At 33.9% G+C, this 72,089-nt stretch overlaps 1 protein-coding gene, 2 non-coding genes and 1 pseudogene across 3 annotated transcripts; 2 read left to right on the plus strand and 2 right to left on the minus strand.

Moving 5' to 3' along the window:
- Window positions 1–10,273: 10,273 nt before the first annotated feature.
- On the plus strand, window positions 10,274–12,623 carry LOC137834359 (uncharacterized; annotated as a pseudogene).
- LOC137836277 (small nucleolar RNA R71) lies at window positions 10,815–10,919 on the minus strand. Its single transcript, XR_011085235.1, has one exon. It is a non-coding gene; the product is annotated as a small nucleolar RNA R71 (small nucleolar RNA).
- A 22,809-nt stretch (window positions 12,624–35,432) lies between the features above and the next one.
- LOC137835520 (putative terpene synthase 11) lies at window positions 35,433–38,531 on the minus strand. Its single transcript, XM_068644059.2, has 7 exons — window positions 38,347–38,531; window positions 37,632–37,893; window positions 36,978–37,350; window positions 36,492–36,710; window positions 36,274–36,412; window positions 35,929–36,177; window positions 35,433–35,795 (listed from the first exon to the last, which is right to left on the minus strand). The coding sequence occupies exons 1-7, from the start codon at window positions 38,518–38,520 to the stop codon at window positions 35,502–35,504; spliced, it is 1,710 nt and encodes a 569-aa protein (XP_068500160.1). The 5' UTR covers window positions 38,521–38,531; the 3' UTR covers window positions 35,433–35,501.
- Window positions 38,532–66,067: 27,536 nt separating this feature from the next.
- TRNAS-CGA (transfer RNA serine (anticodon CGA)) lies at window positions 66,068–66,149 on the plus strand. Its single transcript has one exon. It is a non-coding gene; the product is annotated as a tRNA-Ser (tRNA).
- The last annotated feature ends 5,940 nt before the right edge of the window (window positions 66,150–72,089 follow it).

The raw sequence follows: 72,089 nt of genomic DNA on the forward strand, positions 1-72,089 counted from the left end.
TTTTTGGGGGCGTAATCTCATTTTGAATGTGAGCTTGAGCATTTGAGCAACTGAGTAGTAGAGCATTTGAGCATATGGAACGTGATTGAGCAGTGGAGCATTTGAGCATTTGGAACGTGATTGAACGTGACCATGAGCGTGATTGAGCAGTGGACCGTGAGCATTTGAGCGAGAATGATTGAGCGATGGAGCGAGAGCGATTGTACTCACAGTGAGTTTCCCTTCTCCTTTCTTAATCTTTCGCATTAACCCTAACTTCTCTATTTCAGATTGTGTTTGCTAATAATATCCAGTGATGTAGTGATTGTTGCTAGAAGTCTGGGGGCAACGTTTGTGATACCTACCTGACATCAGAGGAAGCCAACCTGGTGATAGAAGGTTAGTGCTGAATTTTATTTTGTGTTTGATGTTGCATCCGTTGCATCTTGTGTTTGAAGTTGAATAAGATTAGGCTAGCTTTCACAAATGTCCACAACTTCCAACCCATATCCATTAGGATACTGAGGAGCCACTTGCTTCTCATTCTCATAACCCTGCTCTCCACTGTATCCTTCACCAAACCCACTTCCAACACCATACTCAACATAGAAATCATCTTCATGGTCACTTTCCTTGGTCTCACTAGTACAAAAATAAGAAAAGAGTGCTCTTTATTTAATGCGGCTCAGCGCTTAAACGCATTCGTAAAAAACGCGATGGCATTTTTGAAATTATTTTGATTTACAAATGCGGTTATTGGTAAGGCCACATTTGTAAATCAATGCGCTTTGATTTACAAATGCGGTGATTGGTAAGACCGCATTTGTAAATCAAATCGCATTGATTTACAAATGCGGTCATTTGTAAATCAATGTGGTCGTACCAATGACCGCATTTGTAAATCAACACGCTTGATTTACAAATGCGGTTTTCCTTGAAAAACGCATTTGTAAATGTTTTTTTAGTCTAAAAATTTGGAACGCGCCACAGTTTAAACAATTTCTCTTCACCGCCTTTCGTTTTCACCGTTGTTCTGCTTCGTTCCAATTCGCGTTTGCATTGTTCCTACATTCCCGTTCGCCTTCTTCTCATACACATTTGGTAAAGCTCTTTCGTTTCTCATATTCATAGTTGCTGCACCGATTCGTTTTCGTTTTCGTCTTCGTTTTCGTTTTCGTTTTCGTTTCTTTCACTGTTACATTGACATTGCACCGATTCATTCTTGTTTGTTTTTCTCTCCTTCGTAGCTTAATTGAGCGCCACCGGTTCCGCTGCCGCCGCCACCGCTATCCGCTCCTTCTTCACCAACGAAGGCTTCTAACACAAGGTTGGTGGTTTTTTAAATTTTTTTGATTTTTTTTAATGTTCTGAATTTTTATTTTTTTTATGTATTATAATTTGTATTTTTGAATTTATATTATTTAGTATTTATTATAATTTGTATTTATATTATGTTAGTTTAGTTGTATTTATAATTTGTATTTTTGAATTTATATTATTCAGTATTTATTATAATTTGTATTTATATTATTTTAGTTTAGTTGTTAGTTTTGAATAGAATTAACGTTGTTGTTTTGAGTCCGAAGGTGTTCGACCTTCGACAACAATACGTGCTGGTATTGAGTTCGGGGTGTTCGACCCTCGTCAAAAATGTTAGATAGAACCCTGATTCTGAATTACTATTGCAGAATATGGATCGAAATTGGATAAATTATGTTCGTATAAGTGATGAGTACGAAAGAGGAGTAGAAGAATTTATACAATTTGCACAACGTAACGCGATTAATAGTGGTCATGATGGAGCAAAGATCAGGTGTCCGTGCGTTAATTGTTTGAATGGAAGGATATTGGATGTTAATTTAATGAGGGAACACCTGTTATGTGATGGGTTTCTTCGATCGTATACAACCTGGGCATGGCATGGTGAATTATTAAATTTACCACGTGTTTTCGTAACTGAAGAATATGTGGGGTCCACCATGGATGAAGCAGTACACGATGATGTAGAAGATGATCGATTGGAAGACACGATTCGTGATGTAGGAGCTGAGTCTTTTGCAAAAGTGCATGGATATGGAAGTATGTCAAGCGATGCAGAGACTCCATTCTATCCTGGATCAACTAACTTCACACGGTTGTCGGCGGTATTAAGATTAATGAATTTGAAGGCAATAAATGGATGGACTGATAAAAGCTTCACAGAATTGCTTCAGTTGTTGAAGGATATGCTTCCAGAGGGAAATACTCTACCTAATCGTAGTTATGAGGCCAAAAAGATTCTTTGTCCAATGGGTATGGAGTACAAAAAGATACATGCATGTCCTAATGATTGTATATTATACCGCAAAGAATTTGAATTGTTGAAAAGTTGTCTGAGGTGTAGGTTATCACGTTATAAGTTGAAACAAAAAGATGATGATACTATTGAAGATATAGAAAACCATGGACCCCCAATGAAGGTTATGCGGTATCTTCCCATCATTCCAAGGATGAAACGTTTGTTTGCAAACCCAAAAGATGCTAAGAATCTTAGATGGCATGTAGATGAGAGGAAATGTAATGGCATGTACCGACATCCAGTTGATTCTATTCAGTGGAAGAAATTTGATGATGAGTTTCCAGAGTTTGGTAAAGAATCAAGAAATATCCGACTTGGTTTAGCTACAGACGGAATGAATCCATTTGGTAATATGAGTACAAATCACAGTTCATGGCCTGTATTACTAGTTATTTACAACTTACCTCCTGGATTGTGCATGAAGCGAAAATACATGATGTTGTCTATGATGATATCCGGTCCGAAACAGCCAGGGAATGATATTGATGTTTATATAAGTCCCCTAATTGAAGATTTGAAATTAATGTGGGACCAGGGTGTTGAAGTATTTGACGGATTTGCTAATGAAACTTTCAAGCTTCATGCCATGTTATTTTGCACCATCAATGACTTTCCGGCATATGGTAACTTATCAAGTTATAGTGTTAAGGGTCATAAAGCGTGTCCAATATGCGAAGAAGACACTGCTTCTCAACAATTGAAACATGGAAAGAAAACAGTATATCTTCGGCATCGGAGGTTTCTTAGAAGTCATCATCCTTACCGGAGGTTGAAAAAAGCCTTTAATGGACACCAAGAGGGTAGTGGTCCACCAACTCCATTAACCGGTGATGAGGTTTACGAAAAGGTAAATAACATAGACCACACCTTCGGTAAGTAAAAAAAAAGTCATCTGTGACAAATATTTGGAAGAAGAAATCAATCTTCTTTGATCTTCCGTACTGGTCGAGGTTAGAAGTCAGACATTGTATAGATGTAATGCATGTTGAGAAGAATGTGTGTGATAGCTTAATTGGTACACTTCTTAACATTGACGGGAAGACGAAGGATGGTCTAAATGCTCGTTTAGATTTGATTGAGATGAACATACGCGGCGAATTGGCACCCATAGAAATGGGTAAGCGTACATATTTGCCCCCAGCCTGTTACACAATGTCAAAAGATGAAAAAATTAGTTTTTGTCAATGTCTAAAGGGTGTGAAAGTGCCACAAGGACATTCCTCAAATGTGAAGAGCCTAGTGTCAATGCAAGATTTGAAGTTAATTGGTTTGAAGTCTCATGATTGTCACATCTTGATGCAACAGTTGTTGCCGGTAGCTATCCGTGGGATCTTACCAAAAAATGTTAGACATACCATAACCCGTTTGTGCTCATTCTTCTCTTCCATCTGTTGTAAAGTCATTGATCCCTCAAAACTAGATGAACTTCAAAATGAAATTGTTGTTATCTTGTGTGAATTGGAGATGTTTTTTCCTCCGTCTTTTTTTGATATCATGGTTCATCTAGTGGTGCATCTGGTAAGAGAGGTTAGATTGTGTGGACCAGTGTACTTAAGATGGATGTATCCTGTTGAGCGGTATATGAAAATTTTGAAAGGTTATGTGAAAAATCATTATCGTCCAGAGGCTTCAATGATTGAAAGGTACATAGCTGAAGAAAGTATTGAATTTTGTTCAGAGTACATGACAAAAGCAAATCCAATAGGTGTTCCAGCTAATTCATGGCACCGCAGGCGTTCTACAAGTAAATGTTTACGTGGTGTGAATATTGTAAGCAAATCTCGATCAGAAGTCTTGCAAGCACATTTGTACATATTGAATAACACAGATGAAGTTGTACCTTACATAGAAGCTCATAAAGCCATTGTGAAGGCAAATAACCCAAGACAAGCAGAGAAATGGGTCTTGATGGAACATAATAGAACTTTCATGCCTTGGTTTAAAGACGAGGTGTTCAAGGATTCAACGGCATCAGAGACCTTGACCTGGTTGGCTGCTGGATTGAAGTTTGATGTCATCTCATGTACAGCGTACAAAGTGAATAATTGTATATTTTACACGAAGTCCATGGATGAAAAGAGTACAGTTCAAAATTCTGGTGTTAATCTTGAAGCCGAGTCAATGCAGTTTTGGACTTCGAAAGATACAAATCCAATGCTTGGATCAATGACATACTATGGGTTTATAGAATAGATATGGGAGATTGACTACACTAAGTTTTCCGTTCCAGTTTTCAAGTGTAAATGGGTTGACAATAAAAGTGGGGTTAAAATTGATGATTCATGATTCACACTAGTGGACTTTCGAAAGATAGGGTATCGAGATGAGCCATTTATAATGGTTCAACAAGCATCTCAAGTTTTCTACGTGAAAGATCCTAGGTCAGAACATTGGTATGTCGTTTTACACGGCAAAAAACAAGGGGAGACCATAGATGATATTGAAAATGGTGACCCCTGTTCATTCACACCAATGATAATTAATAAAGATGACGATGTAGTTGATGATTTACATGCAACCCGTAAAGACCACAGTGAAGGAATTTACATATGAACTTTCAACCCCCATGCAACCTGTAAATAAGCATTTTAGAATTAGATTTTTATGTATTATTTTTATAAGATTTTAATTCGATGCAGATTAACTAATGTTTGTTACCTAATTTTTTTAATAGAGACATGGATGACAATCAGACCCCACTCAAACCTCGATCCGGACGAGGCAGCAAAGAACCTACTAGATTGAAGCATCTCGCATTGAGACGTGCTTCTGGTGAGAAGACACATGTTGAAATTGACGTCAACACTAGAGTGGCTTTTGGTCCTAAAGCAGATGAGTTTATGAGCTATCTTGGAGTTGTTTTTCGTGAGAGGCTCTCCATTCTGATTAATTCATGGGATGAGGTGTCAGAGGTCGATCGGAACATGATCTGGGAGGATGTTCTGGTAAGCTTTACATTTTGATATAATGCTTTTTAATATTCATTGATTAATTTTAATTTGCTGATGTTATTTTGCAGGCAAACTTTGAAATTCCTGATGTGGAACCGCTTCGATCAAAGATTATATCCAATATCGGACTCAAATTTCGTACCTTTAAGTCAAAACTGACTTTGAGATACATTTTTGGCTACCTTAAAGACGAAAATCCATGTTTAAAGTACAAACATATTGATGAAGAGATATGGCGTCTTTTTAAAGAAAGCCGTCAAAATGAGGCTTGGATGGTAAGTGAAGTAACTTAATTTTTTTTTGTTTATATAACATTAATAAGTTTATCTTATTTACTTCAGTTTGTTTATTTCAATTATGACAGGATCGTCGAAAGAAAGCTCAAGAGATAGCTTTGAAGAATCTTACCCCGCACGTTATGTCTCGTTCGGGGTATCGAAAACTTGAGCAAACACTGATGGTGGAAAAGGAGCAATCTAAACAGGGGACGTTGTCTGAGAATGTGGAAACAGGGGTCACTTCTCCTCCATCACCACCTTTTCGCCATGTAAAATGGAAGATGGCCCAAATTAAAAAGTCGGGTGCACCAAGTTCTGGGCAATCCGGGGTTATCATCGAAAAAATTGTAAGTTATTTTTGTTATTTTCATTTATTTTAAAGCATTAATTATATTAATGCTTGAAAATATGATTTTTGTGTACTCTTGCAGGATTCCTTGGAATCCGACGGTAAATTTGTTGCTGAAGGTCGTCACGATATCCTGGTTGAAGCAATTGGACGACCTAAGCACTCTGGTCGTGTTCATGTAGCTGGACAAGGGGTCGGAATTAAACTATATTTTGGAGTTTCAGAACAACAGTCATCCTCCTCCTCCAAAGAGAACGAAACTCAAATGAAGACTAAGATACGTGAAGAATTAATGGAGGAGATGAGAAAGGAGACTGATTTGATGTGGCTAGAGATGAAAAAGGAGAATGATCGAATGCGACAAGAGTTTCTATCGCAAGAAATTTGTGCTGAGCCGATTGAACCCCTTGTTAGTCCCACTCCCAAGAGCACAAAGGGGAGTTGTGCGGATCCTCCAACATCAGGGGATGATATCAATGGGCAGACGGATGATTGTGAGCTACTGGTAGTGGGCGGCAAACTTCCTCGGGTGGTGGCACTTGGAAAAGTCTATCAAAACGCCACCACATAACGTTCCTCTCTCCCCTGATGTGGCGAAGGTAACAGTTGAAAAAGTACGATTTCCTGATGCTTATGTTCCACTACCTTCAGATGAGGTAACCATTGTGGCCGATGCATTTCAGACATTCGTTGCCTGGCCCAGAGAGCTCATTCGATCTATGCCCGAACCTCATGTAATAATTTCATTTCATTATATTATTTTTTATTTATATTTATATATTACATATAATTTAATACAAATGTTCTTTATCTTGTAGAAAGCTTTTCGGCCACCAAGTCCGGAGAAGAAACGTGAGGTTCCAGTTGACGATCCTATAGCTTCATTAGCTCTCATTGCTAGTCAGATTGGCAATGAACCTTTTCCAGTTTCGTGGGATGATACATTTTTTCAAATAAACACTGAACTGCCACTGATGATTTACAACACAGATTTATCAGAATTTATATCTGGGAAACAGGAGCTCAATATAACTATAATTCAATTTTTTATGATGTAAGTATCTTTACCTATTATTCAATTTACTTATGTTAAATTATTATTGATTATGCTTTAACTAAAAACTTGTAGGTTTTTGCATAGAGTCTGTATCACTGAGGGGAAGGAAAATATGTATGGATTCTTAGATCCTGCACATACTAATCTCGTTGGACTAAACTCATCTGAGACTCAAGCATACATCACTAACACCCTGGAAAAAGAGGGAAAACAAATTTATTTATGCCCTTATATTAATGAGTAAGTTTAATTATATGTCATCAATTATTATTATTTCATGTTTTAAATATTTACTAACTCTTTTCATTGATGATATAGGCATCATTAGCAGTTACTTGTCTTATCAATGGTTGATAAGACTGCTGTGTGGTTTTGTTCCCTACACAAGAAGATTCCCACAAAATTTAAGGATATCATTGATACGTAAGTACATTATAAACTGAATTTTGTATATGTTACTAATTAACCATCTACTAACGAGGTTTTTTGTATTAACCAGTTCATGGCGTGGATATAACATCCTAAAAGGTCGATCCAGTTCAAATAATTGGAACTGGATAAGAATAAAGGTTTGAAATTTTTTTCTTTCTCTATTATCATTGTTTATCAATATACTAACATATTACTTTTTATTGAATTATAGTGTAATAAACAACCAGGAAGCTATGAGTGTGGCTATTACATTATGCAATGGATGATTACCATTATAAGACTAGGTGTTAAAACTGGTTGGAAAGAGGTACTATATGTTAAATCATTTTTATAATTCTTGAACATAGATATATCTAAAAACTAATTTATGTCAACTATATTTTGCAATGCAGTTATTCACAGAAGAAACACCAATGAATGAGGAAGGCATTTCATATGTTAGATATTCTTGGTCCACATATTTCATAAATTTTTATAACTCTAGCATAGGTAATCAATAGTGGTTTTATTATATGTAATTTGATTACTTGTAAATGTACATTTTGATGATCTCAATTTATATCTATATTTCTGTATTTGTCTGGCTGGGTTTGATCATTATGCAGGTTATTAATTTATATGGTTTATGGACAATACAAATTGCACTTTAAAAAAAACACTATTTACAAATGCGGTCATTTACTAAAGCCGCATTTGTAAATGTGATTTACGAATGCGGTTATTACCAAGACCGCATTCGTAAATCTTAAACCCCTAAACCCTCATCCCTCATTCAGAAGAATATACAAATGCGGTTATTTAAAATAATTTACAAATGCGGTTCTACGGCCGCATTTGTATCTCTCTGATTTACGAATGCGTGCTGATCAAATGCGGTTCTATAGCCGCATTTGTAAATGTAAAATAGCCGCATTTCTTTTACATTTCTGCGCTAGTGTCTCATTGTCTTCATCTTCATGGTTGTTATCTTCAACTTTCCTTGGCTGATCCCTGCCACTATCTTGTGATTGAGGTTTTTCTTCGGTGATTTGGACTGCAGATCCAGTCTGGGGTGTGATTGCTTTTTCATCAGTTCCCTCTTCTATAGTACGCAGTGGCACTATGGCCCCGGGAATGGGGACACTAATTGGACTTGACCTAGAACGAAGATAGCAAATTTTATCTGACGGTGGTAAACAGGTTTCATTGACAGAGTCTGAATAAACAAGTAGTCCAAGCTGGTTATAATGGTTCTTTATAAAAGTATGCAAAACTGGAATATTTTAAAGTTGGTCTTAAGCTTGTATTGGAGATGCTTGGGGATGAAATATTGTGGCTGTGGAGTGGTGGTTTGATGCATGGCTAGCTTAATGTATGAGGTGTGCGTAGCATACCCTTAGGTTATTACTGCATTTTGACATTTATGCTATTAGCAAACACTGATAGGCATGCATGGATGACCATCATTAGAGGACTATACATACATTGACAAATAAAAATAAAAGAACCTTAGCTTCTCCAAAAGCGTATTTGATAAGTGCCAATGTGTAGTTTTTATGATTGAGAAAATTGAATACTTTGGAACTTAATTGTTGCTTAATGTAAGAAAATTACCCTAATATGAGTATTATTGAATCTGATTATATATTTTTTGAACCAAGAAACAAATTAAGAAATTTAATCTCAATTTTTGTGTAAATTGCAGATGAATATGAAGCATTGAAAGAATGTATTCAAGCTGGCATTGAAAGAAAAAAAAAAGTAAAAACTTAATTGGATCACAAGAAGATTTAGCTCAAGCTAGAGGATTTAGCTCAAGCTAAAACTGTCCATAGTTGATTAAAGGTGCAGTACTGATCTAGCTCAGGCTAGAATCGCTAGCTCAAGCTAAAAATGCACCGAAAGATCTAGCTTAAGCTAAAACGGGTTAGCTTGAGCTAAAGTTTATTATATAAATTTTGAAACATAACTCAAAACCAGCGGTGGAAAAAGATTGAGTTTTTATAGAGAAAGACTAGTGAGAGAAAGAGAAGAAACCTCTGTTCTTAGGAGAAGAACTTGCTCAGATCAACCCTTCTTATGCAATCCAGATCCAGAATGAAGATTGAAGGAGCTGTCATGAGTGGCTAAGTTCTTTCTAACTTGGGATTGAATGTAATTTACCTTGATCAAATGTATTCTTGGTGATATATATATATATATATATAATTCTCTTTTCTACTTGTTCTTGGTATTTTCGTTTTATGCTTATTGCTTGATTCTGTCTGATCAATAGAGTCTTGATTTTGATCCTTAAATTTAACTGGAAAGTACCTTTAAGGATCTGAAATAAACGAAAATACTTGATAACTTGTAATGCTAGGAATAGATTCCAGGTTATTGATTGCATTATAATTTTGTTCCTAAAGCTGGATGATTTGTTAAATATCTGAGGAATCAGTGTTTGAGAAATTATCTTATGAATTTCATTTGTGAGGAATCAAGATGAATAAGTAGACACAATTCAATCCCAAGTATCTTTCTCTATAATTGATAAGTTAGTTTTGTTACATCCTGAATCAAACCCTAAATCTCTAAGTTCTTGTGAAATCTTTAATTTGGTTATGAAAAGGTTCTCAAAGTTATTTTCTATACTTAAAGAGTTTTACAACAAAACATCTTAATTAGAATTGTTCTCTGTAGGTTCAACATTCGTACTTTAAAGAGTACTATATTACAGTTGATTCGGTACACTTGCCGAGAAATATCAACAAGTTTTTGGCGCCATTGCCGGGGAACAATTTCTTTTAAGAATTTCTGAAGTATAACTCATTGAATATTGTGAATATTCTGTTTTCTTTGTGAATATACACTTGTTTATATCTTATTCTTTTATCCTGTGCTAATCCTTGCTTGAGTTGTCTTAGATACATGTTATTAAGAGGACAGGTTCCCGAAGATCAATTGGAATTTGATCCAGAAATTGAGAAGACAGCTAGAAAAAATCAGAGCAGGAAGAGAGAAGAAAAGAAAAAGCAAAGACAAGCAAAAGGAGAATCTTCCAACAATCTCAACTCACAGAATCAAACAGAGTTCCAAATGGTTGAAAATAGAGAAAATCCACCTAGAAGGACATTGGGAGACTATGTTATGCAACAAGGACCGAGGCATTTCTCCAGCATAGCCATACCTCCTGCCACCAAATCATTAGAAATGAAGCCAGCTTTTCTTAACTTAATCAGCACTCATCATGAAGACCCTTATACTCATCTATCCACATTCTATGAGTTGGTTGGGACCATGGGCTTCGAGGAAAATGATATTGAATCTGTTTATCTGCGTCTATTTCCTTTCTCACTTGCAGGAAAATCAAAAGAATGGTTAAAGTCGCATCCAAACCATAGTCTAAGTAGCTGGAATGATGTAGAAGAGAAATTCTTACACAGATTCTTCCCACTCTCTCGATATATCTAGGCTAAGTCTGATATCTCCACATTCAGGCAAGGGCCAGATGAACCTTTTGTGAAGCTTGGGAACGCTTTAAAGTGATGTTAAGAAGATGTCCTAATCATAGCTTTGAGGATATTGCTCAGTTGAACATATTCTACAATGGTTTGAGGCCTGATACTAAAATGATCTTGGATGCTGCAGCAGGAGGTACAAAGATGAGTGTTGATGCAGAACAAGCTACAAGAATCATTGATGCCTTAGCCTCAACAGATTACCAAGCTCAACATGATAGATATACAGTGCAAAAGAAAGGTGTGTTGGATCTTAGTACTTCATATGCAATTTTAGCACAAAACAAGATTTTGACTCAGCAAATTGAGGCATTAACCAAGCAAATGTCAAAACTGCCTCAACAATTACATGCAGTAAATTCTCCTTCAATTCAGAATCAAGCTTTGAAGTGTGATTTTTGTGGGGGAGATCATCTTAATGGCCAATGCTCTTACCAAAATCCATCAGAGGAAGAGGTTCAGTATATGAATAATCAAGGAAGGCAAGGTGGCTTTGCATATAATTATCCAAATAACATGGCTCAAGGATGGAGGAATCATCCAAAACAAGAATTTGGGTGGAAGCAAGAGGCTGGATCATCTAACAGACAAGTCCCTTATCAGCAACAACCACATTATCCTTCCATTCATGAGAGAACATCAAAATTGGAAGATACTTTTGAGAAGTTCATGCAAGCCTCTCTATCCAATCAGAAAAATACTGAAGCATCAATAAGAAATTTAGAGACACAGGTGGGGCAATTGGCTAAACAATTAGCTAATAATCAAGGAAGTCAATTTTCTGCCAATACACAAACCAATCCCAATGAGCATTGCATGTCTATCACTACTAGAAGTGGGAAAGTTATAGGAAAAGGAGTTGGAGATAATTTAGTTGTTGAGGAGGAGGTTTTAAAAGATATAGAGATTGAGAAAGAACAAATTGAATGTGAGGGAGGAGAAAGAAGGAATAAGGAAGATGTTGTACATATTGGAGAGAAAATAGAAAAAAATAAAAAAAGTGAAAAACAAGAGAGGAGTGTTCCTATAAAAAATGTACCTTATCCACATGCTCCTACAAAGAAATGCAAAGAAAGGCAATTTGCAAGATTTATGGATATTCTCAAAAGATTGCAAATTAACATTCCTTTTACTGAAGCTTTAAAGCAGATGCCTACATATGCTAAATTCATGAAGGAATTATTGACAAAGAAAACAAAATTCAATGACCAGGAGATAGTTCAATTGGAAGCTGGATGCAGTGCTATAATTCAAAAGTCATTACCGCAAAAATCTAGAGATCCTGGAGTTTCACTTTGCCAGTTACCATAGGAAATCTCACTGTTGGAAAGGCATTATTGGATCTTGGAGCTAGTATTAATTTGATGCCTTCATCAATGCTGAAGAAAATTGGAGATGTAGAAGTGAAACCAACAAGAATGACTTTGCAGTTGGCGGATAGATCAATCAAATATCCACATGGAATAGTTGAAGATCTATTGGTAAAGATAGATAAATTTCTATTCCCAGTAGATTTTGTTGTAATGGATATTGAAGAAGATGTTGAAGTACCTTTGATATTGGGAAGACCATTCATGAAAACTGCCAAAGTTATAATTGATGTAGACAATGGAAAATTGAAGGTTTGTGTTCTAGATGAAGAAGTAAGCTTTAATGTTTTTGAAGCAAAGAAGTATTCAAATGATCATAAAGAGTGTTTCAGAGTGGATATGAATGTTGTTGAACCTTCAATGATGTTAATCAGGCGTCAAGCTATATAACGTTAAACGAGCGCTTCTTGGGAGGCAACCTAGTGTTTTGTTTTGAAATGTGTCTTTAATTTTTGTTTTGATTTAGTAGTATGTTTTAATATTTGATGTTTTTAAAACCAGTTTGATATGTGAAATGGTCATGTAAGTTTGAAATGTTTGGTGAAATGAATGGATGGAAGAAATCTTAGAAAGGTTTGAAACTTTTGACAAAGACAAAATGAAAATTTTCAAGAAAATTTCATTGCAGGATAATTTTAGCTTAAGCTAGAACCTTTAGCTTAAGCTAGATATGCAGAAAAATAAAGAAATTTTGTTCTGCAACTTTCGCCTGAGCTAAAATGAGGTAGCTTGAGCTAGAGCAAATTTGTTCCTCTCTACCAAAATTTAACTTAAGCTAAAATGAGCTAGCTTGAGCTAGAAAACTCTGTTGCTCTCGGCCAAACTTTAGCCTAAGCTAAACTGATCTAGCCTGAGCTAAACAACTTTGTTGCTCTCTGCCAAATTTTAGCTTGAGCTAAACAAATTTGTTGCTCTCTGCCAAACTTTAGCTTGAGCTAAAAAGATCTAACCTAAGCTAGTGGGATTTCTAAAAAAAAAAAAATAAACTACAGCATTTTTAAAATCACATTTGAAAACCTTGCACCCTAACTCAGTCTCAGAAGCGTCCTCTGTTTTAAAAAAAAAAAATCCCAAAGCTTTCATCTACATAACCATTCTCAAACATTTCATCTACATTGTCATTATCAAGGTAAGTAATTACTCATCTCCATAATCATTCTCATTGCCATTTCCATTCATGTGTGTTTCTATTTCCATTTCACAGTTTTGTTTTTAAATTAAAAGATTCAATCTTTTTGAAATTTCAATGTCTTGATGTTGAATAGGATTGTGGAATGGGATAATCAAAGTTAAGTACGGTTTCCATGGATTAAATACCAAAACAAAAATTACTCATTCAATGTCATTCTACATCTTGCATACCAAGTGTTTGTTAAAATGTCAATCAAATAGAACACTTTGGTTTGAGAAATGTCTATTCTTACATGTGAAGAAAAATGAGTCGCACCAAATCCAAAGCTGGTATTAAATAATCTGTGGTTGACACCCACTGAATTTGATGATTATCTATCTTGGCCTGGGGACAGGCACAATTTTTCAGGGGAGGCAGGAGCATTTGGAGTTGGGACTAGTTGAAGATACACCAGAAATGGCAGCTGAACCAACTGGAACAGCAACAGATGATGAACATTGAAGTTTAGAATGATGATGTTGGAACAAAATCACAAGAGTAGATTGATACTTATCATGCACAATGAACAAAAAACTAGTTTTATCTTTTTGTTTAACTTTACTTTCAGTTTAATATAGTAAGTTGACTTTAGCAGTTTAGTTTAATATTTCTTACTTTAGCTTTTGTTGATGGCAAGCTTAAGTTAGTATAATGGTTGATGTTTGCATATTTTGTGAAGTGAAATCTTGTATATAGATAGATGATGGTATGATTTTTTGGAAAAAAGAAAGCAAACAATAGTTTTAAATTAAAACAACTAAATGGATTGATCGGGGACTTAATTTGAAAATGAATTTGTGGCTGGAACCATCACTCAAATTGAGAAAGGATATTAATGTGTAAAAGTTGGAACAAGGTAAATAGTTGAAAGCAATGTCTGAGAACAAATGAGGAATTGAAATTAGCTAACCAAGTGAGTGTGAAACCTTTAAACAGTTTGAGAGACTTTCACTAGTGAAGAGTTAATTGAGGTTGCCTAATTTTCTAGTCAATTTACATCACAAAATCAAATTTGGAGATGATTCAGGCATGTTTAATAAAGTTGGAAGTGAGAAAACTCAAAGTCAAACAGCTAACCTTTGCAATATATGATGAAATGTGCAGAAAAATAACCCTTTTTTTTAGCCAAATTTGTTTTATTGCACCCTAGCTTTTGATATACATATATTGTCCTACCTTGTGGTATGCTAACAAAAGGAGAGCATAGGTGCAATTCAAATTTCTATAATTAAAAGATTTGGGTTTGGTGTGGCTGCTGGGATTTTGAGAATGAAAAGAAAAAGAAAAAAAAGAAAAAGAAAAAAAGGGAATGACAAAATTATCCAAATTCTCATTCTCTTTTCTAAAAAAAGAAAGATAAAGAAAAGCAAAAGGGTTTACAAGAATAGAAAAAGAAGCAATGTCGATGAATCTTATGGAAGGGATAATAGATAACACAATTAGAAATTGAATTGCAAATATGTTCATCTTTTGTTAACTGTGCATTTTGTTATCCTGGAAAAACCAAATTTTCTTCATAACCCAACCTCATTACAACCTGAAAAAGACCTCAAGATCTATGTTTGTGAAAGTGTTTGTAATCAACTGGAAATGAAGGGCAACCTTAAATTAACTTGGAATTCAGTGAAAAAAAGAGGGAAAACACTCACCAGTGAGGAATGAAGAGAGAAATTTCTTAGTTTGATTCTTAGTGAAGAGTAACAATTGTTTACATTGGAAATTGAATACATTCTTATCCTGTCTTGGTTTGAATTGATAGGAAACACCATAATTTTTTGTTGAAGTATCTTGTGCTCTTTCCATGAAGTTGTTCTGATATTAAACTATAGATTTGATTTCTAAGGATTTTGGGGAAGAATGAACTCATATTTTTTGGGATTCAATTACTTTGCTTGAGGACAAGCAAGATTCTAGGTTGGGGGGAATTAGCGTATTCTTCATGAAGCTAGCAGAAACTAGTAGTTGGTGGAAGAAAAAACAGAGAGAATGGAGAAGAGAAAGAAACCGACTGGGAATACTATGATAATAAAATAAGAGGATTAAAAAGATGATGCAGATGGGAATAGTAATAAACTATGACGGTTTTGGAGAAATGGGATAGAGAGAGTGAAGAGAAAAGAGAATGATTGTGATGAGAGAAAAAGAAAGCAGTAGAACAATAAACTTAGAACTTGGAATAAAAGCACACTTAACGTAACCCTTAAGTAATTGTAAGTGAAGGGTGTTGAACCAAGTAGTGTTCAAGCTTTGAAGAATCCAAACCCTTTGAAGGATGTTGAAGAATAGGCTGTGCTTGCTGTTGCTGAGTTGTCCTAGATAGGATCTGGTGTAGATTGGTGATGTAATCCACTCTTGATAGAATCCAAAGCATAGACATTCTCAATCTTTTTAAAAGAAAAGTGTTTTTCAAACTAAGTGAAAAACAACCAATTGTTTTGTCGAAACAACCGATTGTTTTATACTTAGGTGTTTTTAGAAAAGGTTGAAAACTGTTTTTCAAATGGTTGAGAGCTGTTAAAACTAAAATAACCGATTGATTCGTGGAAACAACCGATTGTTTGTTTTGGTACCATAACAGAAAAACTGTTTTAGCTTTGACTGAGCTTTAAATGTTTTAACTGATTACGCTCCAGTCTTTAATGCTTTGACCAATCTTTTAAATGCAATGAATAAGTTTGTTAAGATTTGATAACAAACAATATCTTTGAATATATTCAGAAAAACAGATTTGAGTAATAAGATTTTAACACAAGTTTTTGAGTTTTTCAAAGAGTTGAGATTGCTTAGAGATTGAGATTGATCAAAGAGTGTGAGATAGGATTTCTGCTTGTATTGATTTCATATTTGCTTCTGTAACAAGTGTAATCATTGTATTCTGTTGAACAAGTTTTTTTGTGTGTTTTGCTGAGAAGTGTTGTGTGTTCTTGAGGGGATCAAGATCAGCATTCTTAGTGTTGGTGTGTTGGCCAAGAGAAGTGTGTGTCTTGAGGGGATCAAGGTTACTTTCTTGGTTGTGTTGTAAGTGATCTAGGTTTGATTGCTTAGTGGAATTCCTCAGTGGTTTCTGAGAAGACTGGATGTAGCTCTGGGTTTAGAGTGAACTAGTATAAACATCTGTGTGCATTCTCTCTATCCCTAACTCTTTAAATTCAGTTTTGATATTTGTTTACTGGTATAAACAACCGATTGTTTTACTGGTGCTGTGCTTTTAGATTTGTGTTTTGAAAAACTGATTTCTCAATCAAGGTATTCTCTAAGTAATTTCATTCAAGGCTTAAAAGTTTGCGAAAACCCTCTTTAAACAATTCACCCCCCCCCCCCCCCCCCCCTCCCCCACCCCCTCTAGTTTAAAGCCATATATTCTAACAATTGGCATCAAGAGCTTGGTTCTTGAAAGTTATTCAAGTTGATCCAAAATATGGCTGGAAAACAATCTTTTGAGGAAGGTGCTTCAATCTACACACCTCCTTTATTCTGTGGATTGAATTACAAATATTGGGAAGCCAGAATGAAAATCTTTGTTGAATCTATTGATCAAGGAATTTGGAATTCAATTGAGAATGGTCCTTACATTCCAAAGTTTAAAAAAAATGGTTCTTTAATTGCAAAACCTTGGTCTCAATGGACCAATGATGAATGTAAAATGGCCAAGCTTGATTGTACTGCTCAAAACATAATAGCTTCTGCACTAGATACTAATGAGTTTTTCAGGATATCAAAATGCAAAACTGCTAAAGATATGTGGGACACACTCAAGGCTGCTCATGGAAACAATGAACCAAAGGAGGCAATGTCAAAGAGTCAAGCAAGAAGGAAAAGAAGGCAAAATAAGAAGAACCTCAACCTTTGCTTCATGGCCAGAAAGGAGGATGACTCAAGTAGTGTAAGTTCATTAAACTCCTCAAACTCTGAAAATTATGGTCAATTACTTCAAGCCTTTCAAGAAACGCATGAAGAAGCCAACTGATTGGCCCTCTTGAACAATCAGTTAAAGGAAAAGAATAGCTGGCTTGAAAACAGAGTAAAAACACTGGAAGAGGAATTAGAAAATTCAAAAACAGATTTTGAAAACCTTGAAATCATCTACAAAAACTCCTCTTGCAAGTGTGATACTCTTGTTTGTGAAAATTGCGAAAATCTTGAAAAGAAGGTCCACTATCTTGTTAAAATTGTGGATAAGCTGTCTAAAGGTCAATCCAACTTTGAGAATGTCTTGGCATCTCAAAACTGTGTTTTTGGAAAAGCTGGATTAGGTTTTAATCCACAAAACAAGCAAGATAGATTTTCAAAATCATTTTCGAAAATGCCAGAAAAATAATCGATTGGACCATCGAAACAACCGATTGTTACATGCTTTTATTGCATGAAAAGAGGTCATTCTGTGAGGTTCTGTAAAATCAGAAAATATGTTGTTCCTAAGGGTTTTATGAAGTGGATTCCTAAGTGTAATAACTATTTAATTGATGAATGTAAACCAATGGACCCACATTCATAAGGGGACCAAATCTTTGTACTTGAAAATTTTCTTTGTAGGAAATCTTGGAGGAGAGCAAGCAACAATGGTACTTGAAAATTTTCTTTGTAGGAAATCTTGGAGGAAAGCAAGCAACAATGGTACTTGGACAGTGGATGTTCCAAGCACATGACAGGAGATAAATCAAAGTTCCTGAGCATCTCCTTTAAGCAAGAAGGACATGTCACCTATGGGGACAACAACAAAGGAAGGATTCTTGGGAGATGATCCATAGGAGACAAAGACATCTTGGTCATCCATGATGTGCTCTATGTAGAAGGCCTAAAGCATAATCTGTTGAGCATTAGCCAACTATGTGACAAGGGATATCAAGTGATGTTCAAGTCAAACACATGTGAAATCTGTCTACCCAACACCAAAGAGGTAATGTTGGTAGAGTGATGTCTTTTCTGCATTCAAGAAGGTAGCAAGAAGGTTGCAAAATACAAAGAACAGCAACATAGGCTCTATTATAAGTGATCATGGAGGAGAATTCCAAAATGAAAAGTTCAGAAAATTCTGTGAGAAGATGGGGATTCTGCACAACTTCTCTGCTCCAAGAACTCCACAACAGAATGGTGTGGTAGAGAGGAAGAACAGGTCTCTTGAAGAGCTAGCAAGAACAATGCTTAGTGAATCATCTCTTCCTAAGTACTTTTGGGCAGATGCAGTAAGCACTTCCTGTTATGTGATGAATAGAGTGCTTATAAGACCTATTCTGAAGAAGACTCCTTATGAACTCTTCAATGGAAGGAAGCCTAACATCAGTCATCTCAGAGTTTTTGGCTGCAGTTATTTCGTTCTCAACAATGGAAAGGAAAATCTAGGGAAGTTTGATGAGAAAGCGGATCTTGGCATCTTCATAGGGTATTCTCTCACAAGTCATGCATACAGAATCTACAACAAGAGGTTGATGACTGTAGAAGAATCAGTTCACGTTGTCTTTGATGAGGTAGATCACAGAAACATCCAAATCCCAAAGACCAGTGCTGAAGAAGATGAACAGAGCATCAGTTTGGAGAAGCTGGAAATCTGTGTAGAAAAACAACCGGTTGATTCGCAGAAACAACCAATTGAAATTCTGCAACAGAGTGAGCTGCCCAAAGAGTGGAGGATTCCTAGAGATCTGTCAGTGGAAAATATCATAGGGCAAATAAAGGAAGGTGTCTCCACACGTAGCTCCATCTCAAACTTCTGCAGGCACACAACTTTCGTCTCTCAAATTGAGCCAAAGTCAATTGATGAAGCTCTCAAGGATGAGAAATGGGTTGAAGCTATGCATGAGGAGTTGAATCAGTTTGCAAGGAATGAGGTATGGTTTATTGTCCCTAGAACTGATGAAATGAACATTATTGGTTCGAAATGGGTTTTCTGGAACAAGTTAGATGAAGATGGTGTGATCACAAGGAACAAAGCAAGGTTAGTTGCCAAGGGCTACAATCAAGAGGAGGGCATAGATTATGGTGAAACATTTGCTCTTGTTGCTAGATTGGAGGCTGTAAGGCTGTTGCTGGCATTTGCTTGTATGAGTGGTTTCAAACTCTTCCAAATTGATGTCAAGAGTGCCTTCTTGAATGGCTACATCAATGAGGAAGTTTATGTAGATCAACCATCGGGCTTTGAATATCATAAATATCCCAACCATGTCTTCAAGTTGAAGAAAGCTTTGTATGGACTGAAGCAAGCTCCAAGACAGTGGTATGAGAGGCTTAGCAACTTTCTGCTATCTCATGGTTATGAAAGGGGAATGGTAGACAAGACTCTCTTCATCAAAAAGTCAAATGCAGAAATAATTCTTGAGCAAATCTATGTTGATGACATCATCTTTGGTGCTACACAAGATAGTTTGTGTGAAGAATTTGTGGCTGCAATGAAAGGTTGCAAGCTAGATAGAAAGAGCACAAGTGGCACTTGCCACCTTCTTGGCTCAAGCCTAATCTCATGGCATAGCAAGAAGCAAGCATGTGTTGCTCTCTCTACTGCTGAGGCTGAGTATATTGCTGCTGGAAGCTGTTGAGCACAGATTTTGTGGCTCAAACAACAACTTGCAGACTTTGGATTACAAATCAGCAAGGTCCCTTTGATGTGTGATAACACAAGTGCCATCAATCTTATCAAAAATCAGATTCAACACTCAAGGACCAAACATATTGAGATAAGGCATCATTTCATCAGGGATCATGTAAACAATGGGAACTGTGAAGTGAAGTTTGTGGAGACCAAACTGCAGTTAGCTGACATCTTCACGAAACCATTACCAAAAGAGAGGTTTTTCTTCCTAAGAAATGAGTTAGGTATCCTTGATCTTAATAATCTATCCTAAATCTGTTTTGATACATGCTAAAGTCTATTTGTGAAGACAAATAGGGGGAGAATTAATTGGTTCTTGTATATCTTTATCTGAAACTGTGTAACCTGTTAAAATCTCTGATATAAAACTGTTTTCTACTGCTGCTGATAGAAACAACCGATTGTTTCGAGTAAACAACCGATTGTTTTTCAGGTTTTATACTTTAATTGTGTGAAAATCTAACATGCTGTTGTAAGAAGCATTAGACTGTATATATGCTAGTTTTGCAGGTACTGCTTCAGATTCAATCAGATCAAACACAAGCACCAGTGATTTGTCTTCATCAAATAGGGGGAGATTGTTGAACCAAGTAGTGTTCAAGCTTTGAAGAATCCAAACCCTTTGAAGGATGTTGAAGGCTAGGCTGTGCTTGTTGTTGCTGAGTTGTCCTAGATAGGATCTGGGGTAGATTGGTTATGTAATCCACTCTTGATTGAATCCAAAGCATAGGCATTCTCAATCTTTTTAAAAGTAAAGTGTTTTTCAAACTAAGTGAAAAACAACCGATTGTTTTATACTTAGGTGTTTTTAGAAAAGGTTGAAAACTGTTTTTCAAATGGCTGAGCTGTTAAAACTAAAACAACTGATTGATTCGTGGAAACAACCAATTGTTTGTTTTGGTACCATAACAGAAAAATTGTTTTAGCTTTGACTGAGCTTTAAATGTTTTAACTGATTACGCTCCAGTCTTTAATGCTTTGACCAATCTTTTAAATGCAATGAATAAGTTTGTTAAGATTTGATAACAAACAATATCTTTGAATATATTCAGAAAAACAGATTTGAGTAATAAGATTTTAACACAAGTTTTTGAGTTTTTCAAAGAGTTGAGATTGCTTAGAGATTGAGATTGATCAAAGAGTGTGAGATAGGATTTCTACTTGTATTGATTTCATATTTGCTTCTGTAACAAGTGTAATCCTTGTATTTTGTTGAACAAGTTTATTTGTGTGTTTTGCTAAGAAGTGTTGTGTGTTCTTGAGGGGATCAAGATCAGCATTCTTAGTGTTGGTGTGTTGGCCAAGAGAAGTGTGTGTCTTGTGGGGATCAATGTCACTTTCTTGGTTGTGTTGTAAGTGATCTAGTTTTGATTGCTTAGTGGAATTCCTCAGTGGTTTCTGAGAAGACTGGATGTAGCTCTGGGTTTAGAGTGAACCAGTATAAACATCTGTGTGCATTCTCTCTATCCCTAACTCTTTAAATTCAGTTTTGATATTTGTTTACTGGAATAAACAATCGATTGTTTCTGCGAAACAACCGATTGTTTTACTGGTGCTGTGCTTTTAGCTTTGTGTTTTGAAAAACTGATTTCTTAATCTAGGTATTCTCGAAGTAATTTCATTCAAGGCTTAAAAGTTTGCGAAAACCCTCTTTAAACAATTCACCCAACGTCTAGTTTAAAGCCATATATTCTAACAAAGGGATGATTAGAGTGGAAGACAAATAACAGTAAGCAATATATTGGTTATGGAATTAGTATGTGATGATAATGATGAAGATGAGGTCAATAAATCAAGTCAAGATGATGAAGAATATGATGATAATGACATGGACAATTGGGACTTTGAATAGCTTCTGGCTAATTAAGTAGTCCAACATTCTAACAAAGTAATGGACTAACTTATTCAACTCTCATCATATATCCCAACATGATCAAGTTCAATGACAGGTACAATGTAGCTGACTATAAATAAAGATGTTCCTAATAATATATATATAATCTAGATATTCCTGATTATAAAAGTTTGCACCTTATATAATCTTGGTATTGCACCTTATATAATTCTGATTATTGTTCGTGGGTTCACTCTGGCACACTGCATGCAACATATAACATACTAAAAGTGTCATCTAGAAGATTTGAATAGTACCAATTCAAATAAAGCATTTCGTTAAATCTCTTTCTTTCATGGACTAGAATGAAAAATCACTTACTTTTTGGGGATTATGTAATTAAATTGATTACAATATAGACATCAATGAGTGCTTGTATATCTTCATGTTAAATTCATTATAATACAGACATCAATGAGTGCTTGTGTCAAGTTCTGGATTTGTACTAGTTATTTAGATTAAGTCTGGCATGGTGCTAAGTTCCTTAAGCTAAAGCCTGTCGTATGGCATGCTGTCTAGTGTCTATTACTAACTAAGCTATAGTGCAGAAGCAGTGTTAGTAAAAAAACCAGTATGTCCACTTCAATAATGGTCTTTTCTTTTAACATAATAAAAGCATCCTTGATGAATTGGGAAAGCTGTTTGAACTTTGAAACAAATATTGTGTATATGCCTGCTAATATGCCTTCTGAAGTTCTATTATGCACCCTAAGACAGGTATTAGGAGATTTGTTATGTCTAATAGCTGCTTAGTTTTTCATTTCCATGCTGTTTTTTCAAAGGTGACAAAACCTGTTGGAGTCGTGGAAGTTGATTTAAAATCAAAGACCGAGCAAAGCATAAAGAATGTTAACAAGTCAGAAATAGAATTATGCAAGAATAAAAACAAAACTGAGGTAAGCCAATCTATTCCTTTTGACAACAAATAGTATATATATATATTTGTTTTTCTTTTAATTTTTCTATAGGAAGAGTACCTAGATAAGACATGACAGTATGGGGTTATGTTGGGACAAGTCTGGTTATGTTGTTGATTTTGTTTTTATTGCTGATATGTGGTTAGTATTTAACTGCTTGGAAGAAGTTTTTCTTTGATAATTTATATTTGTTTATGCTGTGAACTATATTTACAGGACATCCGGGGAAATGATGTGAGTCTGAATGATTTTACTGGGAATGTTATACTGATTGTGAATGCTGCCTCACAATGGTAACATAATTTGATTTTATTCACGCTGATAAATTAATTTTGGGTGTAAGAGCTTGAGAAGAAGGGAAAGAGGAAGAAGTATTCAAATCATTCACTCCTTTCCCAAAAGCTTGACTTTCATTTCTTTTAGCCATATACCTATTTTATCTATGACGTGCTTTATATTGCTCACAAATTCACTTTCAGCTAGCAAGTGTATTGGAGCTGTAAAAATTTACGTGTGTTATATGGACTGGTAGGAAAGTGTTGCATGGTATTTATATATATATATATATATATATATATATATATATATATATATATATATATATATATATATATACGTGTGTGTTTTAGAAAGACTAGACTTTTGTTGGTGAATGTGAAATAATCTGTGTGTGTTCAAAAAGCTTAGATCTTTGCTGGTGAATGTGAAATAATCTCTACAGGGTATGGATATTGTAAAGCTATAGTTTTCAGGGGTAGAGCATAGGTTGGACTATGCCACACAACATTGTTTCTTAGTAATAGAAACCGATCTTAAGAAGATACAGTATACATTGATATTACCAAAGTCTGCACCATGAGTTTCATGATGTTTGGCATGATTTTTTTAATGTTATTAAATTGAAAAATACAAGCTCAATTGTAAAACTAACAGTTGTATCCAGTTCAGGAGAAAGTTGGAGTGGGATTGATTTGCAAGAAAACAGAACAAACTTACTTATGATTTTGATTAAGGTTTTTAAGACCAACTTTGAAAAGTTGATAAAGAATTGTTCTTTTAAAATAGGTAGAGGATGAGCAAAGAGAACATTAGGAAACCTGTTTAAATAAATCTTGGTTTAAGTGGATTTCATGAAATTCTGGTTTCTGATAGAACTCACCGACATTGTTGGATCCATTTATCTAACACCATCTAGTGAGATAAGGCTTGGTGTTAGTGTTTGCATTAGAATTAGCTAATTACTAGACATTATTCTTCCCTTTGTAACTAATAATTTTTCAATCAAAATATATTACGTTTCTACCGTATTTTTTACAAAATTCTAAGTTTATTATAGTGGGTCTTGTATTATAAAATAACTTTTTTTTTTCTTTTCCTTATTCTTATTAAATTTTTTTTTCTTATTCATAGAAAAAACAATATTTCATTTTCAAGACAAGTAAAAAGTATAAAGAAAAAGTTATAAATAAAATTTTTTAGTAAGAAAAAAATTTCTTCATATTAGATTTATCCCTACAATAATTTTATCTTAAATAATTATATTGAAAAAAATAAAATAGGTAAAAAATAGGATAAATGCAATAAAAAAAAAGAGAAATAGAGTAATTTAAAATTGATTTCACATTAGTTAATGTAATTTTAAAATTGATTTATTTTAATAAAAAAATAGTTTTCTTTTTAAAATTGATTTATTTCAATAAAAATATATTTCAAACTGGAAACTAGAAACTGTAGTTATTTGAAATTCTTTGTCTGCCAAACTTGTAGGCTAAGCCTACACTTTTTCAAATAAATAATATAAAAAATAATTTGAAGGCTAAGCCCACGCTAATTTGTGGTCAACATGAAGACTTAGCCTACACTTATTGTGTGCCCCTCTCTCCGCTAAACTCACTCTACTTGGACATTTTGAAGGCTTTGCCCACGCTAATATAATTTTGTGTAGACTCAACGTGGGTCAAACTCACAATTTTTTATAAATTTCTAAACTCCTTGTAGGCTAAGCCCACGCTTGACCTACGCAAAAAAACACCTCTTCAAAATTCTTATTAACGCTATGTCGACAATAATGTTTTTGCGTAGGTTTTTCATACTTATGGTCCGTTTTTGGCTCACGATAATAAATCTTTTTTTTTGTAATGATTTACATTCATTGAAAAAGATTTTGGCGTCATAATATACTTAAGTAGTGGCATTTTTAACTAACGTAATTGTTTTTTGAATAAATAAAATTTAACCACCACTTTTTTATAATCTGTTTTATACGATTATAAAATTTAACCACCACATTTTCATAATAAAATAAAATAATGTATAAAGTTATAATCAACCATTCATTTCATTGAATATTAAAGCACACATAATAATGTTCAAATGTTTATATGTAATTGAAAATTAAAACACATAAAAAGTTCATACATCCCTAATCAAGTTTAAAATTACAACACATAATTGTCCAAAAGTTCATGCATCCATAATCAAGTTTAAAATTAAAATACACATTCCTAATCAATTTTGCTTCCAACACTTGATCCTATTATTTGATTAGGTGATGGAGCACCACTTCTAATATCTGATACCTAAAATAAATAATTTTTAAATAAATGAATTTGAATATAACAATAATGAATATATGTAAAAGTAACATTAAGAGTCCATTAAACAAGACAGGAGGGAACTCACCAATGGAAACAAATAGAGTGCATCTAGCATATCTAACAAAACAAAAACATCAAATTTAGTATCCTGTCTAAAAATTGGTACATGGGAATTTGAAAAGCAATGCAAAGGAACTTACGTGTAGAAAAGGTTGTTAGTAAGAGTTTGCAAAGCATTTGCAGTAAAATTGTTTTCACCCACAACACGTGATAGTGAGCAGGACGGGTTGTACCCTGTGTAACACATGGTTTACATCAATAAGGATGTAATTTAACATAAAATTACAAGTTATGAGCAAAAAGAGTAAAAGATCTCACCTGTATTCTAGCATGGCTATGAAGATAAAAGTCAAACCCTGTTGCATGGCAGATTTTAAAATCAACAACTCTGCCTGCAATATTTTATAAGTAAAATTATTTAGCACCATGGTTAAACAAGTTTCTTTAAAGGATATGGCACCAAATAGTGAACTAAAGCAAATACCAGGCAATATGTTGTCACTCCTGTCAACAGAACTCTTGTCATGATGGTTGCTAGCAAAGAGTCTTGTGTGATGACGCTTTTGAACCACAACAAATGTCACAGGAGGTTGATAGTTGGGTTCAAGGGATGCACATGCCTGGGGTTGGAACAAAGGAAAGATGAACAATTTAGCATTAACAACATTAAATTCTCACATTTATGCTAAACAAAATATTAAACCATTTCACCCTTCCAAAGAGCATTAATTGACTAATTTAGAAGTCCATAAAGAAGAAAAACTGATATCAAATGGAAAAATAAGAGACAATACATATCTAGAAGAATTAAGGCATATCATGATAAGATCTGTCAAATGAAAACCCAAACAAACAAACTCAATTTTGAAAAAAATAAGGTTTACAAAACAAATTCTTTTATAAATCAAATAAATAACAATGTCTAGACGGAAAAAGAAGCAGAGTAGAATTCACATACAATTAATAATGCAATGAAAAAATATAAAGAAAATCTAAACAAGATGCTGACCTTGATATTGGCACCTTCGCAGCATAGTCTCCATAATCATGAGACAGGTTGAGTCATCATCAACAGCAAGACACGCATTCCTATGGGAAACTCGTCTATGAGGTCATCCATTTTATCCTCCACCACAGTCATTTTCTGCAAAAGGGTCTTTACCTATTAATTAACTTGAAACTTTAAGAGATTTTTCTCTTTTATATATATATATATATATATATATATATATATATATATAAAAGCATCTGAATGCTTGGCCATCTCTGCCTTCCTTTGATGCATTGTATTCATGGCTTCAAATCTCAGATAATAAGATCAACAAAGTAAAGAGAAAAGGAACAGCTAAGCAATTATGAGAGTTGAAGGGTTGTTTATTTCATGCTTTACCTAGCTATACAGACATCAATAATTTATAATCCAAGGGATTGAAACTAAAAACCAAAAACAAAACCAACAGAAAAAAATTCTACCCAATGAAAGAAAACCTGAAGAGGGAAAATATGTTGAACTTAAAAAAGATATCACTAGCAAACTAGTCTCTAAAATATCTAGTTATCCTGATATATTTACCATTGATTTATTTCCACAATCAAGTCACATATAAACATTAAGAATTTTCTAGAAAAAAAAGTATGACTCTTAATAGCCATAAAATCAACAAGAATATGCATATCAGGTAAAGGATTCCAGGAAACAGAAGCTTCACCAATGCTCACAACAGATAAAGTTCCCGCCAGCACCCTATGTGGATAAAGAGAAAACGGATAGCTTGCCTTGGATAGCACAAACCGGAACACTAGACCTTGGATTCCATTCATTAGAAACTAGAAAAAAGCTGCATGAATCACATAAAAAGTGTTGAATATCGTTTCATTGATCTTCAAAAGAAGAGGTGGCACTTGCTTCATTATATCTGACATGTCATTCATGCTGCCAAAATAGTAAAACAAATAAGAAAAAATAAAATTAATGAAGAGGAATGCAAAAGAGTCCTTGTAGAACAGTTAAGTATAAAAAAAACTAGAAAATTTAAACTAGTTTAGTTTAATGTAATGATAGAAGCACTCCATTTAAACTAGTTCTTAGTTTAATGTAATGATATTTCACAACTAAAACAAATTTGTTTTTGAAACAAATTCAACTCTGTTGAAATTATAAGAACAAAATTATAAACACAAAGCTCTTCTCTCCCTTATTATACCTGCTGATTGAGAATTAAAAAGAGAGTTACAGAATTCTTGTTTCACTTTAGTTTCTTGTTGAATATTGATTAAGGACTTTCAGTCATTCACACATGGACACCTATGCCTTTGGTATATAGAACATACTTTTAAACAACCAAGAAACAATTTCTAACTTACTCATTCAAAATTTTGATGATGTTGTCTCTCATTTGGCTGAAAAGATTGTTGTTATCCTGAAACTGGAAACAAGAGAACCAAAAAGGCTTAGGTCAGCATTACAGCGGCCAAGAATAGCTTAAGAAAGCAAAGATATAGTGAGAAATGAAAAACATGCGAATTTAAAGCAGAGAGGGAAAAAATATTCAAACCAAGAAGCTTCTGATTTGCAAGAGTCACAACCAGCACAAAAGAAGTTGGGGCATCATTAACGTGTTCACTTGAATGAGTAAGATATGTGTAAGAATTTCATTAGGTCAAAATATTCCTTAATTTTGCAGCATCAAATTGACAACACAAACATAAATATTAAGAAAATGTAGGAATTTCTACTATAATACAAATAACGCACGCAAATTTCATGTAAGATTTCAATTAGGAACTTGTAAAATGACAATGTCCCTCTCGGACTCTTTGAGCGCTTTAATGACAAGCACGGCGACGGAGGGCAGCACTGTCACCTTCTCCTGGCGGTTCTGAACGGTGAGCTTCACCGTCACGTGGAGACCCTTCCAGTCTTTGCAATCTCCTTAGCGATGTCTTTACCGATCTTCTTCGGAGAAAGTCTCAACGGGCCGATCTTTGGCGCGAGAGAACTCGTCGTGCCGACCTCACCACCGGTGACACGAACGAACACGTCCACCACCTGCGAGGGATCAAACTTCGGTGGCATTGGACCGCTTATTTTTTACTAGAGTGGTGTTGATTAGGGTTATTTGCACTTTTTTCGCTATCTGAGGGGTGGAAGGGTTTACGCTAATGAGAGTGAGAAGATTTAGGGTTTAGTGAGAGGATTGAAAGACTACTATCTGTAAGAGGTGAAAGAGTCACTGTGAGGTTTCCAAAGAAATGATAAAAGTGTGAGGTTTTCAAAGGAAAAATGCGGGAAAGTAAATATTTCAAAAAGGAGAATTGTGACAGTTCTAAAGAGAATTTTGACAATTATTAAACTGTCGTATTATACGGATAATTGTGGCGGTTTTTAATAACTGTCATATTAAAACCGCCACAATATACACATTTTTTTGTAGTGCCAGTTCTAGTCCCGCCACTTCGCGTCGTCCTTCATCTCCAGCCCCGCCCCGTCACTTCGCGCCGTCCTCTAGCTCCAACCCTGCCCCGCCCCGTCGCTCCTTGCCCAACCGTCCATGCCTCACCACCACGCCAACCATCAAAACTCGCCAACACGCGCCAAGCGTCTTCTCTCCTCTGCGCGCACAAGCAAACAGCTGCCTTTGCCTTCGCGTACCAACCATTCACCTCTGCACGCTGGCAACACCTTCCGCACACTGTCAGCACCTCCACCACAAACTGCCACCGTGGACTTGGCTCCAAAAGGTTAGTATTTTTAGGATTTAGGATTTTAATTTTTTAATATATATTTGAATGTATATGTTGATTAGTTAATAGTTTAGGGTTTCATTTAGTATATATTTGATGGAAAGGAGTCCTGAAATTAAGGGAAGAATGATAGGTTTAGGGTTTAGGATTTCATGCCAAAAATTAACATGAAAAAAATTTCAAACAACCATAACCATTGATAAAGAAATCGAATGGAGACGCGTAAAAGATCACATGTGCATAGGAATAGAAATATCTACAAATTTTATTTTGAAAGTTTTTGTTTTCTTAATAACTCTTATTCCCATAGTGTAATTGATATAATATATAATTTTTTTATAAATTTATGTATGAATAATATATATTATATTTATGTAATAAAAATTACGTATAGTACTTCCTCGAACGACAATAGTCATACAAACAACCAAGTATGACTAACTAAAAGAATTCCATAAATGATAGACCTATACAAAGTTGGACTAAGACGAAAATAAGATTGATTTTTCACTTTATTGTTCAACTATTTATCTTTTAAAACTTTTATCATAGTATTTCTTTTATTTTTCTTGAAAAAGAAAATTTAAGAAGAAAAAAGACTAACCCATACATATAGGGATTGAAATTAATTTTCTTCACGTTCGATTAGTCTTATTATTTTCTCATTTCATTAAGTTGATTTATTAATTGATTAAAAAAAATTTAATTCATGTCACTTGAGAGAATTATTCTCAATTTTCCAACTTCGAAAAAATAAATAAATAATTTTTTTATTAATAAGCCTTCCATAACAAGATGATTATTAAGATTTAATTCCATAAAAGTTTCCATGTCACAATTAAAATCATGCACCCCAATTCATTATCCTTTAATATGCAACTAATTAAAGTACCTGTTCATAACACTTATTATGTATAAAATATATTTTTCATGTTTCGATTGAAATATAACTAATATCTTAAAAATATTCAAATTATTTAAAATGTAGGGGTAAATTAAAGTTATTAATAATGGGTCACGATTACCCATAGATTTGACTAAAACATGATATAACATAGTGAAAAAAGACTTTTTATGACAGTTCTACAGGGTTTTTTATGACGGTTATGAAGGGGACATAGAATCAGGAGTTATAAAAACTCTCAACTTTCTATGTCAGTTGAAAAATTGACATAGTAAGTTGACTTATTATGACTATTATCTATGAACCGTCATAAAATGTACAAAATATCTGTCATAATATTTTGAGACAAAACTTTCTATAACTGGTATTTCTACAACCGTCATAAAAAATACAACTTACTATCATGGTTCTCATCTGAACCGTCATAGTAAGTGGTTTTCTATGACAAATATTCTTACACCTGTCATAGTAAATAAGACTTTTTATATCATTTATTGTAATAACCATCATAGTAAGTTTGTTTTTTTTTTAAAATGATTGTTTTATCAATTTTCTAGCATTCGTTAATAACAATCATCTGCATATAAATTTTAGACAAACTCATTAATTAATCGATTTTCCCTCATTCATTAATAATAATTACTTACATATCAATATTATCCAGACAATTGCATACAATTTCCAGACAAAACCATTTGTTGATAAATTTTACTTCATTCATTAATAACAATCATTTGCATATCAATGTCATCCAGACAATGACATATAATTTACATAAAAATTCATTCATTAATCAAATTTTTTTCCATTCATTAATAATAATCACCTGCATATCAATGTTTCCAGACAATTGCATAAAATTTCTAGACAAACTTAATCATGAATCAATTTTACTCTATTCATTGATAACAATCACCTGTATATCAATGTTATCTAGACAAATTCATTAATTAATAAGCTATCCAAATTTACATCTTATCAAAAACACTTAAAAAGAATGAAGCTCAATACATTTTAATGTCTTCTATATCTTTATCCTTGAATGGAGATGGATCGTTAAATAACTACAAAAAAAAATTAATCAATAAAAAGTGAAATTCAAAACTAAATAATTAAAGTATTTGAGTAATTCACAGTGCTATCCCATGATAATTCAGACTGATGAATCAATGCAGAAACTCCTTCAACCTACATTAATAATTAATAATCACATCAATATTTAGAATTTTTTACTACCACTCTGAACTCTGGGCAAAGGGTATTCAGGTGCTTACGTGCTTACTGCTTAGCTCGATAAATAGGCCAAACAAGGGAATTCCACTGGAATAAGTGATGTAAAACTAAATATGCTAGTAAAGCTGAACTCCATAATAGTGACACCATGACCTTAAATGTTGTATATACCTCAACAAAAATTCCAAAGTAAGATATTTTCTGGATGCAGCATTTCACTATATCCCCAACTTGAAGTCTAGCCTTTCGTAAGAAACATAAAACAAATCAGAAGAACACTTCATTTCATTGAATCAACAATACATGCTCCATGCTAATTCAAGAAATGCTTAAAAGATCTTCCAATTTTACATCTGGTGAAATTTTATCTTCAACTTTACCATCTATCTCCGGAGATGGAGAAGAATGAGGAGAAAACATCTTAATATCAGTATCAAAACTTGTATGCTTGTACATTGATGGATCCAAGCCCTTCTGTTTTAACCAGGTCTCAAAAGCAAAGAACTTCCATTTGGAATTAAGATTACGGTATGGCAGAAATCCCACCAAGGAACCAAAAGAAACCTGTAAAATGGTTTAATTGAGTTCAGAATAAATTAAAGAAACAATCTAAGACTAAGAAACTGTTTTTAGTTCAGCATACCGCTTTCTAAGTACTTACAATGAAACCTTTGGTATTGCAGCTTACTAGTTCCACATCTTTTTTGTCTCCGGTCTCCCTGCCCTAGTCCAATCAGCATATTCACCTTCCTACAAAATTAAAGAGCATAAGGTTAACACAGAGCTAGGAAAATAAGTAAATAACTCATATAGTCCATATAATCTGACCTGGAAATCTGACACATTAACAACATTCCCTAAATTATCATTGCTTGTTTGACCTCCAAGATTAAGGTAAGTGCTCTCTTCAACAAATTTCGAGGTTTGTTTTGCATATTGATCTAATCTATAAAAAAAAATGCATTCAAGTAATTAACCAAAACTGGAATCACAACCATAAACTTAACCATTAAACTATTTTGATATACCTTTTTGGCTTTGCCTGTATTGCAGCATCCACAGGCAACTCCAATCCATAATCAACTGACTTTATATCTAATGATTCTCTTAAATCATTTGGCGCCTGATGTAACTCCAGCTGCTCATGTTGCTTCGGTTCCTAATCAGTCAAGCAAAAAATTATTTTAAAACCAGGCTTACATCACAAAAAAATTATATTGCAAGTAGCAACAAATTTTACATTTTGTATACATATAAAAGACCATAAATGAGAAAGTAAGATTCCCATCAATATGGACATATATGTGATCTCTTTGAAGGGTTTCTTTAACAACACAGACTCTTAATACGACACACTTGGTTTTTATGGTGTTGATACGTCACACTGTTTCTAAATTTCATTATCTGTCCACGAATTCAGAAAGATAAAAACAGAGCTAATATGACACTATGCAATAATACTTCAATTCAAGTCCAAGACCTAACAGCAGATAACATTGAAAGACTAAGTTCAGCACTCGAAATTTCAATACAACAGCAAAGCACATTCTCAGTTTTAAAAAATTGCAAACGCATTCGTAGCACAAGCAATCGAACCTGAAACCGCACGAAGTTACAAAGAGAAGGAGAAGGAGCGCACATGAATACTGCACGAAGGAGAAGAAGTATTTAGGGATTAAGAAAAAAGGAAAAAAATGGAAAACTGAAGTTTCAGTTTCAGAGAAAATGGGAAACGCGATTGAACCAAACCAGCGGAAGGATGGCAGGAGAAGAGAAGCTTCAGCGTTGCATAGTGTGGGAGGAGAAGAGAAGCTTCAGCACTGCGTACTGTGTAAGGAGAAGAGAAGCACATTAAAAAAAAATTATTGTTTAAAAAAAGAAATAAAATAAGTTAAAATATTTATGACATAGTAAAGATTTATTATGACGGTTCTACCTTGAATAGACATAGTAAATAGTTACTGTATTAGTTTTAATTTTAACCGTCATAATAAACTTCATGATTATTACAAAAATGTCACTGCACAATTTGTTATGACAGGTAAATTACACCCGTCATAGTAAGCTGTCATTGATTCTTATTTTTGTACCAATGGTGTTTTAAAATTCTAAATCTGCCTCATGATTGAGACTCATCCCAACTTTCTGTGAGAATAGGACTACGGCTTTGTTTGGATTAGAGGGTGTGGGGGAGTGGAAAGTTGAGAGTGTGAAGGAGTGGAAGTGTGAAGAAAGTTGAGAGTGTTTGGATTGAGGTATGTTAGAGTGGATGTGTGAAGAAAGTTTATTGAAATATGTGAGTGATGTGATTGTTGTAAAGATATTTTGAATTATTTTTAATGTTGTAAATTATAAGATTACAAATTTATCCTTATGTATATAAAAAAGAAAAAAAATGTGTATATTTTAGTTAATTAAAATAATATGTAAAATTATAATATAAAAATAAAATAAATAAATATAATTAAAAATTTAAATATAATTATATTATTTTTCATTTTATTAATTTAAAATTAATTTTGTTAGTTAAATTAATGTATTTAGATAGTTTTAATATTATTTATGATTACTTAATGTATATTATTTTAAATTATGTTATTATATATTATATATTAAACAAAACCAAAATTAATAACATAAATAAATGTACTCCATGTTCAATTTAAGAGGCTTCAACAAACTGCAGGTGCATAGCAAAATGTGAAAATGTGAGGGTAAATTAGTATTTCACCTGCTGCTTACATGGACTTTCCTCCTCTCCCCCATCCATCTTCGCATCCCATAGAGGATCCCAAAATTAACCTTTCCACAAATCCGTGCTTCCAATTCTTCGCACATCTGCGGATACAAACATGCTTGATTTCTAACTTCTTCGCTGCTCCCACCCTTCCATCTGCGGATCCAAAGCCTAAATCCGACTTTGACTTTATCTATTACCTAATTCTACATCAATTCATTCATCAATGATTCATTTCCTTTACATTCTTATCTATTTCTTCATCCTATTCTTTAGATAGAGGATTATCTTGTGTCCGAAATTTAATAAAGTGTGAAGCTCGTAACATGCAAACGATAAAATTTCTACCTTTAAATGGTTTATGAGAACATTTGTTTCATAAATAGGAAAACATACTTTCAAAATCTCACTTTCTCAATTAATTCACATAATAAAAAATATATATTATTTAAATAACTCTTTTAAAATAAAGTAAAGGATCTTTTAGAACAAAATGAGTTATGACACCACTATTATTATTCAACGTGAATTACAAAACTTTTTTAAAATCTAACCTGTTAAAAATAATTAAATTATAATGAATAAACTATATAGATCTCACATTTGATTTTATAAAGATGACTTGAATTTAACTCAATTTTTAATAAAATTTAACTTTTACTTTCATCGTAACATAAACTAATAAGTTAATAAAATGGGTCGTGTCAGCAGACCGTCCAGTTCGCCATTATTTAGACAAGATGGGTCAACTTTTTGAACCTGTCAACCCGTATTGGTCCAGTCTACCTAACTCGTTAACTTGGCAGAATGAGTTAACTTTTTTAACCCATCAACTTGTATAGATTCGGTTCGCTTAATCGATCAACTCGACGGGCCACAAGTGGTGTGGGCTGGATTAACCCACCCTTCTTTATTTTTTGCACTTTTAAAAAGGATTCTCATGTTTTTGGAATTAAAATTGGTGGTAGTCAATGCTTTATATAGAACTTTAATTATTTACATTAATTTCTTTATACATCATGTGATTCATTGAATTATTGTTGATATTTACTTGATTTTGTTAGACATTAAACTTTCTTTGATTAGAATATTAAACTTTAATTCAAATTTATTGTGCATTCTTACTTTTTTTTATTGTCCAAAAGCTATATCAATGACTACAATCAAGTAAATAGTCCAAAATAAAAAAACAAAAAAAATGAAAACTATGATAGGGTGGGTTACTAATTTCAACCAAAATAACCTTAGCAGGACAACCTGATTTGTCTCATTTTTTACGGGCTAGTGGCGCGGGTCAAAATGTGTCAAGGAAGCCTATTTTGCCATCCCTAAAAAGTAGGAGAATAAATATGCTCATAGTAAAAAAAATGGAATTCATCCATTGAATCATGTGACAATATAAGCGATAATTGATACAACAATTTGATCTCAATAATTAGCAGAGGGTGTAAAGAGCAATGTTTGAACATAATCATCAACTGTAAACGTGTTTCGATCATCTCCATGTTGATAAATTACTTGAGCAGTTCTAGCCATGTTAAGAGAAGCCTTCATAATTGAGAAAGGCAAAGAGGTTGTGGTCAAAACAAGACTATTTAACTCTGGCCATAAGTTTCGGATAAATCGTCTTATATGCTTTCTAGCAACATTTTCATCTGAAATATTATTTTCTATCATCAGACACTGTATGCTGCAAGCATTATCTCCTCTTTCTTGTTCCTCCTGAACATCAAACATCAACAACTTCTCAGCAGTGCCATTTTCTTGTTCTAATATATTATTTTTAACTAATAACATAAGATATTTATGAATTATGATACGCTTGACATCAAATCAATTAAATGAAAATCAATACCTTTGAGGTTCCTAAGTCGTCCCAAAGCCTAAGAATTTCCCCCGAACATGAGAAAAGTCTTGGGTATGGGTTCATCATGGAAATGGTTTCCTTTGAGAGGCCATCCCCAATGAGAAAAGTTGCATGCACCAAGGCCATGTATGATCCTGAAGAAATCACTCCATTATCCAAATATTCTTGAAAAGTTGGCACATATTTGTTGTTGAACCATTTGGCTTCTTTTAGAAAAGCTTCAAATATGTCTATCCACTGCACCAATTAAGAAAAATCTCTCATTAGCCTCTTACTCACACATATATATAGTTACATACATGTTTCAATTTGAAAGGATATTTAAAAGCTTACAGTTCTTTTCAAGCTAGAAATAACATTTTGTCCATGCTCCATTTGAATTTTGTATGCAATTTCGTGGGTGGTGTTATACAATGCCAAATAGCTTATCTTCATATATTCAGGCAATTGTTCCATCGCATCAAGATCCCACCTGTAAATAAAAGTGGTTTCATATTTTGATTATTAAATTTACTAGTTGATTTTAACTTAGACAAATTTGAGATGCAAACCTTTTGATTGCCTTGGTAAAAAGAATGAGTTCATCTAATGTGCCGTAAGTGTCGAAGATATCATCCATAACTAGCAAAATACAAATGGTTTTTGTAAGCTCAATGCGACAATTTGAATAACACGGTTCTGGAAATATTCCCATTGTCCATAGAAAGCACTCTGCTGGTTTATCTCTAGCAAAACCAAGCCTTTCAGCAAGTCCCAATTTATTCCACCACCTGATCAAGTAAAAGTAAAAATCAAATATTGCATATTAAAAGAACATTTTGTTTTTCATAAAGTAATAACTCAAAAAGATGTAAAAAAATCTAAGTAGGAAATATATTTTAGAAAATTAAGTACCATTTGACAAGAAACATGGACATATATATTGACCCTTTATTTTAGTTTCTCCAAAGTCCACCTTTCTCAGTGTGACTCAAACTAACAACACCCTTTAGATAAAAAAAAGAATTATCTAACAAATATAAAGAGCACAAAATTACCTAGAGATTTCTGCAAATTCTTTTTGGTGCATTGACTGAAGCATGGCGTAGTCTATCTTTGCCATTTCCAAAAGATATGGCATATGGCTACTTACTTGGCTATATTCTTTGATGTAGTTTCTAGCTTCTAACCTACTCATCCTTAGGTGTCTCGGAAGTGTTAAGGCTCTGGCAACAAGATTCCCTACATCAGGACTTAGATGTTGGAGTGATTGATGGAGATGAGCCGTGGAGAAGTCCATGGCCTTTTCTAACACTTCTTCACCTTTTGCACCTAAATATGATGCCTCATACATACTTAACATTCCCCAAATGTCATTGGTAATTGATTCCTTGAAATTCCCACTCTTGTCTAAAAATTTCTTGAAAACATCTGTGACAAAAGACACACTTAATCAAATTAGCAAGTGTGTACAACAACATTCCAAAGACTAAATAAGAATAGATTAGTGAGTAAATTTTATAATACATATTTAATTTTTCAACAAAGTCAAGGAAGCATAAAATGAATAAATTTCAATAAAGGCAAACTGGTTCAATAAAGTTAAATGTAAATAATTGGGAATCATGCTATTTTTTTTTCTTATTCCCTTTTACTCCTTGTTGCTTTCATGAGAGAACAAAAACAATACACAATGTTGCAAATGAATGTACCAGAAGAAGTAGGCCAGCCATTATTTCTCAGTAGTCGAAATTGAAGAGTTGTGGAAAAGAGGTCTTCTGAAAAATCCCAATCCCTTAACTTTCCAAGTTTTACATTGATCTCTTCTTCAAAATGGTGTCCAATTCCTAACCTTTGAATGGTGTCAATTATCTTCAATGTTTTGATTGGATCACTTGAGTTTAACAATGTCTCTTGGCTCCTTCTTTTAACTTGCTCCATTCTTTTTGTCCCAAGATCAATTAGACTAGGCACCTACAACCACCAAAATGAGAAAATCCATTAAAGAGAAAATGGTGAAAATTTTGAAAGCTTGTTATGACTCTTGTACTTTTTCATACTTTATATTGACTTTTCTCGTATAAACAAAGTAGTTTCAAACAAGATTATTCATACAAATATAAAAAAATGTAAAAAGATTTATAATATAAACTGAAGTCTTACTTTTTCATCACAATAATTTATGATCAAAATTACACTAGTTATGCAAAAAAATCTTATTTAGTAAGTCCATGTGTTTATTTTTTCTTCATGTTGCAACTTTCTCGTTTTTATTTTCGAGATATTTTAAAAATATTTATCTATGAAAAGTAAAATAAAATGGAAGGTTTATGAAGAAAAAGAATTCCTAACTTGGTAGGTAGCGAGTTGAAGGTGTTGTGGAGGTTTGTCTAAGGGAAGAAGAAAAGAGTGGAAAGAGGTACAGACCTTTTGAGTGAGAGGGAGAGAGTTGATGGATAATTGCATGATGGTTGGTGTTGATGTTTTGCAGGATAAGTTCCGTAGTTGATTCATCGATGGTGGCCGATTGCGATAACCAAACGAGGTAAAAGATGAAACTCCAGGTTCTGTAACTGCACTGATTATAGTTGAAGAAGACATTGATGAGTTTTTGTGGTAAAGATGTGGTATGTGGTGGCTGGGATAGACCTATATATAGACTCACTCGTACTCACGCGTTATGCCTGCCCAGTTGTTCACTTCCATGCAGTCAGAAACAACGTGCTTATATTTTAAATATGTATAATTTAATTGATTTAATATAAAATAATGAAAGAGAGAAAAATAAAATGAATAAAATAGTAAGATAAATTTTAAATTTTATTTAAATTATTTTTCCTCCTCTGCTCCCTCGGTCAAATGAATAAATTTTGTTTTTCTCGCCCACCATTGGATAAATTTTGGAAACATAACAAATCATCGTCCACAATTGTTTCCCTTTGACTATCTTCTACGAACTAGTTGAGTTCAAACACAGATGTTATATTTTATTTAAAAATATGTTAACAACAGATAACCTGAGTTCTAGACAACCGCAGTCGGCACCTCGGGCGTCTCACACCAGAAACTCATTTCACAACATTGGCGGCTTATACGGGACACTAAACAATTCCTTGGGTCTAAATAATTCCTTGCCTCTAAATAAGTCAAACTTAATCATTTGTATAGACATCAAAAATTCATTATAATTATTATAAATAGATTATAAATAGATGAACACTTTAAGAAAAAGATAATAAAATTTTGATTTAAAAGATATATTTTTTATTAAATTAATAATTAAATTAAACGTCCTTTATAGATACTCTTATATAGAGTGACTCAAAGAGACATTAATACTTAAAAAAAAATGAATTTATCTATAGAAGAATTCCGTAGGTAAATTATTATTAAAGTTAAAATTAAAGTTAGAAGTAGATGGTAATAGGTGAGATTCAAAGTCAAGTTCCTTAATAAATGATCAAAGAAACTTTAATCACCAATCAAAATTTATTGTCATGATTATTATTATATTTATTAGTATGATTACCAATATTAATATAATTAATAATATAAACATTATTAATATCATTCATATTATTAATTTTATAATATTAAAAATATGTATACCTATTAGTTATGATTATTATTTATTATTATTATTATTTATGAATATTAGTTATGTTATTCATATTATAATAATGTTTTTAATATTATGTATATAATTATTATGATAATAGTTGGTAGGTAATAAAGATCCGTGAGTAATAGTTGGTAGGTAATAAAGATACATGGGTAATAATTGGTAGGTAATAGAGATCCGTGGGTAATAGTTGGTAGATAATAGAGATTCGTAGGTAATAATTGGTAGGTAATAGAGTTTCATGGGTAATAGTTGGTAAGTAATAGAAATTTGTGAGTAATAGTTAGTAGGTAATAGATATTCGTGGATAATAGTTGGTAGATAATGTTGAATTTACCTACGAATTCAGATACGTGGGTAATATTCGTAGGTAATGTTGAATTTACCTACGAATTCATATCTGTGGGTAAAAATTCGTAGATAATACTGATTATTTTTTTAGTGTAAGAATATTTCATGTGAGGAGTTTGTAGAAACATTTTGAAGCTCGGTGTTGTGTTGGAGGAAACCACATGGTAACTACGCGAAACATGATAGGCAACGAAAGACACACCCTAAAGGAAACCGAGAATCACCAAGAGGACCCCTTAAAGATGATGTTAGAACTAAAAAAAGAGTGGAAGATACTAAAAAGAAATAGCGTAGAGGAGATACACTCCCTCAAGATAGAAAACACCCGAGTAAGATAAAAACTCAAAAGTAGCGAGACAATTTCAGTACACCACGAAGAGTGTGAACCCACAGGCTCCAATTTCAACAAGATTTCAAGAATGCAAGAGATCGATAGCTCCCACCACGTCTATAGTAAGGTACACATATCAACCATGAGAATGGAAGATGTCAGGACACCCTTGCACATAAGCCATAATGGAGGTTTCTCTCCCAAGCAACTCGAAAACCCTCATGCTGAATAAGTACAACAACATTATCGACCCTTATCAGCACGTTGATTCTTACATCATGCATCTTAGCCTATACATTGCAACCGAGTCTTCTTATCTCTTTGAGAGGACCCGCCCTAAGTTGGTTCTCGCGACTCTTGCCCCACTCGATTGATTGATTACTCTAACATCATGGTCACCAAGTCCAGAGTGCAAGTTCTTCATGAGTCGACCACATCACCTAATCACAATCGCGATGATCAACATAAGACAAGAAAAAATGGGATCAATGTGCACATTCACGAAGTGACTTGGGAAGGTTGCTCTTAGCATTCAAAATCTAAGCCCGAAGGTAGCCATGTATCACATGGTCACGACCCTCAATTTGTGGACTAATTCATGAAATGGATCGAGGTTGAGCCCCTTGCCAAAATCACTGCCAAACAAGTCCAAAAGTTTGTGTGGAAGAACATTATCTTGTGATTTGGGATCCACACCATAATCACCGAAAATGGAAGATAGTTCCCTATAGGCAAGCTCGAGGAATTTGACAAGAACCTCAACATTAAACACAAAACGAGCTTCGTTGAGCACTGTCAAACCAACAACCAAGTTGAGGGTGTTAATAAGGTCATTCTCTAAGGGAGATGGGTCGAAAAACTCTCGGAGGCCCTATGGGCATACCAATGCACGTCAGACTCTACAACAAGAGAAACACCATATAGTTTGACCTACGTTACGAATGCGATGTTGTTGGTTGAGGTCGATGAACCAATCATTCGAAGAAAATTGAGCGATCTAGAACTCAATGTTGAATGCCTCCAAATCAATCTGGACTCGTTGCAAGAGTTGTGCAATAAAGCAAAAATCAAAGAAGAACGATGCAAGCACAGGGTGGCCAAATGCTACAACGTGAAAGTAAAGCAAAAACTCTTCAAAGAGGATGGACCTAGAGTGGAGAGTGAGGGACGAGGTCCAAAAAGACTGAACTGATGGAAAATTTGCACCAAACTGGGAGGGACCTTTTTTAATCTGAGAATGTTTGCAAAATGGAGCCTATCAGATAGAGCAACTTGATGAGAGAGGTGTATCGAACATGGAACACAAACCACCTCAAGTTTTACTTTAGTTAAACTTGTAACAAATGTATTTTTTCCTACCAACGACATTTTAACAAGGCACTCTAATAAAAATATTTGTTTTCATGGGACTCTACTCTTTATGCAAAAAAATATGTTTTTGGCCAAGGTCGAATTCACCCAAGTAAATTCCTATCAAGAATGATACAACAAATTACGTTCTCAACCAAGGTCGAATTCACTCAAGTGAATCTATTTCGAGAACGACACAAGGAATTATGTTATCGACCAAAGGTTGAATTCACACTAGTGAATCTTTTTCTGAATGACACAACAAATTACTTCTTTTGAAAAGGTCGAATTCACCTAAGTGAATACTTGACAAGAACGACACAACCAATCACATTCTCGGCTAAGATCGAATTCATCAAAGTGAATCTATATCGAGAACGGAGGGATGAGAAGCTCATTCCGAATAAAACCATATTCATCCAAGCACATGCATTCCAAGAACAAGTAAATAAGACACTCACAATCGACATCAACCTTCACTAAGAACCATAATAAAGAGCGTTAATTGAAACAGTTGACCAACCTACACATGAATCTCACACAACCTCGACCTCCTCTAAATTGCTAGACCTACAGATAACATGAGATGACATGCTTGTGTTCCCAAAGTGAACATTAGAGCTAGATATCCTAGTATCCCCCACAGACATATTGAAAATGAGCTATTATCATAGACGAAAGACATAAAGACATGGTTACCTCTAGGAAGACTCTTCGACTAGTACACTCTTAGAGACTCATAAAAAATATAAATAAATATGGTGAAATGTGGAACCCACGACCCACTCTATTTATAGGAGTGAAAACGAGCGAAGATGAACCGTCAAAACACTTTTTCACGACCCTTCAAATCCTCTGACACACGTCACATCTCACAAATTTGACATTCTAAAACATTCGCATCCTACTCCTACTCGGGCCTAAGAGGCTGGTATACTTGGAGGGATCGGACACATGTTGACATTTACCAGTTACACGTCCGCATATTAAAGAAACAAATTTTTCGTTAGACTCTTCGCTCTGATGGAGCTTGGGGGCATGTGTGCCGTGGAAAAGAGTTGCCTAGAACCCTAGTTGGCACCTTGGCATCTCGACAAGTCACATACCAAAAATCCATATTGGCTACATTAGGGACTTAACAACATCATTAGCAAGTATTGCACTATAAACAATTCACAAATCATGATTACAGGCATCTAAACCTAATTGGACTTAACTTAATCATTCGCACAAACAAGGACTCAACATAACCATTATAAATAAGTGAACACCTTAAGGTGAAAGGTAATGAAATTCTAACTTTAAACATGTATCCTTCACTCAGATTGAGAACTAACTTGAGTCTCGAAGTATAATCTTAGATACCTCTGTCGAGAGATCTGAAGACTTGGAAACCAAGGCATTGGGAACATTGCACGTGAGGAGATATCCAATTTTGCAAGAACACAAATCTTTGTAAAAAAAAACAAATCATTGGATGGTGTCCACAAAAATAATTCAATTATTTTTGTCCCAAGATCAATTAGACTAGGCACCTACTACCATGCATGAGAAAATCCAATAAAGAAAACATGGTGAAAATTTTGAAAGTTCGTTATCACTCTTGCACTTTTTCGTACTCTTGTTGAATTTCTTAGGGGTATCAATGTAAAACGGGCCATGCAGGTTGGCTGACAGCCCAAATAAGAAAAAATTTGAAACAGGTTAGTTATTTTAACCTATTGGCCCGCTTAAACTCATCTCACATAACAACCAATTCATGCAGGCCATGCATGGGAAGGGCGGGCCAACCTATATATCTTAAAGTTTTATTTCAATCTCCACAAATAACACATGTGTAGGTCACCTAACCCTAAATGTTATAACTCCTTATATGTATAGCTCGTACTTCCATAACTAGGACAATTACTGCATGAATTCTTGAAAAAACTATTCAAAATAATTCAATTGTTCAACAACATGTTTTTTTTATTAATGAAATTTCATTAAGATACATTTCTATCTATAATTTTTTCAAAAATATTTTTCTTATACAGCTCACAAGTTGTGGACCAACCTTATATAATATAATCAATAAAATTAATCTAATCCATAATTTACAAACCAAATAAAAACGGATCAGATCGCATTGCCTTTTCTAAATTTTTTGATTTTTCTCATGTAAAGAAATAGTTTCAAACAAGACTATTCACAAAAATATAAAATAAATATTTTTATATAATTTTAGAGTAATGATTTTTATATTCATAATTAATTAGAAACCACTATAAGTAACTACATTTTTTAAAATTTCATTGTTTATATTTGTAGTGGAAAGCAACTACATAATATGTCGGCTATAAAATTCAATTAGACTATAATAATAAAAAATTAAATATTAAACTGAAAATATAATTTGTTTAAAAAAAGTTTGGAAACTCATATCGTAAAAAAATAGTGAAAAAATAGAAAATATTAAAATAACAAATAAAAAATTAAAGAGAAAACTATTATTTTTCCACATGTGGTTTTATTGAAAACTATATATGTGGATTAAAGTCCCAGCCAATATTTATTTTACTCCGTTAATTATAATTTTATTATAATTAATAGTGGAAAAGCGGCCTTTGCTATCTCTACATTTCTTAAGAAAATAAAAAGGCCAATGGTAATTCCATAAAAATAAAAGTAATAGTGAATAATTTATCACTTGTAGTGTATAAATATAATTCAGGCTAAAATATAAATATGAATGTGCACAGTAAAATAGAGAAAAAAAATGTCATTCTATATTGTTATAGATATTTCTTTAGTAAGTAAATTATAATAAAAAACAACTTTACTTTATGAATATATAATATTTATCTTAGATTAATATTTATTACTTTTTAGATATGGATTTGATTTTCAACCCTAATTTAGAATGCATGTTCTAAATACAAACCATATAAAAAAAGTTGAACCAAATTATTTTGTTTCTAGAAGTTCCACCATATGGCCTTAGAAGTTAAACAAAATGAGCTCTCCCGCAACTGATATTTTATTTTATTTAATTTTTTTATCAACAATAAAAAATATATATACACAATAATATTTTAGAAACCAATTAGTGATTCAATCTTTATAAAAAAAATTGAAAAAAATAAAAAAAAATTATAATTAAAGTTTGCACGCAGAAGTATATCATACTCAGCGCTGAAAAAATGGAAGGCTTTTAAGGAGATTCACTGAGTAGAATCAGATTTGACGTAAAAAAAAGTGTGTATAAAATTTTAAAAACATTATTATTCAATAAAAGAAAATTAAAAAATTCAACTTTATTTTACTTTATTTTTTATTTCTCTTTAATTAATCCACTTTTATTTGTCATTTCTTTTCTATCAGTTTATTTTCTTCTTTACCAAACGGAGACCGTTGACTTGACTGTGGTTAATAAGAACAAGTGGTCAATGTAACAGATGTAAAGAAAAATCTGTCTCAGACTAATAGAAAATAGAAAATATTATGGCAAAGAAGTTGATAAGAGAAGATGACAAAATCAGAATATTCATATGAAAGCGAATGGGAAGAAGAGTCCAGAGAAGAATACTACAAAGACATCTATGGAAGACATTGTTTGAGGTTTTTAGATGTAAGAGGAAGTACCTTGTCACGGAAAGCAACCGATTTAACGGATAATTTGTTTTGGATCATAATATGTGATGGTGATGTTTGAAACGATAATAAGATGCATGGTGTGTGAGAAAGTGAGGTTGTAAGGGACACACCGCTTGCTTCTGTAACCACCATTGTCGTGTTATTTAGTATTTAACTGAGGTTCTACGAAGAATGATGGACGACAACACCTTTGTTTGCACTTCTATATATACACACACGTTTCTGTCATATCAATTTCACACTATTATTTATTCAAGTTTTGCATTAACTATAATCTGATCTTTTTTTCTCTAAAACTAACTATGATTACATTTTCTTTCAATACATTCCAAATCAAAATGATTTTTCAGTTTCAAATCATTTTTCAAAAATTATATCAACTTCAAACACTGCTATTAATGCTTGTTGAAAAAGTGAATAATAGCTTTCTAGTTGTTCTCTAAATACATTCATTCGTAACTGTACCTTTCATTAATTGTCTAGTTGCCCTCCTCTTTAATTACTTGTCAAAAGGGTCTATTTATGATGATATATACATGAAAGAAAATAATACACTGACATTCAGAAATAACAAAAGTATTTATAAAATATCAAGAATTAGCTATGTAAGATTTGCGTCAGTCAAGAGAAGGACACGAATTAGTTTTGCTTGAGTAAAAATTTTGTCTCATGAGAAAAGATGAGGCTGATAGAAAGTTTAGAAAGTTCAGTTCCAGTACTATTTTCGCTTGAGCGAGAATCTTTTTGCTTGAGCAAAAATAGACTTGAGAGCAAACCAAATTTTCACTCCATTTCCGCTTAAGCGAGAATCCCTCGATTCAGCGAAAATACACTCGAGACCAAGGTTTTTACTTTCATATTCTAACTTGAGCAAGAATTTTTTGCATGTGAAAATCTTTTGCTTGAGCGAAAATATCATAGAAAATTTCATAAAACTGAATATTTTTCAAAGCTTTCACCCAAAATCAAAATCAGTACTCAAATTTATATTTTTTAAAACATATAAGATCAAAATGATATAACCTTGCTCAAAGTTGGAGAGGTATTATCATTGAACTCCTATGTCAACTATATATCTATACATTCATGATTTCTATACCAAATTCATTGAAACTCAAATTCAAACAATCAACATTCATCAATGTTTACATGTCAAATCATTCATCCTACAATTCAACACATTTAAGAACTTCTTTAACATCACAATCAACATGTACATTTCCAAAATTTCAAAGTCTACTATATTTATACTCTCACAATCAATCTCAATCAAACCATTCTAATTCATTCAACAAAAAACCTTGCAAGAAAATTTGAAGTTTGTGACCACGTCACCTTCACATCCAGATCTTCTAACCTAGGGTTTTATTGAAAACTTAAACTAGCTTTCCTTACCTAATTAGAAGTAGACGTGCTCACAAAGAATTCAAACTTCTAAAATAAGACAGGATAATCTAACATGCATCAGATAGTCCTGATTAATAATTCAAACATGTCATTAGGACTCTAAACTTAGAAAGACTAATCCTAAAGTTATAACCATCACATGTAAATACTTCTACCCATACAAACCATAAAACTCAAAACTGACTCAAATGAAAAAAAGGAGAAAAAAATGAATTTAATTTACCAAAATTCTGATAAGGTGATATCACTCTACTCACTAACTCAATGGTGATCTTCGAAAAAGTTTGTCAAAATCTTAAAGAGAAAACCAAGAATAAGAATAGAAAAGTTTTTAGAGATATAACTGATTTTTATATTTATATGTACTTCTCTCTTTAATAATAAAATATTAAGTGTCATCTTAATTATACCACTTTTATTTTCAAACTACTTTCTAGATCTTTACACTTTGTATAAATTTCATGATTAAATTTAAAATTTGGTTTTACTATTTAATGACGTCAAATTCTTAATTAGGACTTAGTGGAAGAAAATCAACCTTTTTCTTTATAGATATAACCAATATTGTTTTAGTATATTTTAGAGTAGCATATACTTATGGGATTGTAAATTTATTTAAATAATAATAAGCTTATGGGATTTAAGGAATGAATTTGACATTGAAATGGGGTCACTCTACACATAGTTAGGTTATTTAAGAAATCGACAACTTTCCCATTAGGTAAAGAAGTACTGCGCCATCGAACAGCAGCCGCAATAATAATAAACTTTATTGAATTTTCAAAACAAGGTTACTAATATAACAATTTGGGCGGCTATATATATATAATTTATTTTAATCCTTAATCTTTTAAATTTGGATCACTTTAACTGTTCAAAATAATGATCATTTAAATTTTGGAACATAATTCTGAATATTTGTTTTACTAATGGAAGTTGTGAAACTTATATTCTTATATTTTCCACATGTAAATTAGATAACTTAATTTATGTTCAAATAAAAATATAAAAATAAATGTGATGAAAATTGCACGAAAAATAGGTCTCATGGGGCAGTAAAAAATGAAAAATAAAAAAACCAAATATTCTTTTAGTTACACGTGTGACTTATTTTTCATGTAAGTTTTACTTTATTTATATATTTTTTTATTTTAAACATCAGTTTTGAGATTTATAGTTTTAAGGAGATGAACTAATAATGACATGACCTTTACGTTTTAAATCAAGAAAAAATAGTTTGAAATTGTGTTTTGAAATGGAAAAATATTAAATTGGCTAAAATTTGAAATAAAAATTACCAAAAAGTTTTTTAAAAAGAGATTAAAACAATCAAAATAAATCTTCAAAGATAAGATAAAGAAAAAATATATCTTAATCTAAAGTTGAGAAAGTTCATTTTAATTTATTAGGGTACTATATGTGTATTTTAAATGCGAGGTTTCAGAAAACTATCAAATCGTCACAATTGACTGCGTAAATTATTTCAACGATTAAGAAGGTTTACTTTCTTAAATTATACCAAAACATTGTATAGTTGCCGACTTGATTGATGAGCTTTGTGTTCGAAAGAGATGCTAGTAATGGAAAGGGTCCTCTATCAATAAACTTCGAATTCTTTCTGACTTCCGTCGTCAGATGGAACTGTTTGTAATAAGAAAAGACGTGCTGGACCTTAATCCTGGATTGGTTGCTGTTATGTTCGAGCTCCAGTGCTTGGAAGGGATGGACCAAATGAGTGAGGTGTATACACGATTGATCCCGTAAGCTGCTGAAGTTGTGGGGCTGAATACCACTCTGTTATGCTGAGGAAGGGGACTTGATCCTTGCACTTATATGTTATGTTTTGTTTTGAGACCAAGTGTAGGATAAAAGCTTAGGTTTGGCTAGTTACTAGGGTATTCTTTATTAGACTAGCTGCTGGTGTTTGTATAAGGGTTGGAATACCCCTAAAGTATTCCTTTAATTTACTTAATTCTTTCCTGATAAAAAAAATTGTATAGTTGCCAAAAAAACATTGTAATTTCCAGTTTCTTATATATATACACATTGCATATGCATATTTCTGAAGTGATTAATCATAAACAACTTTTGAAAGTTTTTAATCTTTGTTACAAATGATTTATTTTAAAAAATTCTTAAGTTCTTTTTAATTTCATGTGTTTATCCTTAAATTTGACTATTATATATATAATAATAAATCTAGATTAATTTGTTAACGTCATATTTTTTATAAAATAAAAAATAAAAATATAATATAATAATTTATTAAACTTACTTTAACTTAGATAATAAAATAAACATGTTTTTATTAAAATAAAATACAATGAAAAATATTATTTTGTAAAATAATTATTGATAACAACAATAATTCTTTTATAAACTATTATTTTTAATTTAAATTAAGAAAATTAAATCATGAATATTTTTAAATCCCTTTAAGAATTATTAAGGAAAGAATGACAATAATAGTATGACTATGATTGAAAGGCGTTATTTTGTGTTTTAATATATAATTGAAGAAAATAAATTGAAAAATATAACTAAATTTAATTTATGTTTAAGTTCTAATTTATTTAATTATATATTTAAGGTGTGCATGATATTTTGGTGAGTTAGTTTTAGATTTTATTATAAATGAATTGTGTATAAGTAAACGGTGAGAATAGTATTTTTAAGTGGTGCTCTTAGTAAATATTTGGGCTAAAAGCTGATACAATCAAAAGAAAGAATCCGGTTAACTTAGTGATGGATGAGGTGCAATTAGGAATCTGAAGAATCCTTTATAATTTCATCAACAGCAAGTTATTTGTTGTTCTTTTTTTAAAAAAAAAACTTTCAAGGTAGGCATCATTATGCTACTTGACATCTCAGCTAGATAGGATGACAGTCAAATAACAACAATCATTTACCATTATATGAAAAAAAGTATTAAAAAATATATAGATTAAACCAAAACTCAAATGTTAAAAAAGCTTTTCGTTCTTATTCAATATTTTTTTCTTCAACCCTTCCTCTCTAAACTCCAAATAACCAAATCCCCTTCTCCTTCCCTTTGTATCTTCCATTCTTACAAGCTATCAGCAAGAAAATGGAAAGTCTTGCGTTAAGGTTAGTCGTATGAATAGCAATTTTTATATCTTTGGCATGTAAAATATTTTGTAAATCAAATTGGTATTTTACTTAAATTGCTTGATTTTGAGATGTGACTGTTATTGACTTGATGAATTAGGAATTCGAGTTATTTCTTATCGGAGTTTTGACTCGTGCATTTTTTAAGATTGATAAATTAAGATTTTTTAACAATTAAATAAAAATGAATGTTTGAAAATTGCATATGCATAGCTCAGGGTTTGTTTGTGCACGGAACTTTTGTTTTTAATGTGTTTGATGACTCGTGCATGATTTAGATTGATACAATGATAAGTTAAGAATTTTCAACAATTGAATGAAAATGAAAGTTTCAAAATATGATGATGAATATGTTAGATTGAGATTTTAAAAATATATTTGTAGTCACCGAAGATATTAAATTTTATTAATTTTTTGGTTCAAAGATTTTTCTGAATTATGAGGTATTTACGAGTTGATTTAAATTATCTCTTCTTACCATTTTAATTAAGTTTCTTCCTCTTGGATTAAGATAAGTTAAAAATGAATTTATAAGAAAAATATATTGAAGTTCGTGAATAATACGATAAAATTTTTATTTTTTTAAAATGTATAAAATATAGATTTACAAATTTATTTTTATAATTAAATTTGTTTTAATAATAAAAAAAGATTTTTTTATATAGATTTGAGTTATTTAAAATTTTGTAAATTATTTTCAAGTAAAAATTGACTTTGAAAAAATACGTAAATTTGTCAGAAAATAAAAAAATATCAGAAAATAGTTGTATTTGCCTTCAAAATAAAATTTAATATTCATAATTGAAAAAAAATTAAAAATATTAATATATATATATATATATATATAAAAATTAAAAATTATTAGTTAAGAATAAGTAAATTTAATAAAAATAACAAAACATAAAAAACTACAAATTATGATCCAATGATGGCATTAAAGGACAAAAAAAAAACTACAAATTATGTAACATTATTATAACAATAAAAATTATTAGATAAAAATAAATCAAATTTTCATATTTATAATTATAAAAATTTGATTTAAAAACATTTTTATATTAAATTTTAAAAATAATACAATTATAATTATTTTTTATAATTAATAATATTATTATATATATTTATTATATTATAATATTTTTTTTAATAATAGTATTATTAAATATTTGTTAAAAATAAAATTATTATTATTATTTAATAAAAATTTAATCATTATTATTTTTTAATTTATATTTATTATTATTTGAAAATAATATTTATAATTTTATTACTTCTTTATAAAATAATTTCAAATATTATAATTATTATATAACTATATTTATATTATTATTATTGATTTTATTATATTTTATTATATAATTATAGTATAATATATAATTAATTATATTATAAAATTTATAAAATAATAGATTATACATAATCCATGTTATAAAGCTTATATGAGTAATGTATAATATATAATCGACTTTTTATATAAATTTATAACTTCGATTATATATATAATTTTATAATATAATTAATTTTTTATTCTTTATAATATTTATTATATTTTTATTTTTTATAGATAGATTTTATATTTTTATTATTATAAATATATCTAATATTTTATTTTATAATATAATTAATTATATTGTATATGAATAAAGAAAAAGTTAAGGACAGGTTTGTATTAAAATTAATATTAAAAAAATTATTAATAATGAACAAATAAGGACTTTAATGTAAGTATATGTATTATTAGGTGGATTTCTTCGTACATCTTCACAATATGTAGAGAACTTTGTTTTTCTGAATTTCGCAAATTTGCATTAGAACATTTGTTTAAATTTGTTGAAACATACTTGTTTTTCCATTTGCGCCCATAGTTGACCAATAGAAGTAAACATTGCATAAAGGAGAAAAAAAAATCATAATATATGGGACACTGGAAACCAATTTTTAAAAACCGTGAATAGTTAGTCAGTTCTTGAGATACTAGTCCATGATCTTGGTTATACTAGTCCATGATCTTGGTTAGACCCTTCAAGCCAATCTCCTCAAAATTGATAACTAGAGATCATCCTTCAATCGATAGGGGACTTAAGAGGTCGATCTCTTAAAAACTTTTTACTATGTATCATCATTCAGATGATAGGAAGCTTCAGAGGTCGATCTCCTCAAAATCGATGACTAAAGATCACGCTTTGGACTTAATTTTTGTTTGTTATTCAGATTTTATTATTATTAATTCTGATTTTATTACCTTAAACTATTTTACGTTATATTGCATTAATAGTTAGTTTACAACCTGTTAGTATTCCTATTTTATAGCTTCCCGTAATTGTAATTTTATTATATATATGATTGAGTAAATCAAAATGAACAAGATCAGTTTTGCAATTTTGTGCAATTACGTTCAATCAGTTGCTACAATCTTTTGTCTTCTCTTATTTCCTTCAATTAGTTCCTACAACTGGTATCAGAGCTAGTCTGTTATTATGAACTCTACCCAATTATCAGTCTCTATCCTTGATGGAAAAAATTACAATCGGTGGTGTGTGCAAATGAGAGTTTTGTTTGATTATCATGAGTTATGGGATGTCGTTGAAAGTGGAGTGTCTGCATTAGCTGCTAATGCAACTGAGGCGCAACGAGTAGCGCATCGTGACCAGAAGAAGAAGGACAATAAGGCTTTGTATCTCATTCATCAAGGGATGAATGACGAGACGTTTGAGCAGATAGAAGGAGCAACAACTGCCAGTGAGGCTTGGACAATTTTGTCAACCAATTATAAAGGTGATGATAAGATCAAGAGGGTGCGTCTTCAAACCCTAAGACGCCAATATGAATTGTTGCCGATGGAAACCACAGAGACTATTGATGCCTATATAAATAAAGTTATTGCCTTGACAAATCAGATGAAGACCAATGGTGAAACACATTCGGAGCAGGCTAAGGTGGAAAAGATTTTAAGGTCTTTAACTCCCAGATTTGAACATGTTGTTGCTGCAATTGAAGAGGCCAATGACATTTCCAAAAATGACAGTAAGGTTATTGTCTGGTTCTCTACGAGCGCATGAGTAGCGGATGAATGACAATAAGATTGAAAACCCAATTGAACAGGCTTTACAAGCACAAGCCTCAATTGGTAGCTCCTATCATAAACATGGTAGCTATTTCAGCAAAGGTCGTGGTGGCCAGAATCATGGAGGTGCTTGGCACGGGGAACGTGGTCGCGGAGGACGAGGAGGCATTTATAATAAATCAAATGTTGAGTGTTATAATTGCCATAAACGTGGCCATTATGCAAATGAGTGCAGATCAAAAGGTGATAATCATACTGCCAATTGTGCTCAAGAAGACAGTAATCACGTACAAGATGAAGAGGATCATATAGTACTAATGACAGCCACATCAAATGAAACCCCAAACAATCAGACTTGGTATTTGGATACAGGTTGCACAAATCATATGTGTGGTCAGAAGGAGTTGTTTGCAGATTTGGATGACTCATTTCGCACAAAAGTGAAATTCGGTGATGGCAAGTTCGTTCCAGTGACTGGAAAAGGGCGAATTCTTATCACATTGAAGAATGGTGATCACGGGTACATCTATGATGTTTTCTATGTACTTGATATGAAAAGTAATTTGTTGAGTATGAGACAATTGGCTGAGAAGGGTTATGAGATGCACATAGTTGGAAATAAATTATCAATTTTTGATAAAAAAAGGTAATTTGATTCTTAAAACCTTTTTATCAAAAAACCGCATGTTTCCAGTAGATATTCAAATGGGTGATTTCAAGTGCTTGAATGCAATAGTGAATAATGAATCGTGGTTGTGGCATTTACGCTTTGGGCACTTAAATTTTCAGAGTTTGGAAAATCTTTCCAAAAGAAATTTAGTGAATGGTTTACCACATATTCATCACCCTGATCAATTTGGTGAGGCTTGCATTTTTGGAAAGAATAACAGGACACCATTTGTTAAAGAGCCTTGGCGTGCAAAATTTCCTTTGGAGCTTGTTCATACAGATGTTTGTGGCCCGATGAACATATCATCAGTTGGAGGTAATAAGTATTTTTTAACCTTTATTGATGATTTTTCAAGGAAAACTTGGATTTATGTATTGAAAAGCAAGGATGAGGTATTCCACTGCTTTAAAATATTTAAAGCATTTGTTGAAAGAGAGAGTGGCAGAAAAATTAAGATGGTGCGCAGTGATGGAGGAGGTGAGTACAAGTCTAATGAATTCAAGAGGCACTGTGAAGAACTTGGGTTGCAACATAACATAACTTGCCCCTACACACCTCAACACAACGGAGTTGCTGAGAGAAAGAATAGAACAATCATGGACATGGCGAGGAGCATGCTTAAAGCGAAAGGTATGCCAAATTATTTTTGGGCTGAGGCCGTAACATGTGCGGTATATTTGATAAACAGATCACCCACTCAGAGTGTTCCTAACACAACTCCGATTGAGGTATGGAGTGGATTCAAACCCAATGTGCAGCACTTGAAGGTATTTAGGTCAATTACTTATGCTCATGTTCCCAATGCAACAAGATCAAAGTTGGATGATAAGGAAATGAAGACCATTTTCATTGGATATAAGCATGGGGGATACAAATTGTACAATCCAATGACAAAGAAGGTGATTGTTAGTTGTGATGTTACATTTGCCGAAGATGAGGAATGGCAATGGAATGCAACAGTTGAAATGGATTCGAAAAAACGATATATTTATGTTTTGAACGATGATGTGGAAGATGGAGTCACTCTTGAAGCACCTGCAGTTCAACCTGAAGTTGTAATTCAACCTGAAGTTGCAACTCCAATTGCAACTATGATGGAGCGACCAAGAAGGCAGCAGCGACAACCTGTACATCTTCAAAATTGTGAAGTAAATCTTGATGATGAAGTTGATGACAATGGAGATTTGGTTCACTTTGCTTTTCTTGCACTTGCCGATGCCATTCAACACCCCAAATGGCAAAAGGATAGGAATAAAGAATTGATGGCGATTGAGAAAAACAATATCATAACTCAAATTGGGAAGGTTGTTCCAAATTAGAATTACGGGAGGATGTTGGTTATTCAGATTTTATTATTATTAATTCTGATTTTGTTACCTTAAATTATTTTACGTTATATTGCATTAATTGTTAGTTTATAGCCTGTTAGTATTCCTATTTTATAGCTTCCAGTAATTTTAATTTTATTATATATATGATTGAGTAAATCAAAATGAACAAGATCAGTTTTGCAATTTTGTGCAATTACGTTCAATCAGTTGCTACAATCTTTTGTCTTCTCTTATTTCCTTCAATTAGTTCCTACAATTTTGAAGAGAAGCTAAGTTCAAAGAGACACGGTGAGGCTGAGAGAGACACGGTGAGGCTGAGAGTTCTTTCCGGTGGGGTAGGGTGCAAGACGATGGCTTATACATCGTTTTTCTTTACTAACTTTCCCGACCATTTCTTCAAAAGAGATTTGTGGAAAGTTTTCCAAAGATGGGGAAGATTTTTGGATGTCTTCATATCTAGAAAACTTAATGCAAGGAATCAGAGGTTTGGGTTCGTTAGGTTCCATGGTGTGACTGACGCTTTTTGTCTGGAAAAGGAATTGGATGCAATTTGGATAGGTACGTGGAAATTACATGTGAACCTACCTAAGTACCGGAGGAGTGAGGTGACAAGGAAAGATTGGAACGCCAAATTGAGACCGGTTCGTGGTAGGAATGTTTGGAAACCGAAGGAGCAACAGAAGAAGGTTTCTTATGCTCAGGTTATTGTTTCAGGCGAGGTTGCAAACTGTTCACAGGAGAGTGCGAGAGTTACCTCTTTTAATGTAGAAATGGAATTGACCTCTTGGCTAGAGGGATGTTTTGTTGGTCGTATTAGGGAGGTTTCATGTATGAAGTCGATTAAGAAAAGTTTTATTATGGGAGGATTTAGTCTTGTTAGGCTAAGATATCTTGGGGAGAAGTCTTTTCTGTTATCTTGTGATGACGAGGGAGTTCTTGGGAAGCTTATCGTTGAGAACAAAGCGTGGTTTGATGAGCTATTTTCTTCGGTTGTCCCTTGGGATGGTTCGTTTTTAGTTAAAGAAAGGTTGGTCTGGGTTCGGTGTAGAGGAATCCCTCTACAACTTTGGTGTAATCAAAGTTTTGTTAGTATTGGTGCTCTTGTTGGGGAAGTGGTTCAGATAGATGGCGTAACTTTGGAAAAGGAATTATTAGAGTTTGCTCGTTTTCAAGTTAAGATACCGGTAGCCAGTTCGGTTAGGATGGAGAGAGATATATGTATCAATGGCATCTCGTTTAAGGTATTGCTTGAAGAGGAGGAGAGAGTCCAGGATCTTGAATTTAATAGATTTTACGCTAAGTGGAATGGGGGTTTCTCAGAGGTGGACACGGAAGCAAGGTCAGAAGAAGGTGAATTGGGAGGGAGTTTTTGTGATTCGGTGGCTTTCGATTTCGGTGAAGGTTTTGGAACGGGAACTGGTGAAGACGAAACTGTCCAGGGCAAGGCATGCACGACTGTCCAGTTGCAAGAGGTTGTTGATTTTCAAGAGAGTCTAAGAGGTGCAGTAAATGTGGTTGGCCCCCTTGAGAATATTCCTTGTAGAATTGAAGGGTTAGTAGAAGATGAAACAGCATTTATTGAGGGAGTGGCCCACTCTTTGGAGGCTTGGCCCGCTGCTAAGTGCGGTTTTAAGGATGTTGTTAAGGATGCTCTTGTATTAAATAAGGAGAGAGAATTAGTGGAGCAGGTGGTGGGTGAGAATAACTCATTAATGAGTGTTGGAGTTGGGATTGAGTTGGTGGGATTAAATAAGGAGAGAGAACTAGTGGAGCAGGTGGTTGGTGAGATTAACTCATTAATGGGTGCTAGAGTTGGGAATTGGCACGTGGGATTAAATAAGGAGAGAAAATTAGTGGAGAAGGTGGTGGGTGAGAATAACTCATTAATGAGTGGTGGAGTTGGGAATGGGCTCGGGGGAAAGGCTGAGGCGGAATGTGGTTCCATACCATGCAATACAGAGACCACCTCTCACCTTCCCAACATTAAAGAAGTGCATGTAAAGAGTTACCATGCATTTAATGCAGGTTCCTCTGTTTCACGTGTAAAGGAGAATGAAGAGTTGCTTTTTGTTGGTGGTTTCTTAGGCCAAGCAGGAAGCTTGGACCGGTTAGGAGTCTCTTGTGGGTCTGGCCCAGTTCATGAGCAGGAGCACTCAGGTATGTGGGAGTTTGCAAATAACGTACCTGTAGGTCTACAGGGGGTAACAGGAGGCGAAGGCTTGGCTGAGACGAAGGTGGTGGGCACTCCAAGTGTCGTCGTCGGACAGAGAGTGGCTTGCGACGGTGGGAGTGGGGATTGGCGGTTGGAGGTTATGGTGTCCGAGGGTGAGTGCGAGGGTGGTTTCCCTTCGGTAGGGGCGACTAGGGTGGAGCCCGAGGTCAGGGTATTGGAGGTAAACGAAGTCAATCGCTCCATGGCCCTAGCTTCTGGGAAGGAAATGGGTATAGAAGAAGTCAAGTCCGACGTTGCAGTTCTTCAGTTTGATGATCCTAATTTGGTGGATGTAAGGGTTGATCAGACAGTGTTTTTGGTTCAGCAAACCAATGTGAATAAAGATGCTCTTTGCACGACTGATAGTGCAATTGAAAATTGTAATAGAATTTACTGGGAAAAGAATGACAAAAAAAGTGGCGTCCAGCGTATGGAGTATTGGTAAAGAAGTAGGGTATTCTCACTTCGGGCAAGAAGATGCAGTCATCAATAGTTTACATGCCTTAACTGTTCGGAAAGTTAGTAAGGGGAGGAAGCCAAGGAAGAAGTCCAGTAAGTTTTGTCAATGAAAATAATTAGTCTGAATGTTAGAGGGCTAGGAGGAACTTTGAAAAGAAGATATTTAAGCAATCTGGTAAGTAAGGAGCAGGCAAATATGGTGTGTTTACAAGAGACAAAATGTACTGAGTTCAATAGGGAGAAAGTTTGTCTTCTTTGGTGAAGTAATGAAGTTGACTGGGTTGTAAATAAAGCAAACAATAGTGCTGGTGGGGTCCTGACAATTTGGAATAATAAGTTATTTCATATCTCTAACTATGTTAATGGAAGGAATTTCTCTATTATTGAGGGTTCTTGGAAGGTTGGTAATGGGGTACTTGTAACAATAGTAAATGTTTATTGCTTTGGTTCTTTACGGGAGAGGAAAGAGGTTTGGGAAGAGATTAATGGGTATAGGTCGAATCAACTTTCGAAGGCTTGGTGTGTTGTTGGAGATTTTAACTCAATCAGAAGGCAAGAGGAGAGGAAAAGTCTGATCTCGGAGACAGATTATTCTAGAGAAATAAAAGGTTTTAACGAGTTTATTGAAAAATCAGAATTAGTAGATATCCCGTTGGTTGGCAGGAAGTTTACGTGGTATAAACCAAATGGTATGGTGAAGAGCAGAATTGATAGGGTTCTTGTGTCAAAAGAATGGCTCGATGCTTGGCCCCGTTGTCAACAGTTCGTCCTAAATAGGTCAATTTCATACCATTGTGCAATTGTTCTTACAGAAGTGTCTGTTGATTGGGGTCTGAGACCTTTTAGATGCTTGGATGTTTGGCAAAGAGACAGCAGATTCAAAGACTTTGTGAGGAGGAAGTGGGTTAGTTATGATGTGCAAGGACGTGGAATTTATATTTTCAAAGAGAAACTGAAAAAGCTTAAAGTGGATTTAAAAGTTTGGAACAAAGAGGACTTCGGGGATGTTAACCTTGCTAGTGAAGAGTTACAAAAGAGGATTAATGTGTTAGATGCACAAGATGATGATAAAGGCTTGGTTGAGTCTGAAAGGGAGGAAAGGAGAACTTTGTTAGCTGACCTTAATAGAGCTATGTTTAAACAAGAAGCGGTTATGTTCCAGAAAGCAAGACAGAAGTGGTTGAAACATGGAGATCTTAATACAAAGTTCTTCCACTCATCCGTGAAGTGGAGAAGGACGAGGAATGAGTTACATGGGATGTTTGTTGACGACTGGTGGTGTGAGGATAAGGAGGTGATTAAGGACAAGGTCAGAGTTTTCTTCGAAGAAAGGTTTGCCAGAAAAGAAGGATGTCAAGTTAGGTTGGACAACGTTAGGTTCAACTCTATTTCGAAAGAAGATAATGAGTTATTGATTGCCGATTTTTCTGAAAAAGAAATTAAGGATGCAGTATGGAATTGTGATAGTTCTAAGAGTCCTGGCCCTGATGGTTTTAATTTTGGATTCTTAAAGCATTGTTGGGAAATCATTAAGTCGGATGTGGTGTCAGCAGTGAAGGATTTCGCATCTAAGAGTCATTGGCCTAGAGGTTCAAATGCATCATTCCTATGTCTTGTTCCAAAAGTTGAAAACCCTTAGCAACTTGGCGAATTTAGACCTATTTCGTTGGTCGGGTGCCTATATAAGATTATCTCTAAAGCGTTGTCCCTATGCTTGAAAAAGGTGATTAGTAAAGTCATTGATATTAGACAGTCGGCTTTCCTAGAAGGTAGGGGTTTGTTAGACAGTGTGTTAGTGGCGAATGAGGTTTTGGAAGAATATAAAAGGAAAAGGAAGAGTTATGTTTTCTTTAAAGTTGACTATGAGAAGGCATATGACTCAGTAAGTTGGGATTTTCTCTATTATATGCTAGAGAGGTTGGGCTTTTGCGCTCAATGGATTTGGTGGATTAAGGGATGTTTAGAATTTGCTTCAGTCTCGGTGCTTGTGAACGGTAGTCCAACTAGGGAATTTACTCCTGGGAAGGGACTTCGTCAAGGTGATCCGTTAGCACCGTTTCTTTTCCTGATAGTTGCGGAAGGGTTGGCTGGGGTTTCTAGGATGGTAGAAGACAAGAGTTTGTTTGATAGTCTGGAGGTTGGAAGGGATAAAGTGAAGGTAAATATGTTACAATACGCTGACGACACTTTATTCTTTTATAAAGCTAATACAAAAAGTGTCTTCAATTTGAAGGCGATCTTACTATGCTTTGAGCTTGCTTCTGGGCTTAAGGTCAATTTTGTGAAGAGTACTATCGATGGGTTGGGGTTGGATCAGAGCTTGCTTCAGAGTTTTGCGGCTATTCTAAATTGTAAAGTGATGGTAACTCCTTTTGTTTATTTAGGGTTGCCGATAGGAGGGTGTCACAAACGGGGTGCGTTTTGGAGCAGGGTGATTGAGAGAGTTCAGGGTAAATTGTCAAGATGGAGAGGCAGGTGTTTGTCGTTGGCTGGGAGGATTTGCTTGTTAAAATCAGTTCTCTCCTCAATCCCATTATTTTTTATGTAATTGTTTAAGTTACCTTCTGTGGTGGCAGAGAAGTTAGTTCGAATACAAAGGAATTTCCTTTGGGGATGAGGTTCAGATGGTAGGAAGATCGCTTGGGCCTCTTGGAAAAAGGTTTGTGAGCCTTGTGACTATGGGGGTCTAGGTATTATTGACCTAAGGTTGTTTAATTTGGCTCTACTAGGTAAGTGGATCTGGAGGTTGGGTACGGATAAGGGTGGTCTGTGGAAAGAGATCCTCGTTTCTAAGTACGGTGGGTGTAGAAGCTTGAGAAAGGAAGGTAAAGTTGGCAGGGGCTCTCTTTGGTGGAAATATTTGAAGGAGGTGTGGGCTTCAGAGGGTTGGGGAATAAGTTTTGAAGATGGGTTTGAGTGGGAAGTTGGTGAGGGGAGGGCTATCCTTTTTTAGGAGGACAGTTGGTTGAGTTGTGGAGCGTTGAAGAGTGTTTTCCCAAGAATTTTCTCTCTTAGTGTGACAAAAGGTGCAAAGGTGGCTGAACTAGGGAATTGGATTGATGGTGTTTGGGTGTGGCACTTTGAATGGCGTAGACCCTTTTTTGAATGGGAGAAACCTCTGGTGGAGCAGTTCTTTCAGTTACTACAAGGGGCGAAGTTGGAATCAGGGAAGGCAGATTGCTGGATTTGGAAGGCAGGGGGGTTTCATACTTTTACGGTTAACTCAGCCTATTTTCAGGTTAGGAAGGATAGAGTTGGGGAGGTTTCTCCAGTTTACAGTAAGTTGTGGAGATGCAAAGCTTTGCCTTCCGCTTTGGTCACTTCTTGGAGGGTGATGGAGAATAAGATTGCTACTAAGGTAAATTTGGAAAGGTGAGGGGTGGAGGTAGAGAATCTGGTGTGTGGTTTGTGTGGGAAGGTGGAAGAGTCGTCCTGTCATCTGTTTTCCGTCTGCGAGTTTACTTGGCGAGTGTGGTGTCTTTGTTTTGAGTGGCTTGGAGTGTCGTTTGTTATTCACAAGGACCCTTTGGTAAACTTCCAACAATTCAGGTTGTGTTTGGCTTCTGATGTGGTTAATGACGTTTGGGGGGCGATCTGGGTTGGTGTTGTGAGTGGAATTTGGAGACATAGGAACTCGGTGACCTTCGACAGGGGCGTGGTAGATGCGCTCAAGGTATTTGCACTGGTACAGGTAAATGTTTGGTCTTTGATTTTTGCAAAGTCCTGTTGTAATTCCTTTACGTACCCTAACTGGGTTTTGAACCCAGTGGATTGTATGAGGTTGGTTGTTTAATGCTTTCTTGAGTTGCTTTGGTTGTTCCTTATTTAAGTTGGAAGGTGTTCCTTGGTTGGAGGTTGGTAAGGCGCTAGCTATTTATGTATAAGGGTTGGACCACCCCTGAAGTGGTTCCCATTTATTTATTTTTTATTGCTGATAAAAAAAAAGATCACCCTTTGGACGATAGTGGGCTTAAGAGATTGATCTCCTAAAAAATCGATGACTAGATATCACCCTTCGAATGATAGGGGGCTTGAGATGGTGATCTCCTCAAAACCGATGACTAAAGATCACCCTTTGGGTGATACCCCTTAATGGCCAACTACATATGTCTAACCACCTATGTCCAACCCCCTTATCAGGACAATACACAACCCCTTAGTCTCGAGTTGAGTAGACGAAGAGGTTTATCCACCGAAAAATTTGAAATAAATTAAGTTGTGCTTAATCGGTTTATGGTTGTGCACAAAAACATTAGATCGCTTGTTTTCATAAGTTGGTTTTAATCTGTTAAGACTTAAAGTTATATATTCGCTAAGAGAATGTTCAAAATTGTCTTATAATGTTCTACTTATTCAATTTTTTAATGGTTAAGACTGATGAATAAGTCTTCTAATAATTTAACAATGTCGGGATATAGGCCAAACAATCAAGCCTTTATTAGTTGACCACAATGTCAAGATTTAGGTCAAAGTTTTTTTTATGACAATTAGTAGTGCTAAAAATTAGGTTGAAAGTTTTATTATGTTAATTGGGAATTAGGCCAGAGCTTTTTTTTTATGTTGATTGACAGTGTAGGATTTAGGTTTATGTTGACAACCAGCAAAACTAATTAGGTTTAAACCTTTTTTTATGTTATGTTGACAAACAATATCAAAATTTAGGTCAACGTTTTTTTATGTTGACTGATGTTAAGAATTTGATTGAAATTATGATGTTTTTTATGGTGAGTTTTTTTTATTTTTTTACTTGTCGATAAATACCCTTTATATTTGAGATTAATCTTGAAGCTGTTCATTCTCTTTTTTACACCTCTTCAATTATATTATATTATATTAGTGTGAAACACATTTGGATAATGACTCCATTTCTCTACTTCTTTTGTTTTGTATTTGCTAACCAATTTATGGTTGGATTCAGTGCATGAATATCACCTCCATCCTTTGGAGATGACATATTTGTTCTCAGCACAAATGGTGGTGGTATTGGAGGGATTATTCGTGCAACTATTGTTGATTACTTAGACATAGCTCTTTAGGTCGTAGATGTATTTATTTGTGTTTGTTAGTGTTGCATCTAGTGGCTCCAGTAGGGTTGGAGGTATGTGTAGGAAGTCTTTTAGGTTTGGACAATGATATATGGACAACCCCAATATTTTATACAACCACATTACAACTTGTAATACTATTATTTTAATATTTTTTTTTATATTATTTAATTATAAATTTACCATTTATTATAGATATTTATTTCTAAACCTATCAAGATGATGTCAACCTATCATTTTTCTTTAGGTTTTTATGGTTTATATAGTTAATCTTTTGCTTATATTCTAGACATAATATGCAACATGTTATGTTCTTGTAACAAAACATCTAACATAGCACTCAACAATGTCTCTGATAGAGTTGTTTTAGTTCTCAGATCTTATGATTTGTGTTTACCTTTGTCCACCTTGCCACTTATAAGCACCATGAGTTTATAACATTTAAAAACAAACAACATATAAAATGTCATGATTGTGCCTTTACCTACTAGGCTTTTATTTTCTGGATCACTTTGCTACCTCAGAAGTTGCCTAACCTTAGCACAATAAAGGATGGAGATCAACTTTATAAGTGATAGAAAAATCTGTTTTAGTTCATTTTCAGTAATAAATTAGCATAGAAAACAACTTGTTCTTTTAAGTTTCTCTTTTTATTTGTCTTAGATGTTCTTTAGTTACTACTTCTCCTTCTACATTTTTATTTATTATACATTTCTTTACTTGTTGCATTGGTTTCACACATTCTATCCTTAACAAATACATATATTATATATTATTAGCATTTGGCTAAAGCAATTGTCACAATATAATAAATTTTAATTTTTTAAAATTTTTAATGTTGGCTTTATCATGTTGCCTTAAATACCTATTATATTCTTTCTATCTTAGCATTGCTTTAAAGTTAGTTGACTTTACTCACGTTCGTCATTAAAGATCGATGCTACATAATTAGTTTCAATATTTTTAGTGTCATTTGTTAAGTCGACATTATTAGTTTATTAATCACTACAAGAAAATTATTAAATAAAAACCAATTTTAGAGACAAAAAAAAATTAGTTGTTATAATGATTAAATTAGAGATCATTTTAGAGACTAAACAAATTTTTGATTTTTAAATTAATTTTTATTATTGATAAATAGTTTCTAAATTGGTATCTAATTAGCTATCAATGTTTTAACTATCAATTATTTAGATTCTAAATTTGGTAGCAAAAATCTTGGTAGCTAATTAGATATCAATGTAGAAACTATTTATCGATAATAGAAACTAATTTAGAAATCAAAAAAAAAATTTAGTCTCTAAAATGGTCTCTAGTTTAGTCACTATAACAACTAATTATTTGTTCGCTACACCATTTTTCACTTTAAGTCACCCTGACATGTCAACGCTAAAAAAGTGTTGCCTAAAGTAGATATAGAAATATTATGAATGTAGACTAACATTAAAATATTATGAATACGTTAGGCAACATTTTCTAAAATATAGATACTTTAAATAATATTTTAAAACATATTTTTTTAACTTGTAATTGTTTTAAATAATATTTAGACTATATTTATTGAGGGTTAATTTTAATATTTCATATAAGATTCACTTCTCAGTAATTTCCACACACCAAAACTTTTGGAAGCTTGACTTCCAAAACCTTCTTGTAATTAATATTTATTACAATTATTATTTTTTTCTAAAATTGATTTTTATTTAATGATTTTCTTGTAATGAATATTGGTTTTATTTTTTTAGTCAACTTTCTTCTAGCTTTCTGTGTTTTTAACATAATTAACTTATAACATTTTTCTTGCATTTCTATACATCTTCTATATAGGATGAAATGAGAGAGGAGAAGAATAAATCCAGTTGTAAATTACATGCACGCACGAAACTAGTCTTCCAAAAAAAATATTTATGAGTATTACAAAATTTTGATTAATAAAGAATGACAAAACTTGAATAAATACTTAGTTATGAAGTCTACATTTTTCAAATCTTTTATACAAATTATCATTAATCTTGTACAAATTATTCAATGTGTTCAGTCCATATATAATATGGAGATGGATTACATCAATAGATTAAGGAATATAATCAAGTCTTGTTAATAAGTGTTTTTTTTTTCGCCTTCATATATTTTTTAAAATACCAAAATTATTCTTGATAATTTTGGAGGGTAATCAGAAATACATTCTGAAATAAATGATTCAGAATAGAAAAATAAAACATTTTTATAGTTACATTTATAGGGAGTGTTAGAATATAAGAAGAATATGTAATAATATCTTGATTGTATCTTAGCATAAATTACACTGGAATTTTATTATTCTGTCAACTTCGTCCTTCAACAATTAAAAACATAATTTCAATATGATATTAGAGTGGCAACATCCTCCCATAAAATCTGACTATTCCCTTTTCTCACTGTAGAATCCTATTCCGGACAGTCTATTCGGGATTATCGATTCTGGGAATAATTTGGATTTGCAATTCCACAAATATTTTAGATTATCCATATGCCATAAAAATGAAACTTATCACCATAAATCCTAAATTTTAAATCTTAAACCCTAGACATGTAATCATTTACACTCTAATAAATATCTTTCTGCAACTCATCATTTTAAAAAAATACTATCTTTCTGCAACTCATCATTTTAAAAAAATACTGTTTTATCCTTTTAAAAATGATTTATGGATTGTTCTTTACCAAATATTTGCAAAACATATTTTTGGAACACATTTTATTAATTATGAATTTACCAATTTGGAAGTAAAAAAACTGTATTTTGAAAAATAATATTCTGAAATAATTTTTTGTTTTCTGAATTTTCTATTCTGAAAACACTCTTTGTTTACAGAATCCTATTCTCAAAATACTTTTTACTTACAGAACTCTTATTTTGAAATTACATCTGTAAAAGGATAATTTCAGTATTTTAAAAAATGTAGGAGTGTAGGAAAAAAATCTCATGACAGCAATGCTGCCAGAAAACTATGTCCACTAACAACGCACCAAAATTATCAATAATGAAAACGAAGAAAAATCTCAGAGAAAAAGGATAAGGGAGGTCTGCACTGGCATAGGACTTTTAAAATGTGAGTTAATTTTATCAATTCCAATAATGTAGACGTGCACAAATGTAGGGGGTGTGGGAAGAAACATCCGTCGTTAATACACCCCATTCCTTTTATTTTGCACAGGTCCATTAGTCTTGTGACTCATCCGTTCTTGGTTTCTCATATTGTACAAATTTCATGAATTTGTTTATAGAAACCATAATTGTTCTTAAAACCATATATTTATAAGCCATTTTTTATAAAAACAGAATCTATTTTTATGTTAGGTTATATAATTATAAAATATTTTTTTACTAGACTACTTTTGTTTCTTATTAATTTTCATTTTTGCATCTATTTATTTTTAAAAATTTAAACAAACGCTAAAAATTACTGTACTTTTTTTAGTGAAATAAGTGTTATTTTCTAAAATTGAGTGAAAATAATACATGAAATACTTTATACCTCGGAAGCCTGAATATCAAAGCGTCGATATGTCCGAGTGGTTAAGGAGACAGACTCGAAATCTGTTGGGCTTTGCCTGCGCAGGTTCGAATCCTGCTGTCGACGTCTACGCTTTTCGTTCCCTTTTTTCTTGCGATTAACCTAATTTTTACATTTTTTTTTATCAACATATACATATTCAATAGAGATTATATTAAAGTTACATTATTGAATTAGAATATGTAGTCGAGAAAAAATTCGGATTAGGAAAGCCATCACGTAGGTTTTCTCAGCACATTAACGTAAAACCCTAATTTGCTACGCCGGTGCTTGGTGGTCTTTAGGTGGCCATTTGTTGTGCGGCGGCGCTGGTGGGGCGCGCGGGATTCTGCAAGTGCTCACGTTGTTGGCTCTGTGCGGCGGTGCTCGTTTGATAGTGGTGCGGCCCGCTCTGCAGTGCGGCGACGCTCGTTTTGGCCAGAGCACGACGGTGGAGAGCGGTGCTGCAACAGACAACGTGGTACGAGCTCTGTGCGGGAGCACGTGCTTTCGCGTTTGTGCGACGGTCCCTGGTCGACGGCGTGCGGTGGTTGCTGGGCTGGTGCGAGGCGTCTACAGGTCCGGTGCGGCCGACGACGGTGATTGCAGAGGTGGTGGCTCGCGCGACAGCGGAGTTGTTGGCTCGTGTGGTGGTGCGGTGCGGTCGCTATTCAGTGTGTCTTGCGGAAGTTCTTGGCGGCAACTTGTTAGCCTTTTAAAATGGCGGAGGGCTCTGCGGGTTTCCTCATTCCATGGACTTGTTTGATGGATCGACAAGTATATCCTGATAATAAAGTATCTATGTCCGGTCAAAGGAAAACTTTTGCTCAGGCTTTGGAAAATACATGAGACATTCCTTTGTCCCAACTACCTACCCCTTGTATTAAGGGTGACATGATTGTTGTCCGGATTGATGAGGCAGATTACTTGGCTGGTCTTGAGGATTGCAAAACCCATCTCCATGGTCGGGTTATTCTATCTAAGGGGGATAAACCTCTTACACACCTGGATTTAACTAAAAAGTTGCAACCGGTGTGGAAAGCTCTTGGACCATGGAAAGCAATTCCTCTTGGAAAGGGTTTCTATGAATTTGAGTTTGCTTCTATAGAGGACATGCGATGGGCCCTCGGGATGGGTTCCCTGAAGTTATCTCCTGGTTTATTGAGACTGTTTGCCTGGACAAAAGACTTTGTCCCAGCTACCATGAGGAGTACCAAAGCTCAGACCTGGGTTAGAATTTACCATTTGCCCTTGGAGTATTGGAAACCAAGGACAATATTTTCCATCGTCAGAGGCCTTGGTACTCCTTTGTCTTTGGATGAGCATACTATGAGAAAGAATAGGGGTATGTTTGCTAGAGTGCTGGTGGATATTGATATGTTGTCCCCTCTCCCTGATCACCTCTTGGTTGAACGTCCAGACTTTGCTTTTGTAGCTGGTGTGGAATATGAATGGCTCCCTCCATTTTGCTCTCATTGTAAGATGATTGGGCACGAGCTTGCTCAGTGTCGGGTGATCCATGACCAGGGTCGTGTTCCGGGGCCTAAACATAAACCTTCTCAGAAGATACCTTTTGATGAACAAGAACAAGGGAGGACCACGATTACAAACCAACGTAAAGAATATCGGGAAAAAGTTCTGCAGACGAAGCTCTTAGAAGGTCCCATTGATAATTTGAAAGTTGATGCTACTGGTGGGGTTAATGTAGGGTCACCCTTGGGTCACCTTGTTGATAAAACAGATGGACGAGAGGATGATTTTGCAGATATGCCTCCTCTTGAGGATGCTTCAGACCATGATAGGTCCTCACCCAAGCAGGGGTTGTCCACTCCCACTTTGGACTCACTTGCTGTTATGCAAGCTAAGGACTCAGAGTCACATTCAACGACTCTTATTGATGATCATCATGTGGAGGCCTCTGTTCCTGTGATTGTCCCATCTCCGTTGCGTACTACCTCTCCTCGGAGGGTTAAATCACATGCAGATACTAATCCTAATGTGGAGGTCTCTGCTATTGTGACTGTACCATCTCAGTCGCCTCATACCTCCCCTCGGAAGGCTAAATATATTGGGGATGTTAAAGCAATATCGTTGGTCCTTCAAAATCACTTTTCCTCTCTTGATGGTTTGGAAACTACAGATGTGGGAGGTGATTCTCATATTGGAGCATCAACTATTTCGCCTACCATTGTTGGAATTAATTCTGATCATATTGAAAAGCAAGTTGTTTCAAAATTTTGGGCTGACTCTAATGACATGGAGGAGGATGGCAGTGATGACGGGGAGGAAACAGTTCGCACTAAAAGAAAACCAGGGAGACCACCTAAGGGGGCTGGTAAATCCAGGAAAACTGCTAAGACAGTTCTCTCTACAACGTCGCAATGTAGGTCTCTTCATTTTTTTGGAATGTCAGAGGATTGGAAAACCACAAAACTGTGGAGATGTTGCTTAGTTTACTTAACCTACATAAACCTCTCCTGGTTTTTCTTGCTGAACCCATGATACCGTACACTAATGCTTTCGACGTACTTTTCAAATCTGTTAATATGCATTTGGTGGCTACGTCTCCTATTGTTAATAAAGTTGCTAAGCTTTGGTGTTTGTCGGTTCCTAATCTTGTCCAAAATTTCTTGGTTAATGATCAATTTATCTATGTAACCTGTCTTCTGCAGGATAAAAGTTTTAGCTTTGCAGGTGTTTATGGTGCTAACACATATTTGTCTAGACGATTTTTGTGGAGGAATCTTAGTTTCTTCACAGGGTCTTGGTGTATTCTGGGAGATTTTAATGCTATGCTCTCGGCGGATGACTGTAAAGGGAGGGTGGCTCCTAATCAGGTTTCTTGTAATGAATTCCTGGACTGGATTAATACTAATGATCTTTCTTGTATGCCTTTTACAGGATCTTGTTATACTTGGTGTAACGGAAGGAGAGGGTTGCATAGAATTCACAGAAGACTGGATAGGGCTTTATGTAATGGAGTGTGTCTGGATGAATGGGATTCTTGTACTTATCAGGTTCTTGTTAAAAATTGCTCTGATCATTCCCCTATTCTTGCTAGTCTTGCTAGTAATTCTTTGTGGAAGGTTAGCAATTTTCGTTTCTTTTCTATGTGGCTTCAGGACACTTCGTGTATGAAGGTTATTCATGATTCTTAGGCTAATAAGGTTGTTGGGTGTCCTATGTTTATCTTGCAACATAAGTTAAAAAGGTTGAAACTTGAGCTCCGAGACTGGAATAAAAATTCTTTTGGCAATGTTCACAATGCAGTTCTTCATAAGCAGGGTATCCTCCTTGGTATTCAAAAAAACTTAGAGACTGCTAGTTTGTCTGATAGTGATGGGCTTCTCTGTCAAGAAAAGATTGCTAAGGAGGAGCTTGATCATGCTCTTTACTGTCAATATTTGTTTTGGAAAGAAAGGGCTAAGATGTTATGGTTCAAGGATGGAGATCGAAATACCGCTTTTTTCCATGCTGTGGTCAAAAGGAGAAATAATTCTAGTGGGATTCATCGTCTACGGATTGATAATGAGGTTACGGAGGATCCTAAAATCATTGAGGATCATATTTTGGAATTTTATAAAAATCTTTATGCTGAGTCTATTTCTAATGTTATGGATACTGATCATATGGAAGATTTTATTGGTACTTATATTCCTGCGATGGTTTCCTCTGAGGAGAATATGATGTTGATTAAATGTCCTGATTTTTCTGAAATCAAGAATGCTGTTTTTAATCTTAACGGTAATAGTGCTCCTGGTCCTGATGGTTTTGGTGGTGTTTTCTATCATTCTTGCTGGGAAATTATTGGGTCAGATGTTTGTAATGTTGTTCAACAGTTCTATAAACAAAATTGGGTTCTCCCTGGAATGAACAGTAATGTGGTATCTCTTATTCCTAAGATTCCGGGTGCTGATTCCATTAAAGATTACAGGCCAATTGCTGTTGCTAATTTCAAATTTAAAATTATTTCCAAGATACTAGCGGATAGGCTTGCTCTTGTGGTTGCTAGAATCATTTCTCCTAATCAATATGGGTTTGTGCAGGGTAGACAGATTCAGGATTGCATTGGTATTGCTTCTGAAGCTATTAACATGCTTTCTAAAAAGGTTAGAGGAGGTAATGTGGCTTACAAAGTTGATATTCATAAAGCTTTTGACACTCTGAGTTGGAAGTTCTTATTATTAGTTTTGAAACGCTTTGGTTTTCACCCCTCGTTTGTCAGTTGGATTAGTACAATTCTCTGTTCAGCTATGCTTTCTATCAGAATAAGTGGTAGTTTGGTGGGTTTTTTTCCCTGCAGTCGAGGTGTAAGACAAGGTGATCCATTGTCTCCTTTACTTTTCTGTCTTGCAGAGGAAGTTCTTAGTAGAGGTATCTCTAAGCTTGTGAATGATAAGAAGATTTTAAATATGGCTAGTCCGAAAGGTTATATCACTCCCTCTCATATTTTGTATGCTGATGACATTTTTATTTTTTGTAGGGGGGATATTAAGTCTCTTCGAAATTTAAGTTCTTTTCTTAAAACATATGGTGATTTTTCTGGTCAATATATTAATAACTCTAAAAGTAGTTTTTTCACCATGGATAATTCTCCAAGATTTGTCACCAAAATTCAAAGTATTCTTTCTTGTAGTCACGGTTGTTTGCCTTTCAATTATTTAGGAGTGCCTATCTTTGTTGGTGCTCCAAAGTGTCGATTTCTTCAACCTTTGGCTGATAAAGTCAAATTAAAGCTAGCATCTTGGAAAGGTAAATCTCTTAGCATGATGGGTCGAATCTAGCTGGTGAATACAGTGATTACTGGATTTCTAGCTTATAGTTTTAATATGTATAAATGGCCTGTTTCACTTATTAAGCAAGTTTAGCAATGGTGCCGGAATTTTATCTGGACTGGTGATATTATGAAAAAAGGTATCGCTACCATTAATTGGGCGAAAATTTGTTCACCGCTTGAGGATGGAGGCTTGAATATTATTAATCTTCATCATGAAAATAATGCATATCTTCTTAAGCTTGCTTGGAACTTTGCTTATAGCAACAAACCTTGGTCTTTACTCTTGAAAGCCAGAGTTTTTAAATCAAAATACAAGTTTAGAATGGTTTATAGATCCTCCTCTCTTTGGCCTGGAATTAAGCAATTTTATTCTATCATACTTGATTATACTTCTTGGACTGTTGGTACAGGTTCTTTTATTAATTTCTGGAATGATAAATGGTGTTCTACTACTACTTTAGCAAATATTGCAGGGTTATCTGATGGGGCTAGCATTCTGGATACAGTCTCTCAATTTTGGTCAGGTTATGATTGGAATATTCCCTTATCTTTACAACAGATGCCGCAGGTTTTTAATCATATTATGGTTAGAAAGAAACAAGATATTCCTAATTGGACTCTTGATGAGTCTGGTCGTTTCACTCTTAAATCAGCTAGGACTTTTTTCTTGAAACCAAGAGTTCCATGTGGTTGGGGTAAGTTCATTTGGTCTTCATCTATTCCTCCTTCCAAAACTCTAGTACTCTGGAAAATTTTTCATGGGCGACTTCCTACAGATCAACATATTCAGAATAAGGGTTTGCATATATGTTCTATGTGTACGCTTTGTGAAAAGCATGAAGAATCTATTCAACATCTATTTTTTGAATGTTCTAATGCATTACATATTTGGAGTTGGGTTCGACAGATTTTTCTTACTTCTCATTTCTCTAATAAGGATGATCTTCTTTCTTTTATTAAGAGTGATGGTAGTCCTTTGGTTAAATTGATTAAGCTTGCTGTGACAACCTTTTCTATATGGATGATATGGCGTATGAGGAATTGTGCTAGATTTCAGGATAAGATTGAGGTTTCTAAGGCTATTTCGGTAATCAAAGATTTAACTTGTCTAGTGGGAAATTCTTCTAAAGCTTCAATGAAGAATGATATGTTGGATTTCAACGTGATTAAGTTTTTTGGTATTAAGACTCGTAGTGGGAAAGTTCTTCGTCCTCTTCCTGTTAGATGGGAATTTCCTTCACCAGGCTGGG

Source organism: Phaseolus vulgaris, chromosome 5 (assembly GCF_051622355.1).
Source record: "Phaseolus vulgaris cultivar YP4 chromosome 5, ASM5162235v1, whole genome shotgun sequence".
In the NCBI taxonomy this organism is placed as follows: Eukaryota; Viridiplantae; Streptophyta; class Magnoliopsida; order Fabales; family Fabaceae; genus Phaseolus; species Phaseolus vulgaris.

What these genes read in the sequence shown, in the direction of transcription:
- LOC137835520 (XM_068644059.2), bottom strand. Translation starts at nt 38,520, where the DNA reads ATGTCTTCTTCAACTATAATCAGTGCAGTTACAGAACCTGGAGTTTCA. An exon ending in CTCTCCCTCTCACTCAAAAG is followed by an intron (nt 37,894 to 38,346) that starts GTCTGTACCTCT and finishes TGGTGGTTGTAG; the next exon opens with GTGCCTAGTCTAATTGATCT. An exon ending in TGGCTGGCCTACTTCTTCTG is followed by an intron (nt 37,351 to 37,631) that starts GTACATTCATTT and finishes CTTTTGTCACAG; the next exon opens with ATGTTTTCAAGAAATTTTTA.